We start from the raw sequence: 72,089 nt of genomic DNA, 5'->3' as shown, positions 1-72,089 counted from the left end.
GAGATCTGGAATGTTACTATATATTCTGTATTATTGGGGTTTTTTCTGGCTTCACATGTATGTTAGCTTTTAAAATACATATTTCTTTATGAATCTAGTTGGAAGAGAAAAACCAGAACAAAAGGAAAAAACTATGAGAGAGAAAGAAAAAAAAAAAAAAGAAAAAAGAAGTGAACGTGGCATGTATTGATTTATATTCAGTCTTGCAAGTTCTCAATACAGATGGTTCTGCTTGTTTCACTCACCATCAGTTTGGGTAAATCTTTTCAGGCCTTTCTAAAATCAGCTTATTCATCACTTCTTATAGAACAGTAATATTCCATTGTCTTCATATACTACAACTTACTCAGCCATTCTCCAATTGTTGGGCATTTCCTCATTTTTCAATTTTTTGCTGCCACAAAAAGAACTGCTACACACATTTTTGCACATGTGGGGTCTTTTCCCCCTCCTTTAGGATTTATTTCCTTGAGATTCAAACTCAGTAATGGCACTGCTGGGTCAAAGGATATGCACAGTTTGATACCCTCTGGCATAATTCTAAATGGCTCTCCAGATGGTTGGGTCATTTCTACCATAATATTTTGAGAATTATCATTTTGGAATCTGTTTAAGGAGGTGATTGCTGGTTTCTGTCCATTTTTATTTTATCCCCAGTTCTAGAGTATCAGGAATGTTTTCCCTGATAATTTTTTGTAAGATGGTATTTATTAATTTTATTCTCTCAACAGCCATACAAATGCAGGCTCTATTATCCTCTCCATTATTTAATTATGAGTCAGAAATTATGTAACTTCCTGTGGTTATACAAAAAATATCTGGGGCTGGATTTGAACTCAGGTCTTCATGAATCCAAGCCTGATGTTCCTACTACTGCAACCACCTAGCTGTGTTATTTCATCTGACTTCTCACACTTCCTTATTCCAATCAAATTGGCCACCTCATTGCCGTGGACATTGATGCCATTCCCAAATCTCTGCATTTTTTGCATTATCAGAGGTCTTTTTTAATAGTCCCCATAACTCTTATGTTATTCCTAAATTCCTTCAATATATAACTCAGATACCACCTTCTCCATAAGGTCTTTTTCTGATTCTCTCTCCTCTTCGAAACATTATTTGTCTTTAACATTATTTTTAAAATTCTGAGTTCCAAATTCTTTTTCTCTCAGCCCTGCCAACTTCCCATGACCTGGTAGGCAACATGGACTTATTTATACATGTGAAGTCATGTAAAACATTTCCATGTTACTCATGTTTGAAAAAACAATAAAGTGAAAAAAACTATTATTTATTTTGCACTCAGAATTCATCTGATTTTTTCTCTTTCCCTGAGAGGAAATGTGTCTCTCTCCTTCCTCCTCCTCGTCTCTTTCTCTCTCTGTCTCTGTCTTTGTGTGTGTGTACATGTCTGTGTTTCTCTGTCTCTGTCTTTGTCTTTCTGTCTCTGTCTCTTTCTCTCTGTCTTTGAGATCCCTTCCACTTTTGACAGTCTGGGTTTAAATTGAGGGATGGATGTGCACCCCTCCTAATTTTCATAATAAACCATACTAAGTTTCACAGGCAGCCTTTGGAGCTTTTCTAGGGTGTTCATATGATGTTACCAAGGGGAATTGAGACTGCAGTGGTTTCTGCAAGGAGGTGTCCTGTGCCTTGTTCTTGATGCTGACTCTTTGTTATCTTTAGGTTACAAACTAATTGGGCCATGTAACATAATGAAAGGCACCAGGTGTGTTCCTTGTGATCCTGGGACCTACACCACACATAATCATGTCCTGAAGAAGTGTCTCCTATGTAAAGTCTGTGACTCTGGTAAGAAATTCTTCAGGGGCCTTGGGTCAATTAGGACTTGGATCTAACCCAGAGTTTGTCCTACCATGGCCTGTAGCTTCCCTGGGAAAGGAAGAGTGGGTTCAGAAGATGTCAAAAGTCAGACAAGATGGGATAGGAGGGATGTTCTACATGTCTACAGCCCAGTGAGCAGGAGCTAGACCAGAAAAAGAGGCAGTGAGAATGCTTTGTCAGCAGTTGGGAGAGCTGGGTTCCTTTCCAGGCTTTTCCTTCTAAGGCCTTGGAAAGGTCATGTCCTCTATTTGGACATCAGTTTGCCCATTTCTTCCATGAGGAGCTTGGACTACTTCCTAAGGTCCTAGAGCATGGTATTTCTTTTCTTCTTCTTTTTTATTTTAATAAAGCTTTTTATTTTCAAAACATATGCACTGATGATTTTTCAACATTGCCCTGGGCATAGTCTTGTGTTCCAACTTTTCCCCTCCTTCCACCCACCTCTTCCCCTAGATGGCAAACAATTCAATATATGTTATACATGTTAAACTATACATTAAATCCAATATATGTAAACATATTTATACAGTTCTCTTGCTGCATAAGAAAAATCAGATCAAAAAGGAAAGAAAATGAGTAAGAAAACAAAATGTAAGTGAACAACAATAAAAAGAGTGAGAATGCTGTGTTGGGACCACCCTCAGTTCCCACAGTCCTAACTTGGGGGCGGATGGCTCTCCTCATCACAAGATCATTGGAACTGGCATCAGTCATCTCATTGTTGGAAAGAGTCCTATTCATCAAAATTGATTGTCATATATTATTGAAGTTGTCATGAGCAATGATCTCCTGGTTCTTAGAGCACAGTACTTCACACTTAGGAAACATGAGGTACTTTATTCACACTCTCGCACACAATTCTATAACATCCATATTGGAAGGAACCTCAGAACAGAATGCTTAAAATGTCTAGGATTCTGAAGAGGCTTCTCAGCAGAGCTGATTCTCAGGAACTTGTGAAAGAGGCTGAGCTAGGCCCTAGAGCCAGAGTGTACCCTCCCCACACTCCCCTGCTCGGCCCCTTAAATATACATGTCTACACTTTCCTTACTCCTAGTCATAGGAGTAGGAGGGTTATTTCTAGACCTGTGTTTCCTCCTGATGGCCCCAAACCTCTCCCTGTAACTCCCAGCTGGGCTCATCTTCCTTATCAGTGTTCTATCATTTCAAATTACTTTTTTCCATCTCTTCTGATCATTCTGTTGTTTTCTTCCAGGGAGATATTATGTTAAAGAATTAATTCATATTTGACTGTGAATCACTGCTAATATTGCCCTGTCTCAGGGTTTTGAATGAATTTTTAAAGATGGGTTTTCACCCGTAGTAATAGGAGGATGCTTTTCAAGAACAAAGAACATCTCCTCCCCTTGGTCCTACCCCATTGTGCCCCTGGATCCCAGGTGGGTCAGTGCTACATCAGGTTGGAGTAGGGCATATGTATCCTTCTGGGTCGGGGGTTGGGCAGAAAGAGGGCAGGGGATGCTAAGTGGTGGAGCAGGACTTTCTGCTCTCTCACCCACTTTAGCCCTGAGTATTCTGAAATTTGGGCTTCTCTATTTGAACACACAGTTCTGCATAATTGGGAAATCATCCTAAACAAGTCAAAACTCTTGACTATATAAAGCACTGGAGACTCTCCTGGTTCTTTTTACTCCCCCATTTCTCCTTTTTGGCTTCTTCCCTGCCCCAGGATTGTTCACCTGCTTCCCTCAGAGTATCTCCTCTCCTTGGTCCATATGGAAGGGATTAATAGGTAACAGACCCAAAGCTGAAAAAGACCAGAGAGGTCATGTCATCTAGGCCCCTCATTTTACTGAAATAACTAATCCCAGGGAAGTTGGGACCTGACCAAAGTCACAAAGCAGTAAAGAGCAGAGCCAGGATTTGACCTCAGGTCCCATGATGGCAACTTAAGTCCTTGCTCAGAGCTTTTCACCTTTCCCTCCTCCTTTCTCAGGCACATCCCTTTTTAGAGTTTGAAAAGGTTTTCACCTCCAATATTGCCACCAGGTGATGCATAGGGAAGAGTCCTAGATTAGAAGTTGGAGATGCTGGGTCCAGAACTAAGCTTTTCCATTTGTTATCTGCATGATGTTGGGCAAGCCAGTCAATAATCATTCAGTGAACACATACCATGTGTCAGGCCTTGTGCTAAGTGCTGGGGATACCAAGAAAGACCCTGAGCATCTAATGGGGTACACGCCATGACAGCACTCTGTACAAACATGGTTTAGGCAGGAGGATGAATTAGAAAATATGTTAGAAGGAAGGCACTGGCATTGAAGGAAATCAGGAAAAAGTAATTCAATCTCTGCGCTTTCATTTGCTCATATTTAAAATGGGAGGGTTCATTGTAATGACAAGTCAGGTTTCGTCAGTCTCTAAGTGTCTTCTCTCTGCATTTGGCTGGGAGGTTTGGGCTCTAGTAGCTGCTGGTACAGTGCATAGAATGCTGGATCTGGAGTCAGCAAGACTTGAGTTCAAATGTGACCTCAGACACTTCTAATTTTGTAACATTGGGCACCACTTGCCCTTAGTCTGTCTCATCTGTTAAATGGGAGGAAAGGAGCAGCATCTGCCTCTCAGGGTTGTTATATAGCACATTGCCTGGCGCATGGAGGGATAAGCACTAAATGATTGCTTCTTCCCCTTACTTCTTGATACCTCTCAATGATTCTATGTGACCTTGAGAAAGTCCTTTTCCCAACTGGGAAAAGTGGCTGCATTTGAACAGTGGATATTTTCCTGGAGGGCCTGTTAGACTTGCCTGAGATTATGATGATGAACCCAGGTATTTTGGTATAGCTGAGCATCCAACCCAGAGACATGTGAATCTATAAAAATGGAGGCAGCCTCCTGCTCACGGAAGAGTAAATGACTGGTCCCAAATTTCTTCAGCTTGTGTCCCTCTGTAGCTAACACAGCAGTTCCTTCTTTCTTCAGTTCTCTCATGGACTTAAAAGGACCTATAAGGCTTCTGGATTTCACCTTTTGTGGTATTTCCTGAATATACCCCTTTCTCTCCTCTGACACAGCAGACCCTCTTCACCTCACACCTAGAGTGTGGCAATAAATGCTGTGAGAGTGTTTGCCTGTCTCTAGTCTCCCCCCACTCCAATCTATCCTCCATTCAGCTGCCAAAATTATTTTCCTAAAGCACAGGTCCAAACATGTCATCTAACTCAACAAACTTCAATGGCTTCCTCTCATCTCTAGGAGCAAAAGGGGATTTTTAAGTCCTTCATAATCTAGCCTCTTACTACCCTCACAATCCTATTGCACCTTATTCCCTTCCCTATTTCACATACACTCTGTGATCCAGGGACAATGGACTCTCTGGTTTTCCAAGCTGGGAATTTTTCCTCATGGCTCTAAGCTCACCTCCACCTTCTGTCTTTCTTATCTTTGTTAAAATTCTAGCTAAAAGCCAAGCTTTGGAAGAGATCAATCTCCTTCCTTTTTAAGTCTAGGGCCTTTTCCTTCTTGATCATCTCCAATTTATCCTATGTGGATCTTGTTTCTACAGACTGATTTGTGTGCATTAGACTGTGATCTCTTTGAAAGCTGGGATTATGTTTTACCTTTCTTTTTAGTGTGTGCCTGGAACATAGTAGGTCCTGAATAAATGGCTATTGACCAACCTAATGTCTCCTTCTTCTTTTTGTTCTTTCTTTCAGAGCTTGGTTTGGTGATCAGAAGGGAATGTTCCTCTACCTCCAACACGTTATGTGGCTGTTCTCCGGGTTAGTTTTGCACTGATATAAAAGATGACTGTGAGCTGTGTGTGCCTCATCGAGTCTGCAGCCCTGACCAATATGTGAAGTCTAAAGGTGAGGCTGCTCTGTCACCATCCACCCAGGGACCCAGGATTATTGTTGTGGCAGCCTTAGGAATTTCCAGCCTTCCTCAGTTCTGGCTGCCTTCCTGGAACCAGTAGTACAATGGGATGATACTTGGATATGGTGTGAGAGGGTTAGGAATCAAAACTAAGCTTTGCACCTACTGTTCATGTGATGCTGAGTTTTCTTGACCTCTCTGGTCCTCATTTTTCTTATCTAAAGAAAAAGGGACAAAACAGGGGATAGAAGATCTTTGAGGTCTCTGAGGTTTGACCAGGTAGTCAAACAAAGCACATTCATTCATTGACCATGTCCAAAGAGCACATATGTCTCTTTCAGCACCCTGTGTCCATCACTTCTTTGTTAGGAGATGAGTAGCATGTGTCAGTATGAGTTCTTTGGAGTTGTAGCTGGTTATTCCATTAATTTGAATTCTTAAATCTCTCTAAGTTGGTTGTCTTTACAAGGTTGTTGCTACTGTGTAAGTTGTTCCTCTGATTCTGCTCACTTCTCTCTGTATCATACAAGTTTTCCCATGTTTTCCAGAATTCATCCACTTTATCATTTCTTATGTTGCAATAGTATTCCTTTAAATCCATGTATCACAATTTATTCAGCCATTCCCTGACTGGTGGACATATCTTCAGTTTCCAATACTTTACTAAAAAAATGTAGGCTATAAAAATTTGTGTATATATTGGCCCTTTTACTCTTTCTTTGAACTCTCTGGGAATATAGGATCAGAAGTAGTATCAGCAAAAGGGTTGCACAGCATAGCAACTTTGGGGATGTAGTTCCAAATTATTTTTAAAAATATCCAGACCAAGTCACAGCTCCACCAACACTACATCAATATATCTGTTTCTTTCACAGTTCCTCCATCATTTGCATTTTTTCCTTTTTTTGTCAACCATGTCAATCTGATGGATATAAGATGAAACCTCAGAGTTACCTTAATTTGAAATTCTCTAATTATTAAAGATTTAGAGCATTTCAAAAACATGGCTATTGATGACTTAGATTTATTCCTTTGAAAACTTTTTTTTGGAAAATTTGTCTTATTCTTATACATTTGAATGTGTACTATACAATATTGATAATATATATATATATGCATATATATACACACATTATGTATATAATATATTCATATATACATATATATATAATGTGTTATGTAGATCTATATATAAAATGAAAATGAGATTTTTATAAGAAAAATTTGCTGTAAAAATTTTCCCTAGTTACCTGTTTCCCCTCTAATTTTATTTGTTTAATCAAAATTTTATTGAAAGACTATTTTCATGGTCCTTTTAAAAAATTCATATGATGTGCCATTCTCCAATTGATAAATGGTAAAAGGTTATGGACAATTTTCAGATAAAGAAATTAAAACCATTTCTAATCACAGAAAAATGGTGCTCTAAATCAGTATTAATGAGAGAAATTCAAATCAAAACAACTCTGAGATGCCACTTACATACCTCTCAGATTGGCTAAGATGACAGGAAAAGATAATGCTAAATGTTGGAAGGGATGTGGGAAAATTGGGGCACTAATACATGTTTGGTGGAACTGTGAACTGATTCAACCATTCTGGAGAGCATTTTGGAACTATGTTCAAAAAGTTATCAAATTCTGCATACCTTTTGATCCAGCAGTGTTTTATATCCCAAAGAGATCTGAAAGAAGGGAAAGGCACCCACATGTACAAAAATGTTTGTGGCAGCCCTTTTCATAGTAGCAAGAAAGTAGAAACTAAGTGGATGCCCATCAATTGGAGAATGGCTGGAATGTTACAGTATATGAATGTTATGGAATATTATTGTTTTATAAGAAACGATTGGCAAGATGATTTCAGAGAGGCCTGGAGAGATTTACATGAACTGATGCTAAGTGAAGTGGGCAGAACCAGGAGATTATTGTACATGGTAACAGCAGGATGACCAATTCTGACTGATGTGGCTCTTTCCAACAATGAGATGATTGAGATCAGTTCCAATATCTTGTGATGAGGAGAACCATCTACACCCAGAGAGAGGATTGTGGAAACTGAGTGGGGACCACAACATAACATTCTCACAATTTTTTGTTGTTGTTTACTTGCATTTTGTTTCTTACTCATTTTCTTTCTTTTTTGATCTGATTTTTCTTGTTCAGCAAGAGAATTGTATAAATATGTTTACATATATTGCATTTAACATATATATTTTAACATGTATGACATATATTGGAATGCTTGCCATCTAAGAGAGGGGACGGGGGGAAGGAGGGGAAATTTTGAAACACAAGGCTACGCAAGGGTCACTGTTGTCAAATTATCCTGCATATGTTTTGAAAATAAAAGGCTTTAAAAGCAATAAATAAAAAAAGAGAAAATGTTATGCTTTACATATTACTGCCTTCAAGTAGAAAAGGTAAAATATACCTTTATAAATTTATTATTGCACTTGAACCTAATATAATTTCCTACTTCAGCACTTAAAAAACAAATTACAACATTGTCTTTAAAACTTGACATTTCCATATGCAATATGGATTAGTACTTAAAGACTTGGTTGAATGCTTCAGACTTCACCAAAAACTCAAACCCTAATAAGAGGAAGCAGGAAGGTTATGTATTCTGCAACTCCTTTTAATGCCTACTGCTAGGAATAGTTTTGGCAACTTTTTATATGCAAAATATCCTATTCTATAGATGTCCATAAAATCCACACTTAAACACACACACACACACACACACACACACACACACACACACACACACACACACATACACCATGTAGAAACTAAGTTACTGTTTACTGCAGTTGAAGTAAATACAGATATAATTTATGAAAATTTAAAACCAACTACCTGTAATCTAACATATGTAGGACAGTCTCCAACTTGTCTGAAAAACATGCTACATATAATTAAATTTCCGTAAGAACTAAAATCCATAGGCAAGTTTTCCTTTCACCTTCCCTCCTAATTTTACCTGCTTTGGTTCTGTTTCTGCAAAATCTTTTAAATTTTATGCAATGAACACTAACCATTTTATCTTCTTTGATCATCCCTCTTTGTTGTTTAGCCATAAACTCTTCGCCTATCCATAAATCTGATTGGCAATTTCCTCACTCAGGGTCCTGTTAAGTAGACAAAGTTATTTGTATGCTTACATTTCTTTTTCTGAGATGGGACTATTTAGACTACTTACTTCTTCCTCTGTTAATCTGGGCAAGCTATATTTTTTAAGGTATTCTTCCATTTCATTTAAGTTATCGAATTTATAGGCAAAGTTGAGCAAAGTAGCTCCTAACTATTGTTCTAATTTCCTCTTCATTAATGATGAGTTCTCCCTTTTCATTTTCAAGACTAACAATTTATTTTTTCTCTTTCCTTTTTTAAATCAGATTTACTAAGGGTTTGTCTATTTTGTTGGTTTTTTCATAGAACCAACTCTTAGTTTTATTAATTTATTCAATAGTTTTTTTTTTTACTTTCAATTTTATTAATCTCACCTTTTATTTTTAGAATTTCAAGTTTAGTGTTTGTCTGGGGATTTTTAATTTGTTCCTTTTCTAGCAATTTTAGTTGTAAGCCCAATTCGTTGACCCTCTCTTTCTCTATTTTATGCAAGTAGGCCTCTAGAGATATAAAATTTCCCCTTATTACTGCTTTGGGTGTATCCCACACATTTTGGTATGATGTCTCATTATTGTCATTTTCTTGGGTGAAGTTATTAATTATGTCTATGATTTGCTGTTTTACCCAATCATTCTTTAGTATAAGATTATTTAGTTTCCAATTATTTTTGGTCTATTTTCCCTTGGCTTTTTATTAAATGTAATTTTAATTGCATTGTGGTCTGAAAAGGATGCACTTACTATTTCTGCCTTACTGCATTTGATTTTGAGGTTTTTATATCCTAATATATGATCAATTTTTGTATAGGTTCCATGAACTGCTGAGAAGAAAGTATACTCCTTTCTGTCTCCATTTAGCTTTCGCCAAAGATCTATCATATCAAATTTTTCTAGTATTCTTTGACTTCTTTCTTATTTATTTTGTGGTTTGATTTATCTAATTCTGAGAGTGCAAGGTTGTGATCTCCCACTATTATAGTTTTGCTGTCTATTTCTTCTTGCAGCTCTCTTAATTTCTCTTTTAAGAATTTAGATGCTGCACCACTTGGTGTGTATATGTTTAATATTGATACTGCTTTATTATTGATGCTACCCTTTAGCAGGATATAATGCCCTTCCTTATCTCTTTTAATTAGATCAATTTTTGCTTTTGCTTGATCTGAGATGAGGATGGCTACTCCTGCTTTTTTGGTTTTACCTGAAGCATAGTAGATTCTGCTCCACCCTTTTACTTTTAGTTTGAATGTATCACCCTGTTTCAAGTGTGTTTCCTGTAAACAACATATAGTAGGATTCTGACTTTTAATCCAGTTTGCTAACTGCTTCCCATTCACATTTATGGTTAGAATGACTAATTCTATATTGCTTGCCATCCTGTTAACCCCTGCTTATGTTTTTCTCCTTTCCTTCCCTCTTACCCCCTTACCCAGTATTAAACTTGTGAACACCACTTGCTTTTCACAGCCTTCCCTTTTTAGTATCCCTCCCCCACCTTAAAGTTCCTCTTCCTATTTTACCCCTTTTTCTCACAATTTCTGTATTCCCTTCCCCCTAGCTTACTCCTTCCCTCTCACTTTTCAATGAAGTGGAAGAAGTTTCACCATAAATCGAATATGTCTATTGATACATACTATGTTCATCTCCCTCCTTTCATTCTCTCAGATATAATAGGTTATTTTTGCCTCTTCATGAGATGTAGTACCATCACTTTACCCTTTTTTATAATATAATTTCCTTTCCACCTCTAGTTTCTAGGACAAATTATACATGTGTTCTTTACATATCTTTATGGCAGAAATATAGTTCTCAAGATTTCTTTTTACCTTTTTAGAAATCTCTTGAGTTCTGTATTTGAAGATCAAACATTTTGTGTAGGTTTGTTTTTTTCATCAAGAATAGATGGAATTCATTTATTTCATTAAATGTCCATCTTCTTCCCTGGAAAACAATGCTCAATTTTGCTGGGAAAGTTATTCTTGGCTGCATACCAAGTTCTTTAGCCTTTCGGAATATCATGTTCCAGCCCCTTCGTTCTTTTAATGTGGACGCTGCTAGATCCTGGGTTATCCTTATTGTGGATCCTCCATATCTGAATTGCTTTTTGCTAGCAGCTTCCAGTATTTTTTCCTTCGTCTCATGGTTCTTGAACTTGGCCAATATATTTCTTGGTGTTTTGATTTTAGGGTCCCTTTCAGTAGGTGATTGATGAACTTTTTCAATGTCTATTTTACCCTATGTTTCCAAAACGTCTGGGCAGTTCTCTTTGATAATTTCCTAGAAAATAATGTTCAGGCTCTTTTTTCCTCACATTTTCCAGGGAGTCTGATTATTCTCTAATTGTCTCTCCTGGATCTGTTTTCCAGGTCTGTTGTCTTTCTAATAAGGTACTTGACATTCTTTTCAATTGTTTTGTTTTTCTGGTTTTGCTTGACTACTTCTTGGTTTCTCCTTGAGTCATTCATTTCTACTTGTTTGAGTCTCATTTTCAATGATGTATTTTCTTCACTCACCTTTTAAATATCTTTTTGTAATTGTCCAATTGAGTTTTTAAGTGAGTTTTTTTCTTCTATGGAATTTTTTTCCATTTCATCCATTTTATTTTTTAGAGAGCTATTTTCTTTTTCCAGCTCACTAATCCTGTTTTCCTTGGAGTTGTTAACCTTTTCTAATTCACTAATTTTATTTCTCAATGATTTGCTCTCTTTATCCACTCTGGATCACTTCTCCAGGCTCTCTTGCCAAGCTTTCCTTTCCTTTTCCATTTCTCTTCTAGCTCTCTTGTGAGAGGCTTTTTGATTTCCTCTATGAGAGTCTTATGTATTGAGGAGCAGCTCATATCCCCCTTAGGGGATTCCTCTGGGGACAATCTGCTTTTAGTCTCCTCAGTATTTGAAGTCTGCTCTCTCTCCATACAGAAGCTGTCAATGGTTAGAGCCCTTTTAAATTTTTTGTTCATTTTGTCAGAGAGGGAATCGAAGAAAACAAATTGACAAGAGAAAGAATTGGTCTGTTTCTGGGGGTATGGGGCTCAATGGTGTTACTGGGCTTCCTCTACAGATTGAGGAAGACAGTGGCGAGGTACTAACAGGACAGTGATGGCTGTGCTGAGTCTGCGCTCTGAGGCTCTGAGAACATGCTGAGTCACTCCAGGTGGGGATGGGGGTGGCCGTGTCCAGAGAGACACTAGCTTTCCAGGGTTTTATTCTTCTCCTCTGGTGTTTATACCCTTTCTGCCCCTGGCTTGCTGCCAAAATGGAATATCCACACTGGGTAAAAGTCTTTTTACAGAAACGGAGGAGATCTTACCCCTCCCCCCTCTGGTCTGAGCTGTGTGAGCTGCCTGTCTTGCTCTGGCTTGCCTGCCCTCAATCTATGCCCAGTCTGTTTGACCCTCCCCCTAGCAAACACAGACCTTCTCTGCAGAATTTCAAGGATGTCTTCTGTTGGTGATTATTTGTGGGTTTCTTTTCCGGTCAAGCATTAACTCCAAGGCTTGTCATGAAGTAAGTCCTGAGAGAAAACGAGAAGCTAAAGCTGCTGTCTGCCTCCATGCTGCCATCTTGGCCAGAAGTCCTATTTGTATGCTTACAAACAGTTAAATAACAATAAGTAAACAAGCATTGACTATGTGCCAGATTTTTTTTTTTAACTTTTATTATTTTTTTTTATTTTTGTATTCATTTTTCCAAATTACCCTCCCTCCCTCTATTCCCTCCCCCTGATGACAGGCAATCCCATACATTTTACATGTGTTACAATATAGTCTAGGTACAATACATGTGTGTGAATATCATTTTCTTGTTGCACAATAAACATTAGAATCCGAAGGTACATGCAACCTGGGCAGACAGATATTAGTGCTAACAATTTACATTCACTTCCCAGTGTTTCTTCTCTGGGTGCAGCTACCTCTGTCCATCATTGATCAACTGGAAGTGAGTTGGATCTTCTTTATGTTGAAGATTTCCACTTCCATCAGAATACATCCTCATACAGTATTGTTGTTGAAGTGTATAGTGATCTTCTGGTTCTGCTCATTTCACTCAGCATCAGTTGATGTAAGTCTCTCCATGCCTCTCTGTATTCCTCCTGCTGGTCATTTCTTACAGAGCAATAATATTCCATAACCTTCATATACCACAATTTACCCAACCATTCTCCAACTGATGGACATCCATTCATCTTCCAGTTTCTAGCTACAACAAAAAGAGCTGCCACAAACATTTTGGCACATATATGACTCTTTCCGCTCTTTAGTATTTCTTTGGGATATAATCCCAGTAGTAGCGCTGCTGGGTCAAAGGGTATGCACAGTTTGATAACTTTTTGGGCATAATTCCAGATTGCTCTCCAGAATGGCTGGATTCTTTCGCAACTCCACCAGCAATGTATTAGTGTCCCAATTTCCCCACATCCCCTCCAACATTTATCATTATTTGTTCCTGTCATCTTAGCCAATCTGACAGGTGTGTAGTGGTATCTCAGAGTGGTCTTAATTTGCATTTCTCTGATCAGTAGTGATTTGGAACACTCTTTCATGTGAGTGGATATAGTTTCAATTTCTCCCTCTGAGAATTGTCTGTTCATATCCTTTGACCATTTATCAATTGGAGAATGGTTCGGTTTCTTATAAATTAGGGTCAGTTCTCTATATATTTTGGAAATGAGACCTTTGTCAGAACCTTTGTTTTTAAAAATATTTTCCCAATTTGTTACTTCCCTTCTAATCTTGTTTGCATTAGTATTATTTGTACAGAAACTTTTTAGTTTGATGTAATCAAAATCTTCTATTTTGTGATCAATAATGATCTCTAGTTCTCCTCTGGTCATAAATTCCTTCCTCCTCCACAAGTCTGAGAGGTAGATTATCCTCTGTTCCTCTAATCTATTTATTATCTCCCTCTTTATGCCTAAATCATGGATCCATTTTGATCTTATCTTGGTATATGGTGTTAAGTGTGGATCCATATCTAATTTCTGCCATACTAATTTCCAGTTTTCCCAACAGTTTTTTCCGAATAATGAATTTTTATCCCTAATGTTGGAATCTTTGGGTTTGTCAAAGATTAGATTGCTATAGATGTACCCTTTTTTGTCCTTTGTATCTAATCTGTTCCACTGATCTACCGGTCTATTTCTTAGCCAATACCAAATGGTTTTGGTGACTGCTGCTATATAATATAGCTTTAGATCAGGTACACTTAGACCACCTTCCTATGTGCCAGATTTACACATGTTATCTGGAATGTAGATGTTATCATTATCCCCCTTTTATAATAACAAAAACAGGTAAACAGAGGTTAAGTGACTTGCCCAGGATTAAGCTAAAATCTTCTTGACTCCAAGCCCAGTTCTCTATCTACTGAGACACTTCAATATTCTATTTCCTCCTTAATCACCAGCTTCTGTGAAGAAGGTGGGGGGGTATGGGTATGGAGTACTCCAAATAATGTTACACTTTTTAAATTGCTGCTTTGTTTGTGGCAGTTTTTTTTTCTTTTTAAAGATTATATATTATAAGAGAAGACTTATCTGTTTGTAAGATAAGGTCATCAGAGGCATAGTGGTATCAGTCATAACTCTCCTCCCAAGAACTGAGTGTTAAATTTTGAATATGAGCATTAGCACTTCAAAAATAATAAAACAGAATAAATCAGAGCTTACTTTATTATTTTGTTAGTTGCTTAGTTTTGAGGAAGTGATAGGCAAATTTTTAGTAATGTTGTTTAAACATATTTAGATGATACAAATTCAAAACATATTTTTTAAAATAATAAATTTCTTTCCACAGGTTGGGGTTGGAAGGGGGGGGAGTGTTTCATAGAGTTGTTCTCAATACTCTGTTGTGACACAGAGCTTCCAGGAAGGACTAACTAATTCAGGGATGCTGTTATAACAAAAATGTTTTGTTTCTATTACTATGCTGAGCATCACACATTCCATGCCTCCTTCTCTTTCAGGCACAGAGAGAAACAACACCACCTGTTAAAAGTGCCAGGCAGGGACATTTTCCACCAATGAGACCCTGGACCGATGTTTGCCATGGACCAAGTAGGTTGTGCATGTTCTCTGGGACTTAGTGATCTTGTTCATTTATAATAATTTGAACAAATTTGGGAACTTAATGAACTCCAAATAAAGTAAAAGTTTCCATACACAGAATAGAACAGAAAATTAAAATAAAAAATGTCTATGGGGATGTGCAGGTAAGTAACAACTAGATCTCTGGGAAATAAATATGCACTGGGCACACTTTAAGTTTATTCTGCATCATCAGCATTTTCTTGAGTCTAGTCACGGAACAAAGTAAGAAATCAAGCCCTAATTTGTAGGATTTGCCTATTTCTGAGGCTTGTGTGCTCACCCTGAAAATTAACAAGTGCCTTAGGGTTCATGCTGATTCCTCCAAATGTATGGGACACTGTGAACCTCTCTTCTGTACAGCTTGCATGTACCTGCAGACTTAAAAGAAATTCAACATGTAGTTTTCAATGCTGCTCTGCTTGTCTGTACTTCCTTCTTTCTTCCTTCTCTTGGACATCCTCCATTGTGAAGTTTTTGCCCCTTAAACTGAACTGTAATCCGCTTCTCCTACATTTTTTCCATCACTCCAGGTTCTTCTCTCTGGGACCTAGATGAGTGAGTTTGCTTCTCTCTCATTTCCCATTTCTTTAAGCACTTGACACACCCTTTGGGCCTTTCCAGGACGTCCTTCAGCAGCTCCTCCCATGGGTGGTTTGGTGCCCTGGCTGCCCTAGGACCATGGAGAGGGCTTTGGAGTCTAGAGAGTCTGGGTTCCAATAGCATGGATGCTTCCACCTGTGGTGGGCCAGTGAGATGTTATTTTAAAAGTGCTGGCCCATGGGAGACGCTACATAAACACTGGCTGTTGTTATCAGTAGTTTCAACTTTCTATGGCTGTTTTTCCTTATCTATAAGTGAGAGTAAATGAGGGATCCCTGGCATCATTTCCAGCTCAGATTCTATGAACCTACAATGTCCTCTTGTAGAAGCTCTTCAACTATCCAAGGAACTTGAACTCTTCATTTGTAAGCTGACCAGTGTAGTGTCCATGGGACAGTGTCACCGGATTTCCTTCATTCTAAAGTCGCCATGTAGTCTAAAGCTGGACTGCCATGACTGGTTTTCCAGTTGCAGTGCTGACTCACAAGGGGAGTTCAGGGTTTTCCTGCTCTGAGACCTTTGCAGATTGATTGTTACCTAGTCCCAATTAATCTTTCCCAGGATAGTGGTCTGGTAGAATGGAAAGGGCCCTGACTCTGGAGCCCAAAGAGCTGGATTCAGATCCTGCCTCTGACATTTGTTTCCTGTGTGACCAGGGATAAATCCCTTTGATACTTTGAACATCAGTTTCCTCATCTTTATAATTAGAGGGTTGAAGTAGGTGGCTTCTGGTCCTTTCAATAATAACAAAAATGATGATGATGATGATGATGATGATGATGATGATAATGATGATGAATGGGTAACCTGGTGGCACAGTGGACAGAATGTCATGTATGGAATCCTCAGTTTAAATTTGGCCTCTGACACTTTCTGTGTGATCCTGGCAAATTGCTTCATCCTGCTTGCCTCAGTTTCCTCATCTGTGAAACTAGTCGGAGAAGGAAATGGCAAACCCCTCCAGCTTTTCTGCCAAGAAAACCCTAAACAGGGTCTCAAAAAGTTGGACAAGATGGAAATTACTAAACAACAATAATTATTATTAATGATTAATAATTAAATATAATTACTGCTGAAAGCAACATCAGGGGAAGAGGTAGCAGATTAGAATAATAATTCTACTCCCTTAAATGTTACGCGTTTAGGGGATATGATTGGTTCAAACTACTGAACATTTTGTCATTTTTCAAGGAGAAGGAAAATCTTAATAGTAATGATAGTGTAGTAATTTTAGAGACACCAAGTGGAGAGAGCTACATCAAAAGAAGCAGGAGGGAAGGGGAGAGAGACAGAGATTAAGAAACCTCTCCCTATGGCTAAGGTACACCTACAGTGTGGGCTCTGTGTGATTCAAAGGAAGGAAGATGAGACATCTCCAGTTTTTCTTCCACCTGCCATTTTCCAAGGAAGATTTTAATATCTGTCAAAAGCAGGAAGTCAGGACGTGAGACCACTTTGTTCTTCTCAGAGAAATCTGGTTCCAGACTAGAATTATAACTATCTGTTCTTTTGAATATTTTTAGTCTGAAAGATGTGACCAGGTTCAATCTAATTCATGATTCTTTGTCTTTTTACTTTGGATGAGGAAGAGAAACCCCAGGTTTTCTGTTCAAAGCTTCCCATCTATTACTACTCTATCCCTTTTGTCACAATAAACATACATTATAAAAAGAGAAGAAATTCACTTATCTAAAGTGTGTCAAAAGAGAAATCAGAAAAGAAATACCCTGGAAGATATATGCCAGATAATACAAAGGAAAGAGGTTTTCCACCAGCAGTGAGATAACTCAACCAAGAGAAAGTTCTAGATCTCCTGAAAGAGAAAGTGTAGCAAGCTGGGGAGGAGGATACCATGGAGCCTTCTGGTCCCTTCCATCTCTTTCCAGAGTCTTTTACTTCTAGAATTTGAAATGGGATTGGTCCCTTCCATCCTCCCTTTGGAAGCCAGAAGCAATTTGATGCTTGAAGAGTCCCTGTAAAAGTCTTGAAGGTTGAAGAGTCCTGAAAAGGCTGGAGTTTCCTCCCAACTTTGCCCAGCTGATGTGCACAGGGAATGACATCCATATTGACCAATAAGGACAGTGTTTCATAACAATGGTCATTGGGACAGGAGCTACAATAACAATAAGACTAGCCATTATATAGCACTTTCTAGGTATTATCTCATTTGATGCTCCACTAGGAATTCAGTGCTTTTATTCTCATTCTATGAGAAAACTGAGGCAATTGGGGGTTAAATATTCAAGGTTCTACATTTGGAAATGTCTGAACTAAGATTTGAGCTTCTAGATCCAATGTTCTATCCATTTGTCCTCAGATCTAGAAATCACAGATTCTATGATCTTGAATCAATCTTTTAGCCCAACTGTAAAGCATTGATTCTACAATCCTAGTAATTTCGATCTTTTTTTAGGTTAGACAGGGGGACATACAGGAATTGCTGTGGGGTCAGGAGGACCATTTCGTATCTTAAACACTATAAACATTGTCTCAGAAGCACATCACACACTCTCAATGCCCTAGCCAACAAGGTCTCAATTCTGGAGAATTCCTGCATCAGAGAAAAGTATTTCTACAGCAGGGAATCCCCTATACTGATAAAATTGTAGTTCTTTCCCCAAAAACAACACCCCCCCAAAAGGCAACATGGTCTCATCACTCTAATTTGTCTAAATTTGTCTAAATCATTTTGGATCCTGACTCTGGACATACTGTCTTTCTAGCCATTTCAGGGTGGATGCCCTCCCTCTGAGGTTTTTTGTGTATATAAAATTTGGGGAGGGGGACCTGTGTCTATCTTCAACTACCCCTCTCCCTCTGTTTGGGGTACTCTGGAAGCTGCCTGTGAGTGGGGGAGGAGCTGGATCATTCAGTCATGGTGGGCTGATGGGAATGAATTCATGTTCAGTGACACATGTCCTCATCTGTCTTCCTAGTTGTACTGCCCAGGGTCTGTATGAAGCAAGGCCAGGCACTGCCATCACTGATGCATGGTGCTCACAGGACAGTCACTATCAAAAGAAATACGTTGTCATTCCCATCTTCATTCTCTTCATCATTCTTGTCATCATTCTCATCTTCATTCTCATCATCAATTATCTCTTGCCCAGATGCAAAATAAAACAAAAACAAACAAAAAACAAACAAACAAACAAACAAACAAACAAACAAACAAAAACAACCAACTATTGTCTAAATGAAAAAATTCCCAACACAGAGGTAAGCTGTAATATAAAGAGGATGGAGCCATGGGGACTTTGCCCTAGGGCAGTGAATTTAGAGGCTCTGACCAGAATTGGATTCCTTTATCTTTGTAGCAACTACAGACCTCAGTACCTAATCATAGATTCATTCAGTGCAGTTAGGGAAATAGCAAGGCATGGAAGAAGGCAAAGAAGAACTTCCCCTGGCCCCATCCTTCCACCTTGCTCCCTGCCACTTCCCCACTTAACTGAAGGTGGATTTAACTTAGATTCAGTTTGGGGTTCTTGCGCTCAGACACAGAAGTCCCCAGTTACATTTCTACTACTAACCACTAACCTGTCATATCCACAGAAAGCCGATCTAAATGAGATTTCTTCTCATTACAAGTTTCTGAAGTCAACTAGGAAAGCATTCCTTTCCCCAAAAGGAAGTAATGATTGTCAGAAGAGGTAGCTAGATAAGTAGATAATAGTTGAATGGGGAATAGAAGATAGATAAGAGAGACAAATGGGAGAGACAGGGAGGGATGAAGAGACTCTATAGAAAGATGGATGGATGGATTGAAAGAATGATAGATGCTGGATAGATGGGTACATAGATGGAATAATTTGACCCAGAAATCTCACAATTAGGTCAAGCTATTAGAAGTAATTAAAATTCCAGGGCACAGTCAGGAAAACAGCACTCATGCCCCTGGAAACGATTTGGCTGACCAAGGAGCTAAAACCTCAGCTTCATGTACTGTAAGGGTCCAGAGAAGTAACTTACATAGTATAATAAGTAAGTAAAGAGGCTTTGGTGTCTAAGGCACCTAGATGTGATCTCTGCAGCTAGTAGGAATGCCCCATGAACTGGTTGCATAAAGGCTGCATCATCAAAGGGAGACATCTCTTTCTCTTGTTGGCTGTGCATGTGACCTAATAGACCCAAAATAAGTACCAGGATCAGGAAGTAGGGGGAGTTCAGTGAGAGTACAGTGAGAGTGCTGGAGGAGTGCAGGATGTGATAGTGTACAATAAAGAGCTCAGACACTGCTATGTCTGGGCGCTCTATTGGACATGAGAATCACTGCTTGAAGAGGCAGTGGCCAGGGATCTCTGAAGGCCTGGGATTAGGCAAGACTGACAATCAGTAACCTCTGAGGGGAGGTTACAATTCCCCTACTTTCTGAGGGTGAAGCTTTTTTAGCCTAAGTCCCTGTGAAACTTTCACTTTATCCCATAGGTACTGTCCTAGTTTTTCTTAAAGCCTGTTTAAGCCTAGCCTAAGGGAAGAAGACATAATTATTGACCAGAAAAGAATGCTAATCTCAAAGCAAGAAAAGCTTCAAAAAGAGGGAAGTAAATCTGATGGCGTCTCTGGATTGACCCAAACTGACTGATGGTGCTTTCCAAGAAATTATCCCTCCCTTTGATGGAACACTTTCATTCAGTCATTTGGAAATCAGACAAGCTGGTGGAGCTAGTCCAAAAATTCTGATGGTGGAGTTTTTGCAAAGGTGCTATCACTGCCTATGAGATATGTCCCACCTGCCCCCCACACAACAATTCCTAAACCTCTGAAGCCAGTGCTAGGGCAGTTTCCTCTCCCAGATGCACCTTCTGAAATCTAGAGAGCAACTTCATTCAATTGCCACTTGCCCATGATTCCATAATGCTTTAATTATGAGCTATGTTTTCCCAGTAACTGCAAATGTTTCCCTGTCCCACTGCCATAACCTCTAAGATAGCAAAAATCCTATTAGAAAGAAATCATTCCATTGTTGGGAGGGAGAGGATTCCTAAAGAGATACATGATGAGAGAGGCACCCACTTCATAGGAGTTTCATAGGTTAAAACTGCTTTCATCCTAGACAGTTACTCAGCACCTCCATTGTACTTGTCAGTCCCCAATCATCTCCCTTGCTCTGAAGCAAGGAAGGTATCCTCAGGCCAAAATCCTTCCTTTAACACTGCTCATCCTTACATCCATATCATTTGGTTCTTATAAGCTCAATTCTTATGAGATAATAACAGGATACCTAACATAGCTTTAACCCATAGGTAGGAAGCATAGAAGCTAAAGACTTAAAGCAACAATACTGTTTTTGTCAATTGAGAAAGTTTCAGAAACTTACCATCTTGTCTCATAATTTTGTTCGTTAGAAATCCCAATTGTGATTCAGCCCCCAAACCAAGCCAGTAATAGATGACTGAAAATACCATTTTTAAAAACACTGCCTGGAAACATGTTAAAAAGTTCCCTTTGAAGTCACCGGTCCTACTCCAGCCACACTTCAGGAGTGCAATCCTGGATTCACCTATCATATCTCACAAGGACAGTACCACCTCGTGAATGAAGAAATCTGCAGATAACCTTATCTTGAATATCAAAGGGAGTTTGAAGATCATAACATCAGAAAGACAACTGCTGCCAAGACATCTAGGTTGAGAAGCTGAATACAGCAGATGCTAACCAACCCAAGAAAACACTAGAGCTAAACAAAAATTTTGACCTCCAAATATAGAACTCAAGAAAAGCATAAAAAGATAAAAAGAAAAAAAACTCTTTAGAACTGTATTTGTTTATGGGTATACATAAAGAGTACACATTTAATCAGATTTTACTGTTATAATATAAAGAAGAAACTAGAGGTGGAAAGTGGATTGTAACAGAAAAAAAGGAGAAAGTAGAGGTAAAAAGAGGGAAATTACATCTCAGAAAGAGGCAAAGAACCCTATTATAATTGAGGAAAAGAAGGGAGAGTGACAAATATTGTGTGAATCTTACTCATCAGATTTGGCTCAAAGAAAGAGGAAGAAGGAAAGGGGAAAAGGAAAGAGAAAAGTATTATGTGGGGTTCATAAAATGGCAGGAAATATAGTATTAGTAGTTTTAACTGTAAACATGAATGGGGTGAACTCTCCCATAAAATGTAAGCAGATAGCAGAATAAATTAAAAGCCAGAATCCTACAATATGTTGTTTACAAGAAATATATTTAAAGCAGACTGATACTTACAGATTAAAGGTAAAAGACTGGAGCAGTATCTATTTTGCTTCAGGTGAAATAAAAAAAAAAGCAGGGGTAGCCATCCTAATCTCAGATCAAGCAAAAGCAAAAATTGATCTAATTAAAAGAGATAAGGAAGGAAACTATATCTTGCTGAAGGATGCCATAGATAATGAAGCAATATCAATATAAAACATATATACTCAAAGTGGTGTAGCGTCTAAATTCTTAAAGGGGAAGTTAAGAGAGTTGCAAGAAGAAATAGAGAGCAAAACTATAATAGTGGGAGATTTCAACCTTGCTCTCTCAAAACTAGATAAATCAAACCACAAAATAAATTTAAAAAAAGTTAAAGAGGTAAGTAGAATACTAGAAAAACTAGATATGATAGATTTTTGGAGAAAATTCAATGGAAAGAGAAAGGAGTATACTTTCTTCTCAGCAGTTCATGGAACATATACAAAAATTGACTATATATTAGGACATAAAGACCTCAAAATTGCAGAAAGACAGAAATAATAAATGTTTGTTTTTCCAGATCATGATGCAATAAAAATTACATTCAATAAAAGGCCAAGGGAAAATAGACCAAAAAGAAATTGGAAACTAAATAATCTCATCCTAAACAATGATTGGGTGAAAAAGCAAATCATAGACGCAATCAATAATTTTATCCAAGAGAATAATAATAATGAGACAACATATGAAAATTTGTTGGATGTGGCCAAAGTGGTAATAAGGGGAAATTTTATATATTTCTAGATACTTATTTGCATAAAATAGAGAAAAAGAAGATCAACAAATTGGGCTTGCAACTAAAAACGCTAGAAAAATAACAAATTTAAAACTCCCAACCAAATACCAAACTTGAAATTCTTAAAAAAAAAAAAAGAGAGAGAGCAATAAAATTGAAACTAAAAAACTATTGAATTAATAAATAAAATTAAGAGTTGCTTTTATGAAAAACAAAATGGATAGATCTTTAGTTAATTTGATTAGAAAAAGGAAAGAGGAAAATCAAGTCATTAGTCTCAAAAATGAAAAGGGAGAACTATCCACCAATGAAGAGGAAATTAGCACATTTATTAGGAGTTACTTTGCCTAACTTTATGCCAATAAATTTGACAACCTAAGTGAAATGGAGGAATACCTTCAAAAATATAGATTGCCCAGTGCAACATGCTGTAATTGCATTTGCTATTGCCAGACTCTCCTAATTCCCAGGGTGTCAGAGAAATCTCTGGTAAATATTAATATCAATCTTCCCTCTTCCTGAGGCCTTCAGAAATCCTCTGGCTCCTATCTCATATGGACACAGTTTGAGCACAACAGAGCACCCGAGAGTTTTGTCAGGCAAGCTTAAGGAGTTTATTCCTGTGGTTTACATCTTACTCTAAAACCTCCTGCACTCTCTTAGTCTCTCTCTCCTTGGCCAAGCTCCAGGTGAAAAAGAATTCCTCCCCCATTGAGCTTATATCGGGTCTGTGAGGTCACAGGCACAGCCAATCAGACACTTCCCATTCCTGATGTGATTTCAGAATGTTAAGGGTTCCCATGGTGGTTGGAGATCCCACCCACAAAGGTGGTCCCTATGTACTCATAGCCAATCATGTCCAGGGATCTCCAGGCCATAGGCCTGTGTTACATCCTAACTGTGCTTACCTAGCCTCTATAAAGGACCCTTACAATTCCCCTCTCTTTCACTCATGTCATCCCAAGGTACTTACATCAGCTATAGTTTGCTTGATCAATGAGATCACTGAGTATCATGCTCAAGGAAATAGGATGCAGCAGACCAATAAACAAAGGCATGACAGTGAGAACTATGCTCAACTGTTATCATAACCAAACATGGATAATATGATGTTTAATCCACTCAATAGCATCATGCCAAAAAGATAAGATACCAAAGAGTCAGGATGTCAGTGACATAGGATGTCACCATAGTAGGATGTCACAATTCTGTAGTTACATTTGTATACATCAGGGTGTCAATGAGGTATAATATCAATGAGGTAGGGTGTCACAATTGTAGCACAATTCTCACAATTCTAGTTATAATTGTCACAGTTCTAGTTACATTTGTCACAATTCTAATTATACTTATATACATCTTTTGAAAGGAAACACAGATAAAAGTACAGAACACAGGTGCACACAAGCAAAGTCATGTCCTGTAACATTACCTCAGTAACTTTGGCATGGGGTCATGTTGATTTTTTACCCACTAATTTGGAGGCATAGTTCTTAAATAGAAAACAGGGCAAAGTCTCTCCCCAGGCCACCATATGGTGAGTAGTCTTGGGAGAAGCACACAAGCCCATTGTCCATTTAACAGTCTGTTTATATTGCATATCACCCAGGACAGTCCATTTCACTTCTACACTGGAGCTGTGTCTGCTTTCTCTGGTGTCACAGTCAGGAGGGACATGGCTGCCACAGCGTTTGGAGGGCTGCTGACATCTGGCTGGTCCCTCTGGGCTGTTGTCTGGTGCTTCTCTTCTTGGATCCCCAGGTCACAGATGTTTCTAGTTGTGATCCACTTCTCTGCTGCTGGGTCTGTGTTAGGATTACTAGGTGAGAACTCAGGTTGTCTGGACAGTGACAAGGTGAGAACTCAGGTTGTCTGGACAATTACAAGGTGAGAACTCAGGATGACTTGAAAGAAGGAGCAAGCTCATTGGCTGAAGTGGTTCTTCCCAGAAGCCCTTGCATTATCCCACGCCCATTCTCTGGAAGGATAAAAGAGAGGACATCCAGAGATAGAGGAAGACTCTGAATTGCATCAGGCTTGACGGGGCTCTCTGCAGGAAGGGAAGTCACTTCTCTGGACAAGAGTTAACAGCAACTGCCTGGAGACAACGGTTCGTTACAGGAAGAAGAATCTGTCGGAGAGATTTGAGTAGAAGACACAACAGATCTCTTCCCAGAGAGTGATCCGGCAGCTTCTAGAGACGACAGCTCGCTACAGGTCTGCATCTGGAATAATAAAAGCTTACCTAGGACCACAGACCTTTAACCAACCTGGACCTTTCCAAATGCCATCTAAGCCCCTCCACATTACTTTGGAGAGAGGGTTCTCGTAGGCCTGATGGCCAGTCTGTGCTTTCTGCCTGTGCCAGAAGCTCCCAAGGAATGTGAAAACTGTAAATGTATGTATCTATCACCACATCTAAGCAGGGCCTGTGCGAGTCTGGTAGAGGGTCCTATAAACCCCAATACTCCTTTTTCTTACTTAGAGCATCTTGAGAGTACGATTAGCCCATTCAACAATGGCTTGGCCTGTAGGGTTTTGTGGGATGCCAGTAGAATGGGCAATGCTGAATTCAGTGCAAAAAGACCCAAAAACAGAAGATGTATAAGCTGGTACATTATCTGTCTTAAGTGTTTGTGGAACTCCTGCAATGGAGAAGCAATAATAAAGATGGCTGATTACATGCTTAACTGCTTCTCCTGATTGGAGTGAAGCCATGAGAAATTGAGAGTGTGTGTCCACGGTTACATGGATGTACTGCCTTTTAACATGCGTCATATCCATTTGCCGTAGGGCATTGGGTGACTCACTATGACGATTTGTTGCAGTATTTCGAGGAACAGGATGAAAAGGAGCACAAGCAGTACAACAGTAAACAATAGCAGCAGCATCTGCTTTAGAGATGCCATACAGTCTCTGCAATGAGCGGGCAGATAAATGAAATGAAGCATGTGCCTTATGGGCAGGGGAATCATAGTACAGCCACACAAAGGATAAAGGAGGGCATCAGCTGCCTTATTGCCCTCAAATATGGGACCAGTGCCATCAGTGTGAGACCTAACATGCAGGATAAAAAGGGGTGCGGCTCAGCTGTTTAAAGCTTCTTGAGCCTGATGAAAAAACCAGTGATGGTAGAGTGACTGCCATTTATATATGCATGTGGTAGCTGTTGGATGGCTTGACAGGCATAAAAATTGTGATGATATTAATAGCTTCTTTATACCATTGCATGGCATCTATGACAGCATATAACTCATTTTTCTGTGTAGAATCATAGGGGGTATAAAGGACATATGTCTCTTAAGTGTCTTCCCTATATATAGGGGCCCTGTGATCTTTGGTAGCATCAGTAAAAATATTATTGCCTTGCACCGGCTCTGAGGAAAGAAATCCAATGGAAGTACTTACTTTTAATCTTTTGTATAACTGTCTAAATGACTGAGAAGTATGCAGAGTTGCTAAGGCCAAAGCTGTAACAGAACTGCCCACATTAAGTTATGCTGGGCAATAGCAAGTACTTGCTGTTCTGGTCTACCAAGAGCCAATGGAGGGGCAGACCCGAGATAAGTATGGCTCGTGGCAACATTGTCACAAGAAGGAACCAAGTCCTTCAATCCTATTGGTCAGAATACATTAAGGTCTGGTAGGGTACAGCCACTCTATGGGGGCGCTCACCTTGGTGCAGTGCAGCAAAACAGGGCTTATCAACAAATGCTGCCAGCATCAAGGGCTGTGAACGATCAATCTTAGAGGCAGGACAAGTGCACAGCAAGGAAATTGATTGTAACACTGCATGAGGCCCTGTAGACCATGATTGTGATGATGTCAGAGCAGAAGGGCCTTTCAAAATATCATAAAAAGGGTGCATGACAGAAGGGGGAACCGGATGAGTGGACCTCAACCACTGTAAAGTTCCCTCCAAATGTTGAAAGTCCAAAGAGTTTTATAGTTACTCTCATGCACCTTTGGAGACATTGTGGACACAGGAAGGTCTTGAAGGATGTGCCCAAGATAGAGAAATGGAGGCTGAGTCTGTATTTTATGTGCTGCCACTGCAAGGTTCAGCTGAGCCAATATTGGAGTAATGTGTTGCACAATGCTTTGCAACTGTGACTCTTCCTCAGTGGCCACCAGTATCTCATCCATATAATGAAGCATATAAACATTTGGATATAAACTTCCAACTGGAATAAGAACTTTATACCATTGGCAGAGGGTGGGACTGTTAGCCATCCCTTGTGGTAATACTTTCCACTGCCATCTAGTGACAGGAGTTTGTAAATTAATAGCTGGAACAGAGAAGGCAAACTTCTCCCTGTCTGTAGGATGCAAAGAAATAGAATAAAAGCAACCCTTTATATCAATAACCACTATATGATATTCCCTAGGAACCATATTAGGAGATGGGAGGCCTGGTTGTAAAGCTCCCATGGGTTGCATGGCAGCATTCACAGCTCTCAAATCAATTAACATGCGCCGTGCTTTGTTCTTTTTTCTAATTACAAAAACAGGTGAGTTATAAGCACTACAAGAAGACTCAATATGACCCAATTTCTCTTGTTGCATAATGATGGATCTTAGGGCAGTGAATCGTTCATTTGAGAGGGAGCACTGATCCACCCATATAGGATGGTCATGGTTCCATTTTAAGGGTGGCACTGCCAGGACCTTCTCAGTGGCCCCTGTTAGTCTTCCTCAATGTGTAATATTGTCTGAGGGGCTTTCAGTAAATCTCTTCCCCACAGGGAGATTCTGAGCCCTGCAATGACAATAGGCCTAAAAACGTCTTTGTGATTTTCAAATTCCCAGTGAAGTATTCTACTAGACAGGGAAGCGTGTTGCATTCCACCTACTCCATTAACTGTTACTGTTTGAGTTTGAAGCAGCCATTCAGGAGGCCAATCAATTTTTGTTATAACGGATGTATCAGCCCCTGTACCAATCATTCCTAGGAATGGCCTGTTTTCTATAGAAATTGTACACATGGGTTTTTCTTGCCCAATCATTTGAGTAAAATTCACCTCACCAAAAGAATGTAATGGGAGTGCTTTAGCAGCAATTAAATAATCTCCTTTAAGTTCACAGGATATGGGTGAGGATTGGTAACCAAGATAAATGATTCCATATGTTTTAATATCATAGTATGTACAATCACAGGTGCGTAGTCCAAGAGTCCGATTACTAATCTATCTCCAGCTTTGGGGTGTGCCTCAATACGTGCAGTGGTCCATGGGTTGATGTTAAAACCCTCAACTGCATTCACCAAATACTGTCCATATTTTTCATCAAGGCCTGGTAATTCTCTTCAAACCCTGTAGCTCCTCTCTGGATAGGTTGTTTGGGGTTCTCATGGGACCCCCTCGTCAGTTTCCCTGAACCATAGTATGATTTTTCTTCCTAGACCAACAAAATTCTGCCACGGGGCCTATCTTGCCACAAGCAAAACAAAAGGATTCTCTGCCTCCTATTGGCTGTTTGTGGCATTGGGCTTGGAATTATCCTTTTCTGCCACAGTTTAACATTTCTTTCCTTCTGTCTTCCTGTCCTCCCTCTGTGTGATTCCCTGAACTATAGCTGAGACCATTGCCTCTGCATTAACAGCCTCATAATCTGCTTCATTACATCTCGCTATAATTTCAGCAATAGGAGTTTCTTTAGAAAGTCCAGCCACTACACGTATGTACACCTTATTCATTCCCTCTTTTAACAGTTGCCTGAAAAGAAGGTCAGAAGCACCATTTCCCCCCATGACTCTGTCAACTGCTGTTTTTAATCGGGACACATAATCTTGAATAAATTCTCTGGGGCCCTGTTTTATTGAAGATGTTGCTGTACCAGCCCCTCCTTACCTATTCTCTCCCAAGCCTGAACAGCACACTGTGACATAGCTGCCTAAGGGGCAAAGTGAAAGTTTCACAGGGACTTAGGTTAAAAAAGCTGCTCCTTAGAAAGTAGGGGGATTGTAAGCTCCCCTCAGAGGTTACTGATTGTCAGTCTTACCTAATGCTAGGCCTTCAGAAATCCCTGGTCACTGCCTCTTCCAGTTGTAGTTCTTTACTGTTTACTTAATCCTAGGTCTTCAGAGATCTCTGGCCATTGCTTCTTTGAGCAGTGGTTCTCATGTCCAACAGAGCGCCCAAACACAGTGGCTTGGAGCTCAGGTCTTTATTGTATATGATCACATTTTGCACTCCTCCTGCACTCTGTCTGAATTCCCACTGAACTCCCCTTACTTCCTGGTCCCCACTACTTATATCGAGTCTATGAGGTAACAAGCAAGCCAATAATAGAGATGTCTCCTCTTGATGATGTGTCCTCTATGCGAGCAGAGCTTCTGCTCAAGGGGTGTCCCTACCAGCTGCAGAGATCACATCCAGGTGTCTTAGAAATCAAAGCTTCTTTACTTCCTCATTATACTATGCAAGGTTCCTCTCTGGAACTTTAAAGGACATAAAACTGAGATTTTAGTTGCTTGGTCAGCCAAATTGTTTCCAGGGGCATGAGTGCTGTTTGCCTGACTGTCCAGGAATTTTAATTACTGCTATTAGCTTGACCTAATTGTGGGATTTCTGGGTCAAATTATTCCATCTATGTAGCCATCTCTCCAGCATCTATCATTCTTTCAATCCATTCATTCATCCATCTTTCTATACAGAATCTCTTCATCCCTCTCTCTCCCATCTCTCTCTCCCTCTTATATCTATCTTCTATACTCCATCCATCTATTTATCTACTTATCTATCTACTTCTTCTGATATCATTACTTCCCTTTGGGGAAAGGAATGCTTTTCTAGTTTACTTCACAAACTTGTGATGATAAGAAATCTCATTTAGATTGGCTTTCTGTGAATTTGAAAGGTAAGTGATTATTAGTAGAAATATAACTGGGAACTTCTGTGTCTGGGTGTAAGAACCCCAAACTGAACCTAAATTAAATCCACCTTCAGTTAAGTGGGGAAGTGTCAGGGACAAGATGGAAAGATGGGAACAGGGGAAGATCTCCTCTGTCTCATTCTGCCATTTCCCTAGATTCACTGAATGAATGTATATTTTAGGTGTGAAATCCATAGTTGCTACAATGTTAAAGGATTCTTATTCTGGTCAGAGCCTCTAAATTCACTGCCCTGGGGCAAAGTCCCCACTGCTCCACCCTCTTTGTGTTTCTGCTCACCTCTGTCCTGGGTATTATTTCTTCTACACTTCAAATAGAGGATAATTATGATGAACAATAAGAAGAAGTAGATGCCGATGCCGATGCCGATGCCGATGCCGATGCCAGGACTGATGAAAAAGTTTGTGTTTTGATGGTGACTGTCCTGTGAGCACCATGCATCAGTGATGGCAGTGCCTGGCCTTGCTTCATACAGACCCTGGGCAGTACAACTAGGAAGACAGATAAGGACATGTGTCACTGAACATGAATTCATTCCCATCATCCCACTATGACTGAATGATCCAGCTCCTCCCCCACTCACAGGCAGCTTCCAGAGAGGCAGAGTATCCCAAACAGAGGGAGAGAAGTAGATGAGGACAGATGTGGGCCCCCTTCCCAAATGTGTTATATACACAAAAAACCTTAGAGGGAGGGCATCCATGCTGGAATGACTAGAAAGATAGTGTGTCCAGAATCAGGATCCAAAAAGATTTAGACAAATTAGAACCATGAGACCATGTTGCTTTTTCAAAATTTGTTTTGGGGGAAGAACTGCAATTTTACCAGTATAGGGGATTCCCTGCTATACAAATACTTTCCTCTGATGCAGGAATTGTCAGGAATTGAGACCTTGTTGGCTAGAGCACTGAGAGTGTGATGTGTTTCTGGGACAAAGTTTATAATGTTTAAGATACCAAACTCTGGACCTCCTGACCTCACAGCAATTCCTGTGTGTCCCACTGTCTAACCTAAAGAAAGATTGAAATCACTAGGATTGTAGAAACAATGCTTTCCAGTTGGGCTAAAAAATATATTCAAAATCATAGAACCTGTGATTTCTAGATCTGGGGACATCAATGAAAAGAACACTGGATCTAGAAGCTCAAATGGGAGTTCAAATCTTAGTTCAGACATTCCCAAATGTAGAACTTTGAGCATTTAGCCCCTGATTGCCTCAGTTTTCTCATCTGTTGAATGAGTTTAATAGCACTCACTTCCTAGTGGAGCATCAGATGAGACAATACCTAGAAAGTGCTATATAATGGCTAGTTCTTATTGTTATTGTAGCTCCTGTGCCAGTAACCATTGGTATGAAACACTGTCCTTATTGGTCAATATGGATGTTGTTCCCTGTGGGCATCAGCTGGGCAAAGTTGGGGGAAAATTCCAGCCTTTTCAGAACTTTTCAGCCTTCAAGGTTTTTGAAGGGACTCTTCAAGTATCACTTTGCTTCTGGCTTCTAGAGGGAGGATGGAAGGGGCCAATCTCACTTCAAATTCTAGAATTCATGTCTGGAAAGACATGGAAGGAACCAGAAGCTTCCATGGTATCTCCTCCCCAGCTTGCTACACTTTCTCTTTCAGGAGATCTAGAACTTTCTCTTGGTTGAGTTATCTCAGTGCTGGTGGGAAACCTCTTCCCTTTGTATTATCTGGTATGTATCCTCCAGTGTATTTCTTTTCTGATCTCTCTTTTGCCACACTTTAGATAAGTGAGTTTCTTTGCTTTTTATAATGTAGGTTTATTGTGACAAAAGGGATAGTTGTGATAGGTTTGAATAGAAAACCTGGGGTTCCCCTTCCTCATCCAAAATAAACAGACAAAGTAATCATAAATTAGATTGAACCTGGTCACATCTTTCAGACTAAAAATATGTAAAAGAAAAGATAGCTATAATTCTAGTGTGGAACCCCATTTCTCTGAGAAGAACAAAGTGGTCTCAGGTCCTGACTTCCTGCTTCTACTCTGACAGATATTAAAATTGTCCTTGGAAAATGGCAGGAAATTTCTCATCTTCCTCCCTTTGACTCACATAGTGGTCCATATTGTAAGTGTACCTTAGCCATAGGGAGAGGTTTCTGTCTCTGTCTCTATCTGTCTCTCTCTGTCTCTGTCTCTCTTCTCTTCCTCCACTTCTTTCAATCTAGCTCTCTCCATTTGGGGTCTCTAAAACTATTACACTATCATTACTATTAAGGTTTTCCTTCTCCTTGAAAAATGACAAAGTGTTCAGAACTTAGTTTGAACCAATCATATCCCCTAAACTCATAACATTTAAGGGAGTAGAATTATTATTCTAATCTGCTACCTTTCTCCCCATGTTGCTTTCAGCAATAATTACATTTTATTTAATTATTAATAAATAATAATAATGATTGTTGTTCAGTCATTTCCATCCTGTCTAATTTTTTGAGACTGATTAGAGATTTCTTGGCAGAAAACCTGGAGTTTTTCTGCCATTTCCTTCAACAACTAGTTTTATAGATGAGTAAACTGAGGCAAGCAGGATGAAGAAATTTGCCAGGATCACACAGCTAGCAAGTGTCAGAGGCCTGATTTAAACTGAGCACTCCATACATGACATTCTGTCCACTGTGCCACCAAGTTACCCATTCATCATCATCATCATTATTATTGTTATTAGTGAAAGGAACTAGAAGCCACTGACTTCAACCCTCTAATTATAAAGATGAGGAAACTGATGTCCAAAGAATCAGAGGGATTTATCCCTGGTCACACAGGAAACAAATGTCAGAGGCAGAATCTGAATCCAGCTCTTTGGGCTCCAAAGTCAGGGCCCTTTCCACTTTACCAGACCACTATCCTGGGAAGGACTAAATGGGACTAGATAACAATCCGTCTGAAAAGGTGTCAGAGCAGGAGCACTCTGAGCACCCCTGGTGAGTTGGCAATGCAAATGGAAAATCAGCCATGGCAGTCCAGCTTTAGACTACATTGTGCTTTAGAATAAAGGAAATGCTGTGACACTGCCACATGGACATGGACATGGTTATGAGACATGAACAGTATAGTTACTTGAATTCAAGTTCCTTGGATAGCTGGAGGGCTTCCACAATAGGGTGCTGCAGGCTCATAGATTCTGAGCTGGAAGTGACATCAGGAGCTCCTTTGCTGGGGTCCCTCATTTATAGATAAGAAAAAACCTCCATAGAAAGTTCAAACTACTGATAACAACAGCTGGTGTTTATGTAGCATCTCCCATGGGCCAGTACTTTTAAAATAACATCTCACTGGCCCAAAACAAGTGGGAGCATCCATGCTATTGGAACCCAAAGCCCTCTCCATGGTACTGAGGCAGCCAGGGCAACAAACCATGCATGGGAGGAGCTGCTGAAGGACATCTTGGAGGGGCCAAAAGGGTATGTCAAGTACTGAAAGAAATGGGAAGTGGGGGAGAAGCAAACTCCCTCATCTCGGCCCCAGAGGGGAGAACCTGGATTGATGGAGAGAATGTAGGAGAAGCAGTTTATAGTTCAGTTTAAGGGGGAAAAACTAACGATGGAGACTGTCCAAGAGAGGGAAGAAAGAAGGAAGTACAGACAAGCAGAGCAGCATTGAAGACTACCTGTGGAATTTCTTTTAAGCCTGCAAGTACATGCAAGCTGTACAGAAGAGAGGTTCACAGTGTCCCATACATTGCAACATGAACCCCAAAGTAATTGTTAATTTTCAGGGTGAGCACACAGGCCTCAGAAATGGGCAAATCCTACAAATTAGGACTTGATTTCTTATTTTGTTGCATGACTAGACAAGAAAATGCTGATAATGCAGAATAAACTTAAAGTATGTCCAGTGTATATTTATTTCCCAGAGAGCCAGTTGTTACTTACCTGCACAACCCTGTGGACATTTTTGATTTTTATTTTCTGTTCTATTCTGTTTATGGAAACTTTTACTTCAAATTTTGGAGTTCATTAAGTTCACAATTTGTGTACAGGTTATTATAAATGAGTAAGACTACCAAGTCCCAGAGAACATGCACAACCTACTTGGTCCATGGCAAACATCGGTCCAGGATCCCATTCATGGAAAATGTCCCTGCCTGGCATTCTTCACAGATGGTGTTGTTTCTCTCTGTGCCTGAAAGAGAAGGAGGCATGAGACATTGTAATGTTCTTCCCTAAAGTGTAATGTTCTCTGGGAGCAGCCTTCGTTTCAGTTCACTGCAATCACCCGAAATACAGCCAGGAGTTAATGTCCAGATCCTTTATCATCTCCTTCAAAGTCTTGTCTCTTTTCCTGGGCCCATTAGCTTTCTTAGAGCCTGTCTCTCTCCTTGATTCCAAGAGCTCCCTCTGAATCTCTCCAGCCAACTTCAGCCTCTTGTCCTCCAAATGTCTCTAGCCGGCGCAAAGGTGGAAGATGGAATGAATCTTGACTCCTCCTCCCAGAGAGTGGGCTTGTGGGTTTCTGTCTTGTCAATCCTAGTTCTCTCTGACTCTGAATCTCCAGGAGCTTCCTAGTGGGCTTGTCCTTTTATATGCTCTTTTAGAGGTGTGAACTCTTAAACGTGTGAAAGGTGTGAACTCGTGCAGAACTCTAACAAGTACTAAGCACATTAGTGAACCAGAAAACTGCTAAGCTCTAGGATAACATTAGACAACCGACTTAGCACCTTGTAAGGATCCTAACACTTAGAAGCCTCTAAAAGACTGAGTTCCTCTGCACTTAACTAGGCTTGAAAGTGGATGGTGACAGAACAGACTCACCTCTAGCCTTCACATATTGGCCAGGGCTGCAAACTCGATGAGGCACACACAGCTCACAGTCATCGTCTTTCATATCAGTGCAAAAATAACCAAGGAGAGAACAGCCGCACACTGTGTTGGAGGTAGATGAACATTCCCTTCTTATCATCAAACCCAGCTCTGAGAGAAAGAACAAAAGGAGGAGACATTAGATCAGTCAGTCAATTACCATTTATTCAGGACCTACTATGTTCCAAGCACACATTAAAAAGAAAGGTAAAAGATAATCCCTGCTTTCAAGGAGCCCTGGATTTAAAAAGGAAGGAGACTGATTTCTTGCAAAGATGGGCTTTTCACTAGGATTTTAATGAAGATAAGGAACACAGAAGGTAGAGGTGAGCATAGAACCATGAGGGAAAATTCCCATCTGGGAAGACCAGAGAGTCCATAGTCCCTGGATCACGGAGTGTGTGTGAAACAGGGGAGGGTATAAGGTGCAATAGGATTGTAAGGGCAGTAAAGGACTAGGTAATGAATGGCTTTAAAATTTTTGGTTTCCCTCCTAGAGGTGAGAGGGAGCCATTGAAGTTTATTGAGTTAGATGGTGCCATATTTGGACCAGAGCTTTAGAAAAAATAACTTTAGCAGCTGAATGGAGGATGGATTGGAGTGGGGAGAGACTGGAGACAGGAAGACACCCTCACAGCACTTATTGCAACACTCTAGGTGTGACGTGAAGAGGGTCTGCTGTGTCAGAGGAGAGAAAGGGATATATTCAGGAAATACCACAAAAGGTGAAATCCACCTTGTAGGTCCTTGTAAGTCCATGAGAGAACTGAAGAAGGAAGGAACTGCTGTGGTTAGCTACAGGGTCACCAGGGCTAAAAAAATTTGGGACTCGTATCCCCAGCACTTAGTACAAGGTTTGACATATAGTATGTGTTCATTGAATGATTATTGGCTGGTTTGTCCAACATCATTCAGATAACAAATGGAAAAGCTTAGTTCTGAACCCAGCATCTCCAACTTCTAATCTAGCACTCTTCCCTATGCATCACCTGGTGGCAATATTAGGGGTGAAAACCTTTTCAAACTCCAAAATGGGAGGAGGGAAAGATGAAAAACTCTGAGCAAGGAGTTAATTTGCCATCAAGGGACCTGAGGTCAAATCCTGGCTCTGCTCTTTACTGCTTTGTGACTTTGGTCAGGTCTCAACTTCCCTGGGATCAGTTTCTTCAGTAAAATGAGGATCCTGGATGAGATGACCTTTCTGACCTTTTTCAGCTCTGGGTCTGTTATCTTTTAATCCCTTCCAAATGAACTAAGGAGAGGAGATACTCTGAGGGAAGTAGGTGAACAATCTTGAATCACAAGAGAAGCAAAAAAGGAGAAATGGGGGAGCAAAAAGAACCAGCAGAGTCCCCAGTACTTTATATTGTCAAGAGTTTTAGCATATTCAAGATGATTTCCCAGTTATGCAGAACAGTCTGTTCAAATAGAGAAACCCAAATTTCAGAATACTCAGAGCTAACGTGGGTGAGAGAGCAGAAAGACCAGCTCCACCACTTAGCATTCTCCTGCCCTCTTTCTCTCCAACCCCACCCACCCACACACCCATCCACACCCACACCCACACACACACAAGGATACATTTGCCCTTCTCCATCCAGCACCGATCCTCCTAGGATTCAGGCATAAAATGGAGTAGGACCAAGGGGAGGAGATATTCTTTGTTTTTGAAAAGCATCCTCCTATTACTACAACAAAAATCCATTTTTAAAAATTTATTCAAAACCCTGAGACAGGGCAATATTAGCAGTGATTCACAGTCTAACATGAATTAATTCCTTAACATAATGTCTCCCTGGAAGACAACAAGGGAATGATCAGAAGAGAGTAGAAAGATGGAGTTATAATTTGAAATGCTAGAACATTGCTAGAGAAGATGCAGCTGGGAGTTACTGGGAGAGGTTTGGGGCCCTCAGGAAGAAACACAGGTCTTGAGATAACCCTCCTACACTTATGACTAGGGGTCAGAAATTGTAGACATGCATATTTAAGGAGCTGGGTGGGCTCTAGGGTCTAGCTCAGCCTCTTTCACAAGTTCCTGAGGACCAGTTCTGCTGGTAAGCCTCTTCCGGATCCTAGACATTTTAAACATCCTGTTCTGAGGTTCCTTCCAATTTGGATGTTCTAGGATTGTGTGAGAGAGTGTGAATAAACTACTTTCTGTTTCCTAAGTGTGAAATGCCATGCTCTAAGAACCAGGAGATTATTATACAGGGCGAAATCAATATTATATGATGATCAGTTTTGATGAATGTGAGTCTTTCCAACAATGAGATGACTGATGCCAGTTCTAATGTTCTTCTGATGAAGAGAACCATCTGCCCCCAAAGAGAGGACCGTGGGAACTGAAGGTGGTTCTCAACATAGCATTCTCACTCTTTCCGTTGTTGTTCCTTACATTTTATTTTCTTTTTCATTTTCTTTCCTTTTTGATCTGATTGTTCTTATGTAGCAAGATAATTGCATCCTATGTTTACATATATTAAATTTAACATATATTTTAATATGTATATCATCTATTGAATTGTTTGTCATCTAGGGGAAGGGGTGGGGGGAAGGAGGAGAAAAGTTGGAACACAAGACTATGCAAAAGCCAATGTTGAAAAATTATCAGCGTATGTGTTTTGAAAATAAAAACCTTTATAAAAAAAGAAAAGAAATACCATGCTCTAGGACCTTAGGAAGTAGCCCCAAACCCTCATGGTAGAGACGGGCAAAGTGTTGACCAAAGAATGGATATGACCTGTCCAAAGTCACAGAAGGAAAAGCATGGGATGGAACCCAGATCTCTCAATTGCTAGCAAAGCACTCTCACTGCCTCTTTTTCTGGTCTAGTTCCTGCTCACTGGGCTATAGATATCCATCCTATTCCATCTTGTCTAGTAAATCTAAGATTTTTGACTTCCTCTGAACCGAGCTCTCCCTTTCCCGAGGAAGCTACAGTATTCACTGTTGGACAAACTCTTGGTTAGATCCAGGGTCTTAGTTGGCCCTAAGGCCCCTGAAGAATTTCTTACCAGAGTCACAGATTTTACATAGGAGACACTTCTTCAGGACATGCTTGTGTGTGGTGTAGGTCCCAAGATCACAAGGAACACATCTGGTGCCTTTTGTTAGGTTGCATGGCCCATCACGCCTGTAACCTAGAGATAACAAAGAATAAGCATTAAAAACAAGGCACAGGATACATCCTTAAAGAAGCCACTGTTCTCCAGTCTCATTTCCCTTTGATAATACCATAAGAGCACCCTAGACCAGGTTCAGGAAGTTCTCAAAGCTACTCATGAAACTTAGGATGGTTTATTATGAAAATTAGGAGGGGTGCATATCCATCCCACAATTTAAACCCAGACTGTTAAAACTTGAAGGGATCTCAAAGTCAGAGAGAGAGACAGAGACAGAGAAAGACAGACAGACAGACAGACAGACAGACACACACACACACACACACACACACACACACACACACACACACACAAAGAGAGAAACAGAGAGAGAAAGGGAGAAAGAGGAGGAAGGAGAGAGACATATGCCCAGAAAAAGGGAGGAAACCAGATGAATTCTAAGTGCAAAATAAAAAAATTCACTTTCTTCTTTTCTTCAACATGACTACTATGGGAAATATGTAAATAAGTACATATTGTCTACCATCTCATGAGATGGGGGCAGGGCTGAGAGGGAAAAAGAATTTGGAACTCAGAATTTAATAAATAATGTTAAATATAAATAATTTTTTGAAGGAGAGAGAGAATCAGAATAAGACGTTATGGAGAAGGTGTTGTCAGGGTTATACATTGAAGGGATTTAGGAATAATGTAAGAGTTATGGAGAGTATTGCAAACAAAAAGGACCTCTGATAATGCAAAAGATGAAGAGATTTGAAATCAATGTCCAAGGCAGCCAGGTGGCCAATTTGGTTGGAATAGGAAAGTATGAGAAGTAAAGTCAGATGAAATAACACAGCTGGGTGGTTGCAGTAGATACAACACCAGGGTAGGATTCATGAAGACCTGAGTTCAAATCCAGACCCAGATATTTGTTGTGTAACCACAGGGAAGTTACATAATTTCTGTCTCACTCATAATTAAATAATGGAGAGGACAATAGGGCCTACATTTTATGGCTGCTGAGAGAAAAAAAATGAGTAAATATCATCTTTCAAGAAATTATCAGGGGAAACATTCCTGATATTCTAGAACTGGGGATAAAATAAAAATGGACAGAAACCACCAAACACTTCCTGAAACAGATCCCAATATGATAATTCCCAGAATATTATGGTAGAAATGACCCATTAGGAACAATGTCCAAAGGCTATGAAACTGTGCATATCCTTTGACCCAGCAGTGCCATTACTGGGTCTGTATCTTAAGGAAATAAATCATAAAGGAGGGGGAAAAATTCCATATATTCCAAAATGTATGTAGCAGTTCTTTTTATGGTAGCAAGGAATTAGAAAATGAGGAGATGCCTAGCAGTTGGGGAATGGCTGAATAAATTGTAGTACATGAAGATAATGGAATATTACTGTTCTATAAAAAATGATGAACAAGCTGATTTTAGAAAGGCCTGAAAAGATTTACATGAACTGATGCTGAGTGAAACAAGTAGAACTTTAATGTTCTCTTTTTTGGTTTCCTGGAGATCTTTGGGAACAGCCTTTGTTTCATTTCAGTAATCATCACATGAGTAGCCAGGGATTAAAGTACAAATCCTTTATTATCTCTTTCAAAGTCTTGTCTCCTTTCCTGGGGCCTGGTTAGCCTTCTTAGAGATCTATCTCTCTCCTTGATTCCGAGAGCTTGAGCTCCTGCTGCCAGTCCTTTGTGTTCTCTGCCTCTGCCAGCTTCTTGAGGTCCTCCTGAATGTGTCTTGGTTTCTGTGGGGGAGCCAGGAGGACCACCACCATGGTCTCTGTTGTCCAGTTCTGATTCTAGCTGAGTTTGTATGGGCTTATATGCTCTCTTATCATACGTGTGAATCTTGTGGAACTATATTCAGTACTAAGTACATGTTACTGAACTAGAGAACTGTTAAGCACCATGCTAAACAATCATTGTCTCTACCAATTCCACTGACTTAGCACCTTGTAAGAATCCTTTGTTTCAAGTTCAGATTTCTGGTCCATAACACACAACCATTTGTATCCAGAACTATGGAGACTGAATGAAATCAACACATGTTTTCTTCACTTCTTTTTTTCTTTTTTTCTCTCTCATAGTTTTTCCCTTTTGTTCTGATTTTTCTCTCCCAACAAGATTTATAAAGAAATATATATTTAAAAAGCTAACATACATGTGAAGCCAGAAAAAATAAAACAATAATACAGAATACATAGTAACATTCCAGATCTCCAAGGTCAAAGAGAAAATATTGTAAGCAGCCAGAGCTACAATTAGGATAACATAAAATTTAGCAGCTCCTATATAACATAAAATATTCTGGAGGACAAAAGCTCTAGGATTACCACCAAGAATCATTTACCCAAAAAAACTGAGTATAATTATTCAGAGAGAAAAAATGGATATTGAAGGAAATAGGGGCCTTTTTATTATTCCTGGTGAAAGATCAGAGCTGAAAAGAAATAAATTGATTTTCATGTAAGACTGAATAAAGACATAAAAGAGTAAATAAGAAAGGGTCATCTTAAAGAACCAAATAAGGTTAAACTGCTTACATTCCTTCAGGGCATGATGATATGTGTAACTCAGAAGTTTCTCAGTATTTGTGCTGTGATAAGGAGTATAGACAGATAGAAGGCACAGACCTGATTAGAATAAAATGGGTCTGATATCTAAAAACAATAAAGAGGGTGCTTGTTTTGGCAGCACATATACTAAAAAAAAAAATAATTCTTTATAATTTGTTTTGTTATTTCTTGTATTCTATAAATTCTCTCTGAGTAGTGAGCCATTTTTAAGTTACTCTTTGGGGCAGAAGTTCTTTTTTCCTTCAGTGTCCTGAAGATGAATGTCAGTCTTCCCTGTTCCCACAGTAAATTTCTATGATGGGATTCTTTTTACTTTGGCAGTTCATTTTTTAAAAAATAAGATGCATTAATGAAAGCACCTCTAATCCTAGAGTGGGGTGAATGGTGCCTGGCCTTGCTTCTCTACCCTCTTACCTGCAAACCCAAATTAAGAGCTCCACCTTCCAGCAAGTCCCTGTATCCACTCACTTAGTGCTAGTTGCTTCTTGCCCAAAGTCGAAATCTCTGCTGCCCATCTGGGCCTGGTGTTCCTGATCAGCTGAGCTTCATCCAGTCTTTCCAGACTCAGACTCCACAAGCAGTTCAGGAGGTGAAAGTCTGTGGTTCCTGAGGAGGTCCCCCACACACCTAGGTAGCCCTCTTAGTAGTTTCCACTTGGTATTTCAATGGGGATAGCTGGAGATTTTTGGACTTCACTGGAGTTAATCCCTAGTCCTGTTTCTTTCTTTGTACCATTTTTAGGCTGTATTGATCAAATCCCTGCTCTGTCCCAGCTCTTCTTGATTTTTCACCAGTCTGTGTTCTCCCTGAGGTGCAAATTTGTTTTATTTGTGGGGGAAATCTGGAGAGCTTGAAATTTACTAACTTACGGGGGGCGAAGCCAAGATGGCAGAGAAGATACACGTGATTTTATGAGCTCCCTTCTTCTCTCATTACCAATTAGTTAAATCAGCCTCAAAAATAACACTGGACTGATAGAAACCACAAGGACTGGAAGCACAACTTACCAGCTGAAGAGAATCTGGAGTTTCAACAGAAAAGGTCAGTTCCCAGGGGAGGAAGAAGAAAGGCCAGCACAGACGGTTGGGTGCTGGCACACTGCGCCGATCGGGCTGGGGAGAACTCTGGGATCAGAGAAGACACTGAGATAGAACAATCTGGCACAGGTTGTTAGCTCTTCTCTGCTTATAAAACAGCAGTTCAGAAGAGAAATCAAGCCACTTTAAAATATAAAGCCAGATCCTAGAACGACCCCAATCTAAAAGTGACTCAACAGATCTCAGCACTGTGGGTGTGGCCGACTTAGGCTGTCCTGGACTTCACCTGGGAGTAATTAAGAGGTTGAAAAGTGGGCGGACACGGCCCAAGGCAACACATAGTGCCTTGCTCAGCTGGAGGCTGTGGAACTAAGCCGCAGAAGTCCCAGGGAAGCTGAACCTTTGAAATAGGGACCGCGGTTTCAGGGCAGACACTTCCAGTTTGAGCGCAGGGGCTTTTCACATCAGCTGCTGACATCCACGCCCCACGGGATGCATTGGCTGGGCTTTGTGTCACCTTTACTGTTCAGTCTTAAACCTCAGGGAAGTCGCTAGGACACACAGCGCCCTCAAAGCACAGCCCTGCTAATCACCTCTGAGGCATTTCCAGGGAAGGGGAGGGAAACTCTCTCCCCAAGCTGTCCTTAGCTCAGGCCCAGGAGCCGCTGCATCCATCCGGTCTGGGAGGAAGCTGATAAAGAAATAAATAAATAATTTCCTACCCCAAGGACAGACCCCAAAAGATTTTTTAAATATGAGTAAAAAGCCAAGAAGAACCATTGATTCCTTCTACACAGAGAAAGAGCGGGTTTCCAACCCTGAGGAAGTTAATAGCAGAGAGTCAGCAGATAACAGCCTAAAGGGGAACGATACCTGCCCCCCATCACATAACTCTCTCCTAGAAGAGACTATTAAAAAATTAAGAGAGTTTGAAGAAAAATGGGGAAAGGAAAGAGAAGCTATGATAGAGAATAACAATGTTCTGAAATTGGAGTTGGAAAAAATAAAGAATTCACAGGAGATGCAAGGAAACAAAATTAGTGAATTAGAAAAGGTTAAAAAACCACAGGAAAGTAGGATTTCTGAACTGGAAAGGAAAATAATTGTCTAAAAAAAATTAGGGAATTGGAAAAAAATTCAATAGAGCAAAATAATTAATTTAAAAACTCAATGGGGCATATACAAAAAGAACTAAAAACTGTGAATGAAGAAAATAACTCCTTAAAAATCAGGACAGAACAAATAGAAATGAATGATTCATTGAGAACCCAAGAATCAGTCAAACAATATAAAAAAAAAAAAAAAAAAAGCTGGAGAATAACGTCAAATACTTACTGGGAAAATCTATAGACCTGGAAAATAGATCTAGGAGAGATAATCTGAGGATCATTGGACTTCCCAAAAATTATGACCAAAAAAAGAGCCTAGATTCTATTTTACAAGAAATCATCAAAGAGAACTGTCCAGAGATAATAGAAACAGAAGGGAAAATAGGTGTGGAAAGAATTCATCGAACACCTTCTGAAAAAGACTCTAAAAAATTCCACGGAATATTGTGGCTAAGCTGAAGAATTACCACACAAAGGAAAGAATATTGCAAGCAGCTAGAAAAAATCAATTCAAATATTAAGGTGCCACAATAAGGGTCACTCAAGATCTGGCTGCCTCCACATTAAAAGATAGAAGGGCCTGGAACCTGATATTCAAAAAGGAAAAGGATCAAGGATTGCAACCAAGAATAAACTATCCAGCTAAGTTTAGCATTTTTTTCCATGGAAGAAGATGGTCATTCAATGAAATAGAGGAATTCCATATGTTTCTAAGAAAAAGACTTAAACAAAAAATTTGATCTACATCCACAAGACTGAAAGGTACACAGAACCCTTGAGAACTGTATCTCTGTTGTGGATATATAGAAAGTCTGCATGGATAATTTGATTATACTTATATATTAAAAAGGGGGGGTGTAGTAAAGGGAAGGGGGTAGTATCAGAAAAAGGGGAAGGAGTGATAAAAAGAGGGAAACTACATCCCAGGAAGAGGCATAGAAAATACACAATATCTGAGGGAATTTAGAGAGGGGGAGAAACATTGTGTGAATCTTACTCTCATCAGAAGAGGCTCAAAGATTAAATATTTGACATATTTGTTTTTCATATTTGTTTTCACCTCATTAAAAGGGGGTAGAGAAAAAGGGAAAAGGAAAAGGGGAATAAGGGAAGGGACTTGGAAGGAGGGGGGAGGGATACTAAAAAAAGGGAGGGCTGCAGGTCACAAGTGGGGTCTATAAATTAAATATCGGCGAAGGGGTTCAGGGGGGTCAAGGGAAAAAGCATAATCTGGGGATAATATGATGGCAGGAAATACAGAATTAGTAATCTTAACTGTAAATGTGAATGGGATGAATGCTCCCATCAAATGGAGATGGATAGCAGACTGGATCAAAATTCAGAAACCTACAATATGTTGTTTACAGGAAACACACTTAAAGCAGGGAGATACATACAGAGTAAAAGTACAAGGTTGGAGCAGAATCTATTATGCTTCAGGTAAAGCCAAAAAAGCAGGGGTAGCCATCCTTATCTCAGATCAAGCAAAAGTAGAATTTAATCTAATTAAAAGAGATAAGGAAGGAAACTATATCCTGCTAAAAGGTAGCATAAATAATGAAGCCATATCAATACTAAACATATATGCACCAAGTGGTATAGTATATAACTTTGTAAAGGAAAAGTTAAGAGAATTGCAAGAAGAAATAGTAAAACTATAATAGTGGGAGATCTCAACCTTGCACTCTCAGATTTAGACAAATCAAACCACAAAACAAACAAGAAAGAAATTAAAAAAGTAAATAGAACATTAGAAAAACTAGGTATGATAGACCTTTGGAGAAAACTGAATGGGGATAGAAAGGAATATACTTTCTTCCCAGCAGTTCATGGATCCTATACAAAAATTGACCATATATTAGGACATAAAGATCTCAAAATTAAATGTAGGAAGGCAGAAATAATAAATGCCTTCTTCTCAGACCACAATGCAATAAAAGCTACATTCAGTAAGAAGTTAGGGGTAAATAGACCAAAAAGTAATTGGAAAATGAATAATCTCATCTTAAAGAATGACTGGGTGAAACAGCAAATTATAGAAACAATTAATAATTTCACCCAAGATAATGACAATGATGAGACATCATACCAAAATCTGTGGGATGCAGCTAAAGCAGTAATAAGGGGAAATTTTATATCTTTAGAGGCTTATTTGAACAAAATAGAGAAAGAGAAGATTAACGAATTGGGACTGCAACTTAAAAAAGCTAGAAAAAGACTAAATTAATAACTCCCAACCAAAAATTAAACTTGAAATACAAAAATTAAAAGGAGAAATCAATAATATTGAAAGTAAAAACACTATTGAATTAATAAATAAAACCAAGAGTTGGTTTTATGAAAAAGCCAATAAAATAGATAAATCTTTGGTAAATCTGATCAGAAAAAAAGAAAGAGGAAAATCAAATTGTTAGTCTTCCAAATGAAAAGAGTGATCTTTCCACCAATGAAGAGGAAATTAGAGAAATACTAAGGAGTTACTTTGCCCAACTTTATGCCAATAAATTTGATTACTTAAGTGAAATGGATGAATTCCTCCAAAAATATAGGCTTCGTAGATTAACAGAGGAGGAGATAAATTGCTTAAATAGTCCCATTTCAGAAAAAGAAATAGAACAAGCTATTAATCAACTCCCCAGGAAAAAATCCCCAGGACCAGATGGATTTACATGTGAATTCTACCAAACATTTAAAGAACAATTAGCCCCAATGCTATAAAAAATAGGGAATGAAGGAGTCCTACCAAACTCCTTTTATGATACAGACATGGTACTGATACCTAAACCAGGTGGATCGAAAACTGAGAAAGAAAATTATAGACCAATTTCCTTAATGAATATTGATGCTAAAATCTTAAATAAGATATTAGCAAAAAGACTTCAGAAAATCATCCCCAGGATAATACACCATGATCAAGTAGGATTTATACCAGAAATGCAAGGCTGGTTTAATATTAGGAAAACTATTAGTATAATTGACCATATTAATAATCAAATTAATAAAAACCATATGATCATCTCAATAGATGCAGAAAAAGCATTTGACAAAATCCAACATCCATTGCTACTAAAAACGCTTGAGAGTATAGGAATAAATGGACTATTCCTTAGAATAATCAGGAGCATATATTTACGACCGTCAGTAAGCATAAAATGAAATAGAAATAAACTGCAACCTTTCCTAGTAAGATCAGGAGTGAAACAAGGTTGCCCACTATCACCATTACTATTCAATATAGTACTAGAAACGCTAGCCTAGGCAATAGGAGCCGAGAAAGAGATTCAAGGAATTAGAGTAGGAAATGAGGAAATCAAACTATCACTCTTTGCAGATGACATGATGGTATATTTAGAGAATCCCAAAGACTCTGCTAAAAAGCTATTAGAAATAATTCAGAATTTTAGCAAAGTTGCAGGATACAAAATAAATCCACATAAATCCTCAGCATTTTTATATATCACCAACAAAATGCAACAGCAAGAGATACAAAGAGAAATTCCATTCCAAATAAATGTTGAGAGTATAAAGTATTTGGAAATTCATCTACCAAAGAATAGTCAGGAATTATATGAGAAAAATTACGAAACACTTGCCACAAAAATAAAGTCAGACTTAAATAATTGGAAAGACATTCAGTGCTCTGGGATAGGCCGAGCGAATATAATAAAGATGACAATACTCCCCAAACTAATCTATTTATTTAGTGCTATACCAATCAGACTCCCAAGAAACTATTTTAACGACCTAGAAAAAATAACAACAAAAGTCATATGGAGGAATAAAAGGTCGAGAATTGCAAGAGAACTAATGAAAAAAAAAGTCAGATGAAGATGGTCTAAGTGTACCTGATCTAAAGCTATATTGTATAGCAGCAGTCACCAAAACCATTTGGTATTGGCTAAGAAATAGACCGGTCAATCAGTGAAACAGATTAGATACAAAGGACAAAAAAGGGTACATCTATAGCAATCTAATCTTTGACAAACCCAAAGATACCAACATTAGAGATAAAAATTCATTATTTGGAAAAAACTGTTGGGAAAACTGGAAATTAGTATGGCAGAAATTAGATATGGATCCACACTTAACACCATATACCAAGATAAGATCAAAATGGGTCCATGACTTAGGTATAAAGAATGAGATCATAAATAGATTAGAGGAACAGAGAATAGTTTGCCTCTCAGACCTGTGGAGGAGGAAGGAATTTATGACCAGAGGAGAACTAGAGATCATTATTGATCACAAAATAGAAGATTTTGATTACATCAAACTAAAAAAATTCTGTATAAACAATACTAATGCAAACAAGATTAGAAGGGAAGTAACAAATTGGGAAAATATTTTTAAAGTTAAAGATTCTGACAAAGTCTCATTTCCAAAATATATAGAGAACTGACCCTAATTTATAAGAAATCAAACCATTCTCCAATTGATAAATGGTCAAAGGATATGAACAGACAATTCTCAGATGATGAAATTGAAACTATATCCACTCATATGAAAGAGTGTTCCAAATCACTAGTGATCAGAGAAATGCAAATTAAGACAACTCTGAGATACCACTACACACCTGTCAGATTGGCTAAGATGACAGGAACAAATAATGATGAATGTTGGAGGGGATGTGGGAAAACTGGGACACTAATACATTGCTGGTGGAGTTGTGAAACAATCCATCGATTCTGGAGAGCAATTTGGAACTATGCCCAACAAGTTATCAAACTGTGCATACCCTTTGATCCAGCATTGCTGTTATTGGGCTTATATCCCAAAGAAATACTAAAGAGTGGAAAGGGACCTGTATGTGCCAAAATGTTTGTGGCAGCTCTTTTTGTAGTACCTAGAAACTGGAAGATGAATGGATGTCCATCAATTGGAAAATGGTTGGGTAAATTATGGTATATGAAGGTTATGGAATATTATTGCTCTGTAAGAAATGACCAGCAGAAGGAATACCGAGAGTCTTGGAGAGACTTACATCAACTGATGCTGAGTGAAATGAGCAGAATCAGATCACTATACACTTCAACATCAATACTGTATGAAGACATATTCTGATGGAAGTGGACATCTTTAACAAAGAGAAGATCCAACTCACTTCCAGTTGATCAATGATGGACAGAAACAACTACACCCAGAGAAGGAACACTGGGAAGTGAATGTAAATTGTTAGCACTACTGTCTATCTACCCAGGTTACTTATACCTTCGGAATCTAATACTTAATGTGCAACAAGAAAATGGTATTTACACACATATATTATATCTAGGTTATATTGTAACACATGTAAAATGTATGGGATTTCCTGTCATCAAGGGGAGGGAGTAGAGGGAGGGAGGGGATAATTTGGAAAAATGAATACAAGGGATAATATTATAAAAAAATTACTCATGCATATATACTGTGAAAAAATTATAAATAAAAAAAATTTACTAACTTACTCTGCCATCTTTCCAAAATCCTCCTCCCAAAATTTATTCTTTTATATTGAGTCCTCTCATATGGTCTGCTGTGTATATGGTAATTTTTTCTTATAATTTTGTATTTAACTTTAAAATAAAAAAAAATTAAAACCCTCAAAAGACATCTTATAAACATCTTATAAAAATAATGAGAGATCTGGAGAATGGATAAAGGAGAGAAATTATAAGACTACTTGGACTGCCAGAAACTTGTGACCAAAAAAAAATCTTTGACAGCACAATGCAAAAAGTACTCTAAGAAAATTTTCCTGGAGTGGGAGAACATGAGAGGAAAATAGAAATTTTTTAAAAATCCACTGATCACCACCTCAATGAGATTCTTTTTGGAAAACACATAGGAACATTATTGCCAATTTTGAAACCTCCAGATCAAAGAGAAAATTTTATAAGAAACAAGAAGAAAACAATTCAGATACTCTGGAGCCAAAATTAGAATGGTAGAAGACTTAGCAGCAGCCACAATGAAAGACCACAGATCCTGAAATCATATCTACTGACAATCAAAAGATCTAGAACTGCAGCCAAAAGTATCATAGCCAGAAAATTTATCTATAATATTGGACAAGAAAAAATGAACATTCCATGAACTTGAAAATTTTCAGGACTTTCTATCAACCAAGCCTGAACTCAATAGAAAATTTAATATAAAAGAGGCAAAATTAAAGATCAGTTTCAAGGAACTCAACATGCACAATTGTTCATAGCTTTTTTTTAAATATTTGAACTGTATACCATATGATTAAGTCTGACATCAACATTTGAGCAACTCAAAGTTAAGGTAAAAATAGTAATTATGTCATACAAATGAGGTTTAGAGGAAGAAGAGACACAGAGGCAGTAGAGGGGGGAGGTGTGCTTGTACCTACTCACATCAGGAATGAGTTAAATAGGCAACACTACATATATTCCATGAAGGCTATGGTACCCTCAAAAATCTATGAAAAAAAATGGAGGAAGGATGGGTGGACCAGAAAGAATGGGTATGGAAAGAAGACAAGAGAGGAATCCATGAGTAGGGGAGGAGGTTAAGTGAGAGCAAGGAGCAGAATTGAAGCAATGAATCATCAAGGATGTGTATGGTGTGGGAGGGAGGAGGAGATGAGATATGTGTGTGTGTGTGTGTGTGTGTGTGTGTGTGTGTGTGTGTATAAACATAAAGATATAATTTCTTAACTATAGACTGCTTGGGAATGGTGGGGAGGATAAAAAGGGTAAAAAAGAATAAAGTAAAAAAGAAAAGAAAAGAACAATTCACAAGGAAGTAAAAAAAAAGAGACACTCATGAATATAATTTCTTCTACTAATATATAGATATATACAATACATATATATGATATATATATATATGTTTATATATATATATTTAATTTAGTAATTTGTTATATATTTTGAATTCTCCCTTATGTTCTTCTGGGCACATGACAATGTTTTCTTTTGTTTTATATTCTTTCTCTATTTTTCTTGTTATCTTATTCTGTTTTTTTTTTTAATGAAATTTAAAAAAAGAAAGAAAGAAATGAAGAGCTGTATTATCCTCAAGAAAAATCTGGAAACACTTATGTGAACTGATACAAAATAAAAACATTGTACTCAGTAAGAAAGATGATCAACTGAGAATGACTTAGTTATTTTTAGCAATACAATACTCCACTACAATTCTGAAGGACTTATGGTAAAAAATGTTATTTATTCCCAGAGAAAGAACTGATGCAATCTGAATGAACACTGAAGCACTTTTTTTTTTTAAACTTTATTTTTCTGGTTTGATTCGTTGTTGGTTTTCTTTTACAGCATGACCAATGTGGAAATGTTTAACATAATTACACACACACACACACACACACACACACACACACACACACACAAACAAACACATATTTACCTAAATCAAAACATTTGCCTTCTCATTGCACCCTCCATCATTCCTCTAAACTCGGAAGACACCTCCCTCCTTACCCTCATGGTCCCTTTAAGCTCTGAGATTCTATGGTTCTAGAATTTGAATGGACATATGAAGAAAAGAAAAGAGCTTGGAAGAGGCAGCCATGTACCAGAGTAAGAGAATGATTTGTTCCAGAGGAAGACATTCTCTCACCTACCTGGATCGCAAGGGTAACAGCAATTCCCGTCCGCTTCATAAAGTCCTGCAAGGCATGAGCCATAAACAGGCCGAGTACCTTGGGCAAGGAAGAAAAAATAGTACAGGATAACTCGAAAAGTGAGCTGTGATCTTGATTTTGTCATTCACTGGCCAGATGACTGGAGGTATCTTGAAAATCCCAGGATTTCTTCCTGTTCCAGACCTGGGATCCTAGGATTTAATCTCTAAACTTTCTCTGGTACACTCCTAACAGCAGGAAACTTATATAGACTAGAAGGGGAGGGAAGAAAGGAAAGCCTCCTCCCACGGTTTCCAGTGACTCCACCCTACCCACAGACCAGATTGCTTTCACAATCCCATGCATCCTATCCTTTTGTTAAGTTTCTCAGGCAGTTTATCTCATGTTACAGTCTCCCCCAGATCCTACTCAGGTCACAGAGAGTGGGAACTTTACCCTCCTGACTGCTACAAGTTTAGAATGTGGGGTATTTCTATTCCGAGATACCTGAGTTTTCCGTTCTGTGCCCCTCCCCCTCCCACCTTTGCATGACTCCCTGAGCTGCCAAACTCTTACCCTTTCTGTGACTCTGATGAGAAGTTTGGAGTCATTCAGCTTGGGAGACAACTGAACTTGGGGAAAAGTTGATCACACACACACACACACACACACACACACACACACACACACACAAACAAACATACACACAGCAGTGTCCCATCATGCAGCTCCCAAGCCTTCTTTCTAACTATGAGCCTGGTTCTCTACCTGCTTCTTTGGAGGACACTGGGTGCCAAGTAGATAAGACATCCTGGCAAAGTCACTCTGGGCAAATTTCCTAACCTTTCTGTGTTCCTGGAAGCTCTCTAAGATTGGAGATTGTAAAGAAGAGGCCAATGTAGGTGGGTACATATATAAATATATTTCTATTATAGCTTTTTATTTACAAACATATGCATGAGTAATTTTTCAACACTGAGCCTTGTAAAACCTTCTGTTCCAAATTCTCCCCTCCTTCCCCCCACTCCCTCCTTTAGATGGCAGGTATTCCATTTCTTGTTAAAATATATGTTAAATCCAATATATGCACACATCTCCATACCATTATTTTGCTGCACAAGGAAAAAAACAGATCTAGAAAAAAAAAAAACTGAGGAGGAAAATAAAACTGCAAGCAAACAATAACAGAAAGAGTGAAAATAATATGTTGTGGTCCACACACAGTTCCCACAGTCCTCTCTCTGGGTGTATATGGTTCTTTTCATTACTAAACAACTGGAATTGGTCTGAATCAATTCATCGTTGAAGAGAGCCACATCCATCAGAATTGATCATCACTAATCTTGCTGTTGCTGTGTACAATGATCTCCTAATTCTACTCAGTTTACTCAATTCATATCAGTCTCCTCAGGCTGTTATACACATACAAACATGTGTACTATATATGTATACATTATGATCATGTATGTATGCACACACACAAACACACGCACATACCTCTAAGTTTTGCGTTGTACTGGCTTGGGGTCTTACTCTGAATCCTCCCTGTCTGGGGCTGAGCTGAGTTCTGGAGTTGAAGCTACCACAGCCCTTCCCCTTTTTTTGTTTGGGGATGCTTAGAGTAGGGGTATGGAGGGCCGACAGTACCTGGCCAGATTCCCCAAGATTCTTACAATCAAGCAGAGTCTCTTTATATCTCCTTGGATCTCAGTCTGCTCTCAAGCTCCCAAGAACTGAATCCTCTTCTTTGACCAAAATCTTCTAAGTACTTAGTGAAGATTAAAATAATTAATTAATTACTCAAATATATAGGCAGGCAAAATGAATACCTTTCAAGCATAAATAACACTTCTCCTCCTAGGATATAGCGGCAATTTGCAAATGGGAATGAATTAGAAACACTGGGCCTGGAGTAAGGTAGACCTGAGTTTAAATTCAGCTTCGATACTCACTAGCTGTGTGACTCTGAGCAAGCCACTTACCCCACTTGCCTCAGTTTCTTTATCCAGAAAAACTCAAATGGGGTCATGAAGAGATGGACATGACTGAACACCAACATCAACAATGAAGATGTGTACAAAGACATGAGATCTTGCAAGATCCAGTATGGAGCCTGAGGCTGAGGAAAAGATGGAAAGGTAGGAGAAAGGGTTGGGGAGGTGGAGAGTCTAACTTGATGGAGACGCTGAAGCTGGTAACTCTGACTTCTCTTGGTTTCCACTCTGAGAATACATTGCTCCTTGAAAGTAGAGTTTTCCTTTTTTCCATATGTGTACACACACACACACATGCACATATGTACACTACATACAAATGTATGTACACATAGCACAATACATGTATATAGTATGTTACACACATGCACATGCATATGTAGGCTGATGGATATATGTCATTGTTTATATATGCATTTGTGTAGTATATGCACATGTATACACAGATGTATATATGTGTATATGTATATATGTAGATGTTTGTATGTATACATGCATATAGATATATAGTTCATATAGATGTATAGTTCAAGCAATAAATTAAGAGATAACTAATTAGCCAAGAAAAACTAGCCAGTGACAATCAAATGAATAGGTCCATGTATATATGAAACTCAACTGAACTATAAGTAGCAGCATCTACCACAATTAACAAGCTTTGCCTGAGTGTGAATGTAACATAAAACAGAATCAAATAAACATAACAGAAAATAAAAACCATTTTCAACATGTGGTTATTTACATGCACAACAATAGAAATGCAATTTCCTCCAAGGCATTTTTCACAGAACAATGCCTCCCACTGCTACCTAGATAAACGATTAACATTTATAACTATAACAAGTCTGTACAGCATTATGAACTGAAGCTCTTTTCACACCCTATGAGTCTCCTGTCCCATTCAGATTGCCTCTGAGATCAAGTCATAATCTCTTAAAAGATGATTGCAACAGGGCATACCTCATGATGGTGTGGTGATTGATCTAATAGGCATCCTTCTCTTGTCCCTGACTGATCTCTCTGTACTTTACAATGGTACTAGAAGTTGGAATGTGCTGACTCCACAATGATGCTAAACTTGTTTCTACAAGTTGCAGGTTGGCTGCCAGTGCACTCAAGCCCTGTGTGTTGAAGCTATAACCTTTATGTTCCTGGTTGGCTCTTGGTTTAATTCTCCTGGACTGAAGTAATCCCTGTGGTTTCCTTCATTTGAATGTCTACATCTGAATCAGATGTCTGTACACCTGATGGTCTCTTTTTCCCACTTTTCTCACCACAGACACTCCCCCCTCAGCTCTCTCCACCTGCTCATTGGAAACTCCAACTGACTCTCCTATGGGCAATAGGTGGCTGTGATAAATAGTCCTTATAGAGTCCTGTCCCCCACCACCCCAGTTCTGTGGGGATATTTTATAAACTGACAAATTGTCTAGTCTCTCACTAGTCTTGTATGAGTTAGCTTTGCTAACATCTCAGTCCCTGGACTGTGTCGTTGTTTCCTTTAGATAGGGAAATCTGATAGTGCTTGGTACACAGAAGGTGTTTAATAAAAGTTGATTGAGTGAGTGACTGACAGTATTCACTGGACAAGTACAAGACTGAAAGTTACTGGCTGCCTAGAAGACAATACAGAGTGTCTTGTGGCATGGTGTCCTGGTCCACATAAGTCATTTTTTCAAAGTTCAGGAACCAACCTATCTCCATATCTTTCTATTTTTCTTAGGCACTACCGCTATGAGCCATGGGAAAGGGCTGTTGGATTGTGCAATAGTGCCATTCCCATCCTTTCTTGGAGACAGCCTCTGAGAACTTGTCCTCTACAAGTGGGGGCTTTGTCCTTCAGATTAGAATTTCTCATCACTTTTTCAAAGAATTGTGGGTGTTGGGAACTAGTTCTCCAGAGCTGGGACAAGTTGGTTTTTCTATCTTATGCTTCTTCCATGTGTTATTTTCTCAGCACATTGGGTTGAGAGTGGGGCTACTTGACCATACTTTTCACCCCAAATTGCAGGGTTTTACTGAAGGGCCCATAAAAGCACCCCCCTCCATTTCTGTGAGGCTCCAATGTATGAGTTAAATGTGGCAAAAGTCCTTCCTTTTCTCCTCTGTGAGACATTTCTTCTTTCTATATTTCTACATTCTCTTCCATCTCTTATTTTAAACAAGGCTTTTGTTTTTTCTTTTTTATTGTAGAGGGGGCAAGATGAAAGGGAGAGGAAATTTATTTTGTTAATTGGAAAAAAAATTTCAATACATAAAAATTGGATGGAGCAGCTGAGGTGAATGAAGGCAGGCAACAATTGGCATTAGATTAAGGGTAGGATGACATTAGCACTAGTCCTTCAGACTCACCAATCAATAGGCATTCTACATTAAGTGCCCACAGGGGGCAGCAAGTAGTGACTAGGTGCTGGAGCACAGAGACAATGAAATGGCCCCTGCTCTACAGGAGCTATTTGATACTTTTTTTTTTCTTGTCTTCTTACTTTTTGCTGTTTTGTCACTTAAGTCAGAATTCTTTCTGACCCCATTTGAGATTTTCTTGATAAAGTTACTGGAGTGGTTTGCCCATTCTTTCTCTGATTCCTTTCACACATAAGGAAACTGAGGCAAAGAAAGTCACCCAGCTAGGAAGTTCCTGAGGTCAGATTAGAAGTCAGATCTTCCTGACTCCAGATCCAATACTCTTTCCATTGAACCATTTTGTTACCCATATCCCCTCCAACATTTGTCATCATGTTTTCCTGTTATTTTAGCCAATCTGAGAGGTGTGTAGTTGTGTCTCAGAGTTGTATTAATTTGCATTTCTCTGATCAATAGTGATTTGGAGCACGTTTTCATATGGCTACAAATAGTTTTAATTTCTTCATCTCAAAGTTGTTCATATTCTTTGACCATTTATCAGTTGGAGAATCTGTCCCATAATTTGAACATTACATTCAGAAGGTAGATTGCTGAGGTAGCTCTTAGCACAGATCAGGATCTTGCACCCCAGCCTTTCCTGGCATCCCCAGGAGCAGTGTGAATAAGACTGGGCTGATGAGCCAACTCCCACACCTTTCCAGATACCCTCAGGGTTAGAGTTAGGTCTCTCCACTCAAGTGATCTTATGTATAATTTTCTAATTAGAAGGGGTATCCCCCTTTATGATGTAAGTTCTGTGAGATCAGGAATTACTTTTTCATTTTCTCATTATATTTTAGCCCCTAGTACAATATTATATAGACACTCAATAAATGCTTCTTGGATTTAATTAGATCTAATAAATAAACAAATAGAGTAATGAGTGAATTTTAAAATGTTACAGAGACAAGAGTAAGTGAATGAAGGGTGGGAAAAGTAATGATGAGGATCACCATGAGGGACAGTCCCAGTCTTCAAGGATCCTGTCATCTCTAATTATAAGCAAGGACTTAGTTCTGAAAATGTCATAGCTGAGAGAATGGGAAAAGGTGAATCTCAAAAACACAGTTATCACTACTACCTGGTATCCACCTTCAAGTAACTTATGTTCCACAGGAGAGATGCAACCTGATTCTAAATTAAGACAATGGAATATAATACAAGGTCATTTAACATATGTATACTTTAACATATTTTAACATGTATTGGTCTACATGTCATCTAGGGGAGGAGGTGAAGGAAGGGGGGAAAGTTGGAACAGAAGGTTTTGCAAGGGTCAGTGCTGAAAAATTACCCATGCATATATCTTGTGATAAAAAGCTATCATTAAAAAAAAAAGGTTAAAAAAAAGAAAATAATACAAGATCATTTCAAGAGGAAGAGAAGACGAATGACTGGGAGTATCAGAGAAGGACACTGCAGCCATAAAGGGAGGGCTTTTTATGCCCTTGAGCCACAACAGGGAGTAAGAGAACGGAATGCCATGAACATGGAACATAAAGTTGGCCAGTTGGCTGAAATGGAGGAGTAATGGTAGGCAGTAATGTCTTTCAAGTGCTAGGGTAAAGAATTTTCAATGTTATTTTATTTTATTTTATTTTGGCTGAGGCAATTGGGATTAAATGACTTTCCCAGGGTCACCAGCTAGGAAGTGTTAAATGTCTGAGGCCAGATTTGAACTCAGGTCCTCCTGATTTCAGGGCTGGTGCTCTATTCACTGCCCCACCTAGCTGCCCCTCAATATTATTTTAGAGGCAATAGGAGCCTGAGTATTTTTTTTTTTTTTTGAGTAGGGGTGTGATGCAATCAGCGCAATTTTTTAGGAATGCCAGTCTGTCAGCTGGATAGGTAAGGGAACTTAGGCAGACGGGATCAAATGATTTGGCCAGGTTCACCCTTCTTGTGGCTCATTTTGTGACCCCTAGTAACTAGCACAGTCCTGTTCACATAGTATAGGCACTTCATAATGTTTGAATTGATGGAACAATTGAATCAATCCAAAAACAAAGCAAACAAAGAAACAGTAAGTTGTGCTTGGTAAGAGATCTGAAGGAGCTGCTGGCCAGGAGAATACCAAGAAAGACCAATTGGAAAACCCTAGTCTGAGAGTCAGGAGACTAAGACCTCAGAAGGATGTGTGTGTGTGTGTGTGTGTGTGTGTGTGTGTGTGTGTGTGTGTGTATTTTAAACAAGGCTTTTGTTTTTTCTTTTTTATTGTAGAGGGGGCAAGATGAAAGGGAGAGGAAACTTATTTTGTTAATTGAAAAAAAATATTTCAATACATAAAAATTGGATGAAGCAGCTGAGGTGAATGAGGGCAGGCAAGAATTGGCATTAGATTAAGGGTAGGATGACAGGCTAAACTAGTAATCTTTTATAGCTGAAATGGGGCAGATGTTAGGAAAAGATTCTCCTCTGTCCCCATCCCTACCCCCATCCCAAAGGGGTGCTATAGAAAGCATGCTTAAGTTAATTGAGGGGCAATGTTTAATTATAACCTGGGAACAGATTCCTAGACTTTTGGATACATTGGGATGCAAGTCCCCTTGGTTCTTAGAGGAAGAAGAAATAAGTATAGATAATTGGAAACTTGTGGGACAACATCTCTGCGAATACTACAATAATACAGGTCCTCGTTCAATTTCCACAGAAGCATTTTATATATACAACATAATTCAAATGGCCTTAAACAATCTTGCAAGTTATAGAAAAAGGAAAAGTTTTTAAAACGGCCAGATGAGGAAGTATGAGGAAAAAAAGGAAGACAAGGAACAGTCTCAAGACCATATTGCCAGAGGGCATGGGAACTTAAATGAGTTTCAAGGGCATGGTGATTCTGGCACTCTTGAGGGAGCTTCAACCCTGCCTAGGGAGCAGATTATTGACATCTCCCTCCCTCCCCCCCAATCAACTCCACCTTCTGGGATGGAAGGAGGAGAGTAGTGGGAGGGGAGGTGATATCACCAGCACCTTGCCCCCAGCAATCACCCCCTCTTATGACTAGATTGCAAAAGGCAGTACTAAAATCTACAGAAGAAGGGAAAAAATAGTTGATCTGAGGCTCCAAATATATCCTGTGATTCAACAGTTTAACTCTTCAGGTCAAGAGAGTAGAAGATACACTCCTTTTGATGTAGACATCCTCAAAGACCTGAAAAAGGTTTGCCCTCTTTATGGGACTACATCACCTTCTGTTAAGATGTTATTACAGAATTTGGCTTATGAAGTCTTGACTCCTAGTGACTGGAAAGCCATAGCAAGGGTATGCTTAGAACCTGGACATAACTTGTTGTGGCTTTCTGAACATAGTGAATTCTGTAGGATACAAGCCCAACAAAATAGTCAAAGTGGATTTAATATTCCAAACACTTATGACCACCTAACAGATGTAGGTTCTTATGTAGAAATATCAGTAGAGATTAATTGCTTCATAGCAGCATATGAGCAAATTGCTGCTGCTGCTATCAAAGCATGGGCTTTTCTTTCCAATAAAATCAACAAGGGCGAGACCTTCACAAAAATTGTACAAAGAGCAAATGAACTCTTTGCTGATTTTGTGGGATGTTTGAAGACAGCTATCATATGGACTAATGATGAAAGTACAGTTAACAGACATTTTGATAAGGCAATTTGCTAAAGAAAATGCTAATGAGATTTGCAGAAGAATTATACTAGGACTATGCATCATAAGATCATAAGACGCTGTGCCACAGTGGGCACAAATGCTTTTTATAGCCAGGCTATGATGCAGACTTGCCAAGATCCCAACATGGGAAGACAGGGTCTCTTTTGGCAAGGGACTTCCAGAGAGACTCATCAATGCTTTCAATGTGGTAAAGTAGGGCATCTGAAAGCTCAATGTTGGCATAGAGACAGAGTGAGAAAACAGGGTGGGAGAACAAGACCCAATACCCCATGTCCAAAATGCAACAGAGGGTTCCATTGGGCATCAGAGTGTAGACTGATTCAGGGAAACGGGATGAGGAGCCCAACTCCAGGGCCCCAGGCAAAAAACACTTGGGGCATGATGGCAGCTGATGCCACACCCAGAGAATGCCTAGAAGTCTGTTAGGATTACTAGGTGAGAACTCAGGTTGTCTGGACAGTGACAAGGTGAGAATTCAGGTTGTCTGGACAATTACAAGGTGAGAACTCAGGTTGACTTGATAAGAGGAGCAAGCTCATTGGTTGGAGTACTTCTTCCCAGTAGCCTTTGCATTATCCCACGCCCATTCTCTGGGAGGATAAAAGAGGACAGAGAGAAGAGAAGTCTCTGCATTACATCAGGCTTGACGGGGCTCTCTGCAGGAAGGGAAGTCACTTCTCTGGACGAGAGTTAACGGCAATTGCCTGGAGATAATGGTTCCCTACAGGAAGAAGAATCTTTCTGAGAGATTTGAGTAGACACAGCAGATCTCTTCCCAGAGAGCGATCTGGCAGCTTCTGGAGACAACAGCTCGCTACAATTGGCGTCCAGAAATGGGGCCAGGACCTTCCCTTATTCTGACAAGGACTTATTCTGAGCCCTTCAGAGGAGCTAGACTGGACCTTTGCAATTTGGCGCCTGAACAGGGACCGACACAATCCTGATTCCAGTGGAAAAGCCTCCCATCCAGATCTCAGTCTCTCTGACCCAGAACTGTGAGTAACGCAGAAACTTTATTAAAGATTAAGTGAGTGTGCTAATAGATAAATAAGGAACTTAACTTGTTAAGGGCTAAACCAGCAATCTCTTATAGTGAAATGGGGCAAACACCTTCTGTTCAAGGAAAATGTTTAGAGAGCATCATCAAGGTTATGAAAAGCCAAGGACTGATTATAATTTTGGAGGAGATTACTGAACTTTTAAGAATTGTGCAGGTCATATGTCCTTGTTTTTCTCTGGAAGAAGAATTGGATCCAGATGAATGGGAATTAGTAGGCAAGCAATTAGGTGAACACTACAATTCCAGGCCAAACTCAATTTCCAAAGATACAATTCATATATACAATATGTATATATATACAATTCATATATTGTACATACATATATACAATATGTAATCCAATTGGCTTTAAACAATGTTATTCTAAAGGAAGAGATGAAGGAGCAAAATGGGGAAGTGTCAACTAAACTAGGTGAAAAGGATGAATCAGATAACAATGAAGTAAAGTACAATTCTGAGCAACAGGAGCACCTCCCATCTCCTCCCTCAATTAACCTTTAGGGGTGGAGCAAGAAGGAGGAGGGGAAGAGGCAGAAACACAAACAGAATTGCCTGTGAAGCATCCTAAGCCTATGACAAGATTAGAAAAAGCATTGGTTAAAGCTAAGACAGAAGGACAGGATATAAGTGATTTTATACATGCATATCCTGTGATTGAAGAGATTGATTCTGTAGGCCATAAAAGGAGAAAATATGCACCTTTAGATTTGAATAAAATTAAGGATTTGAAAAAAAGGTTGTACCCTTTATGGGGCTACATCAGCTTAAGTTAAAATGTTACTAGATGGTTTGTCTTATGAAGTCCTAACCCCAAATGATTGGAAATCCATAGCAAGGACATGCCTGGAACCTGGAGAAAATTTATTATGGCTTGCAGAATTTCATGAATTATGTAAAATTCAAGTCAGATGCAATTTGGAAATAGGAGTTAACACACAATTCACTTTTGAGCACTTAGCTGGTGAAGGTCAGTATGGAGAGAATTCAGAACAGATTAATTATACCATGACAATATATGAGCAAATTGCTAAGGCTGCAATAAAAGCTTGGGGTGTCCTCCCTGGACAGAAAGATCGGGGAGAGACTTTAACTAAAATACAGCAAGGTCCCAATGAACCTTTTGCGGATTTTGTGGGACGTTTGCAAACTGCTGTCAAAAGAACTATTGGAGAAAATTCAGCTACAGAAATAATGACCAGACATCTGGCTAAGGAAAATGCCAATGAGATTTGCAAAAGAATTATATGGGGATTAGACAAAGATGCTCCTTTAGAGGAGATCATAAGATGCTGTGCTACAGTGGGAACAAATGCTTTTTACACCCGGACAATGATGAACGTGGAAAGACAGGTCCCTCCTGACAAGGGCCTTCTAGAGAAACTCAGCGATGTTTTCAATGTGGAAAAATTGGGCATCTAAGAGTTCAGTGTAGATATGGAGATACAGTGAGAAGACAGGGTGAGAGAAGACCTAAAACTCCATGTCCAAAATGTCACAAGGGCCTCCACTGGGCCTCCGAATGTAGATTGACCCAGGGAAATGACAGGTGGGGCCCAGCTTCAGCCCCCCAAGTGGGGCATGATGGCAGCCGTGGTTACATCCAGAGAATTTTAAGACGTGATCAATCAGCCAAAAGGCAATCAGATGGAAGAAAGGGATTGAAATTAGGAAAAATAGAATTGTGTGCAGTAGAGACTACTGGAGAAGTGAAATCTGTTCCTGTTGAGCCTATGGATCCTTTGCCTCCAGGCACAGTAGGCTTGACCATTTCACCTTCTGAGAGTGCCTATAAAACAGTGTCCATCCATACACTGATGTGGGAAACTGGAGAACATGTAGCTAATATCTCAGAAGTAGTAGCATCAGGCTTATTGTTACGTACCCCTAATAAGCAACCTGGTGATAGTCGCCTAGATTCTGACTCCAGTGAACAAAATCCAGGAATATATTGGACAGCAGCTGTGACATCTGACTGATCTATGCTTACTATTTATATAAACAGAATACCATTTGAAGGATTGGTAGACCCGGGTGCAGATCATACAGTTATTAGAGGTGCCAATTGGCCCAGTCACTGGCCAAAGGCAGACACCTACATGTCTGGGGTAGGAGGATCAATAGCAGTAGAAGTTAGTGCTATGCCTTTGAGATGGATATTTGAAGGAGAAACAGGAGTTTTTACTCCTTTTGTGGTTGAAAAAATCCCTATCAATCTTTGGGGAAGAGACATTTTACAGCAGATAGGATTACAAATAAGCACTTCGGCTTTTTAGGCAGGGCTGCTGTTGAAAGCCTACCTGCACTTTCACCAGTTCCTATTCAGTGGAAGACTGATTCACCAGTGTGGGTAGAACAGTGGCCCTTAAGAAGTGATAAAATTCAGGCCTTATTAGACATAGTGCAAGAACAACTTGACCAAGGACACTTGCAGCCTTCTCTAAGTCCTTGGAATTCTCCAGTATTTGTGGTGAAAAAGAAATCTGGGAAATGGAAGATGTTAACTGATCTAAGAAGAGTAAATGAACAGATGGAAACTATGGGAACTCTTCAGCCTGGACTTCCATCTCTTACTCAGTTGCCAAGAGAATGGCCTCTGTGGGTTATAGACATTAAGGATTGTTTCTATTCTATCCCTCTAGATAAGGAGGATATGAAAAGATTTGCTTTTTCAGTGCCTAGTGTTAATTTGGCTGAGCTTTATAAAAGATATAAATGGATAGTTTTGCCATAGGGAATGAAAAACAGCCCTACTATGTGCCAAATGTATGTTGCTGCTGCTCTTGCTCCAGTAAGAAAAGCATTTCCAAAAGTAATATTGTTACATTATATGGATGATATTTTGGGATGTACACCTGAGGAACAAATGTTAGAAGCATGTCTACAAAAGACCATGGAAACACTAAAGTACTACAAACTGCATATAGCTACAGAAAAAATTCAAAGACATGCTCCTTTTCAATATTTAGGATATGAAGTATATCCTAAGACACTCACAGTACAAAAGCTTTCTTTAAGAACAGAGAAGTTGAACACCTTAAATGACTTTCAAAAATTAATAGGAGATATCCAATGGGTGCGTCCAGTGTTAGGCTTAACTACCAATCAACTACAACCTCTATATGACATTTTAAAGGGAGACAGTGCTTTAAATTCACCACACTAGCTTACAAAAGAAGCACTAGAGACTTTGAGAGAAGTTGAACTGGCTTTATCCAATGTGGTTGAAAGAGTCACTCAAAAACCCTTGGAAATATCAGTTTTTGCTACAAAAGAGGCACCCACAGCAGTCCTTCACCAAGAAGACAGTGTGATTGAGTGGGTGAACCTCCCAGCACAACCAGAACAAAGCCTTACACCTTACCCAGTGCTTGTGACTAGGATTTTATTAAAGGCTATTAAGAGAGTAACACAATTATCTGGAATAAGTCCTGAAAAAATATACACATTCTATACTAACGCACAAATTAATGTATGCTGTGAGACCATCCCATAATGGCAAATTTTATTGGCCACCGCTCCAAATTTTGCACATGGATCTCCATTAAAGATAACCCGGCTACAACATAATTGGCGATGGATCTTTGAAGAAAAGGTTTCTAAGGTTCCTCTTAAAGGACCAACAATCTTTACAGACACCTTCAAAGAAAATATTTGTGCTGTATACTCTCATGATTTAACCATAAAGAGAGTAGTCAGCACTCCTTTTCAGTCCACTCAACAGAATGAATTATTTGCTATTATGCTAGCTCTTACTTATTACTCAGGAGACGTAAATATAATTACTGATTCAGCCTATTCACTAGGTGTAGTACAAAGAATTGCCACAGCCCAAATAAAATTTGCAGCCTCCAATATTTATCAGCTCTTTAAGGAACTTCAAGAGCAAGTGAGAAGACATCCAGGCAAGATTTATATCTTGCATGTCCACTCACATAGTGGACTTCCAGGTCCTATTTTTGATGGAAATTCAAAGGCAGATAGCCTTCTAACCATGTTAGCCAGTAGTCCTTTATTTCAGGAAGCACAAGAATCTCATTCTAAATATCATCAGGCTGCTCGAGCTTTACGTTTACAATTTGGAATCACAAGAGAGGAAGCTAGGAGCATAGTAAAAAGCTGTACAGCTTGTCTTCCTTTCCACGCTCCTACACTCCCTCCAGGGAAGAATCCTCATGGTTTGAGACCCAATGAAATCTGGCAAATGGATGTGACCCATTATAAATCTTTTGGTCATCTATCTTTTATCCATGTTGTGGTAGACACCTTTTCAGGATTCATATTTGCAGTGCCAGCAGCAAAAGAGACAGCCCGAGTGGTCACTGAATTCCTTATATGAGCATTTGCAATTATGGGTGTGCCACAAGCAATAAAAACAGACAACGGACCTGCATATACATCCAAACATTTTACACACTTTTGTGCACAGTATAAGATTTTACATACCACGGGCATACCCCTTAATCCTCAAGGGCAGGCAATAGGAGAGAGAAGAAACAGAGATATTAAGACACTCCTCCAAAAACAAAAGAAAGGGGGAGCCACAGGTAGCCCTAGGGAACTTCTAAATTTAGTTCTCTATACCATTAATTTTCTAATTTTTGACAAAGATGCACTGGCTCCGGCAGACAGGTTTTATAACCCACCAGAAGGGCAGTGTCCAGTGCGAGCAGCTCCACTGTCCTTAGATAATCTCCAGGTGATGTGGAGAGATCCAGAAAGTGGTGAATGGAAGGGACCAGATAGGTTAACTTCCTGGGGGAGAGGGTTTGCTTGTATTTCTTCAGCAGGAGAAGGAATCAGATGGGTGCCAACAAGTCATATTTGCCTTGTCCATCAGATAGAGACAGAAAAAGAGAAATACCTCAAAATAAAGGAGATCTAAGAAACATCTTACACCAAAAGAGCATGGCTAATAAAAAGACTGTTAAAGAACTTTAAAACCAGCAGGAATCATTGGACTTCCTAACCCAAGATGAGACTAATGGACAATGGACTTGTGGACATTTATAAATTCTCAATTTATGATTATTTGATCATGTTATTTGTTATATACTTCTAGCATGTATTATGTTACTATGTTACTATGTGCTTATGTAATTTATGTAATTATGTGTAATACCTCCCATATTAATGGATTTATGTTTCAAGGTCATGACTATCCTATGTTCTAAATCAAAAGAAAAGGGGAGATGTTAGGATTACTAGGTGAGAACTCAGGTTGTCTGGACAATGACAAGGTGAGAATTCAGGTTGTCTGGACAATTACAAGGTGAGAACTCAGGTTGACTTGATAAGAGGAGCAAGCTCATTGGTTGGAGTACTTCTTCCCAGAAGCCTTTGCATTATCCCACGCCCATTCTCTGGGAGGATAAAAGAGGAACACCACTCCAGAGAGAAAAGAAGTCTCTGCAATTCATCAGGCTTGATAGGGCTCTCTGCAGGAAGGGAAGTCACTTCTCTGGACGAGAGTTAATGGCAACTGCCTGGAGACAATGGTTCCCTACAGGAAGAAGAATCTGTCTGAGAGATTTGAGTAGACACAGCAGATCTCTTCCCAGAGAGTGATCCGGCAGCTTCTGGAGACAACAGCTCGCTACAATTGGTGTCCAGATGTGGGGCCAGGACCTTTCCTTATTCTGACAAGGACTTATTCTGAGCCCTTCAGAGGAGCTAGACTGGACCTTCGCAGAAGTCCAATACCCAGACATGATCAATCAGCCAGGAAGCAACTGGATGGGAGAAAGGGATTACAATTGGGGAGGATAGAGTTGTATGCAGCTGGGACAACTGAGATACTCCCTGGAGAGGTGAAATCTGTTCCTCTCCAACCTATGGATCCCTTGCCTCCAGGCACAGTGGGCTTGACCATTTCACCTCCTGAGAGTACTTACAAAACAGTGTCCCATTGATGTGGGAAGCAGGAAATGTGTAGATAATATCCCAGTCACTAATAGAGATAGACAATGTGTGACTTTTCAACCAGGGGAAGTAGTAGCATCAGGTTTACTGATACAGACCCCTAATAAGCAATCTGGTGATAGTCACCCAGATTCTGACTCCAAGCAGGAAAACCCAGGAATATACTAGACCCAGGAATATACAGCTGATCGACCTATGCTCACCATCTATATAAATGGCACACCATTAGAAGGATTGGTAGACACTGGTGCAGATCACACAGTCATTAGAGATGCTAACTCCCAGTCACTGGCCAAAGATTAAGGCAGACACCTACGTGTCTGGTGTAGGAGGATCAATAGCAGCTGAAGTTAGTGTTATCCCTTTGAGATGGATAGTTGAAGGTGAAACAGGAGTTTTTACTCCTTTTATAGTTGAAAAAATCCCCATCAATCTGTGGGGAAGAGACCTTTTACAACAATTAGGGTTAAAAAGGAGTACTTTGGTTTTTTAGGCAGGGCTGCTGTTGAAGGCCTGCCAACATTTTCACCTGTTCCTATCCAATGGAAAACTGATACACCAGTGTGGATAGAATAGTGGCCCTTAGATAGCAATAAAATTCAGGCCTTATTAGATATAGTAAAGGAGCAACTTGACCAAGGACATTTACAACCTTCTCTTAGTCCTTGGAATTCCCCAGTATTTGTTGTAAAAAGAAATCTGGAAAATGGAGGATGTTGACTGATTTAAGAAAAATAAATGAACATATGAAAACTATGGGAACTCTTCAACCTGGACTTCCATTTCTTACTCAATTGCCTAGAGAATGGCCTCTGTGGGTTATAGACATTAAGGATTGTTTCTATCCCTCTAGGTAAGGAGGATATGGAATTATTTGCCTTTTTGGTGCCCAGCATTAACTTAGCTGAGCATTATAAAAATATGAATGAACAGTTTTGCTATAGGGAATGAAAAACAGCCCTACTATGTGTCAAACGTATGTTGCTTTTGCTCTTATTCCAGTAAGAAAAGCATTTCCAAAAGTAATGTTATTACATTACCTGGATGATATATTGGGATGTGCACCTGAGGAACAAATGTTAGAAGCATGTCTACAAAAAACCATAGAAACACTAAGGAATTATAAATTATACATAGCTACAGAAAAGATTCAATGGCATGCTCCTTTTCAATATTTAAGATATGAAGTATACCCTAAGGTGCTTACAGTACAAAAACTCTCCTTAAGAACAGAGAAGCTAAACACCTTAAATGATTTCCACAAATTGATAAGAGATCTCCAATGGATGCATCCTCCATTAGACTTGACTACCTGTCAACTGCAACCATTATATGACATATAGGGGAGACAGTGCTTTAAATTCACCACACCAGCTTACAAAAGAAGCTCAAGAGGCTTTGAGACAAGTTGAACTAGCTTTATCCAATGTTGTTGAAAGAGTCACTCAAATCCCTTGGAAATATCAGTTTTTGCTACACAAGAGGCACTCACAGCAGTCCTTCATCAAAGAGGCAGTGTGACAGAGTGGGTGAACCTCCCAGCACAACCAGAACAAAGTCTTATTCCTTACCCAGTGCTTGTGGCTAGAATTGTATTAAAGGCCATTAAGCAAGCAGTACAATGATCTGGGATAAGACCTGACAAGATGTACACCTTTTATACTAATGCACAAGTTAATGTGTGCTGTGAAACCATCCCAGAGTGGCAAATTTTATTAGCCATGGTTCCAAATTTTACACACGGGTCTTCATTAAAAATAACCAGACTGTTACATAATTGGCGATGGATTCTGGAAGAAAGGTTTCTAAAGTTCCTCTTAAAGGACCAACTATCTTTACAGATGCATCCAAACATAATATTTGTGCTATATACTCTTGTGACTTAACTATAAAGAGAGTAGTCAGAACTGCTTTTCAGTCCATTCAGCAGAATGAATTGTATACAATCATTCTATCTGTTACTTATTATCCGGGAGACGTAAATATAATATCTGATTTGGCCTATTCAGTAGGTGTGGTACAAAGAATTGCCACAGCCCAAATAAAATTTGTAGCCTCCAATATATATCAGCTCTTTAAGGAAATTCAAGAGCAAGTGAGAAAGCATCCAGGTAAGATTTATATCTTGCATGCCTACTCTCATAGTGGACTTCCAGATCCTATTTTTGATGGTAATTCAAAGGCAGATAGCCTTCTAACCATGTTAGCCAGTAGTCCTTTATTTCAAGAAGCGCAAGAATCTCATTCTAAATATCACCAGGCTGCCCAAGCTTTACGTTTACAATTTGAAATAACAAGAGAAGAAGCTAGGAGCCTAATAAAAGCCTTCCTTTCCATGCTCCTACACTCCCTCCAGGGATGAACCCTCATGGTTTGAGACCTAATGAAATTTGGCAAATGGATGTGACCCATTATAAATATTTTGGTTGTCTATCTTTTATCCATGTTGTGGTAGACACCTTTTCAAGATTCACTGTTGCAATATCAGCAGCAAAAGAGAAAGCCCGAGTGGTCACTGAATTCCTTATAGAAGCATTTGCAATTATGGGTGTGCCGCAAGCAATAAAAACAGACAGTGGACCCGCATATACTTCTAAACATTTTGCACACATTTGTGCACAGTATAAGATTTTACATACTACTGGCATACCTTTTACTCCTCAAGGGCAGGCAATAGTAGAGAGAAGAATATTAAAACACCCCTCCAAAAACAAAAGAAAGGGGGAGCCATGGGTAACCCTAGAGAATTTCTAAATTTAGTTCTCTATGCCATTAATTTTTAAATTTTTGACAAAGATGCACTGGCTCCAGCAGACAGGTTTTATAACCCACTAGAAGGACAGTACCCAGTGCAAGCAGCTCCACTGTCCTTAGATAATCTCCAGGTGATGTGGAGAGACTCAGAAAGTGGTGAATGGAAGGGACCAGATAGGTTAACTGCTTGGGGGAGAGGGTTTGCTTGTATCTCTACAGATGGAGAAGGAATCAGATGGGTGCCAATGAGCCGTATTTGCCTTGTCCATCTGAGAGAGACGGAGAAGACCCTTGAAACGAAGGAGAAAATCCAAGAAACATCGGGTGGTTCCATTGCTGACTCTGTCCACCACTGAAAGAGCATGGCAATTATGGTGTTTGACTCATGGACATCAAAAATTGTTGGACTTGAAAACCCTCAGGAATCACTGGATTCTCTTAGACATGATAAGATTATTGTATGACTTGAAATCCCTCAGGAATCATTGAATTCTCTGAGACATAAGATTGTTGCAGGTCTTCAAAAACTGTAGGAATCATTGGATTCCCTAATATATAAAAAGACTGTTGCAATACTTCAAAAACTGGTGGGGATCATTGGATTCCCTGATATGTGAAGCAATGGACACTAGATTGGTTTTGAACTATCTTTTGGTTGCTGAAGAAGGAGTATGTGTGACTGTTGTTTACATACCCTCCTTCTAGGACTTCTGGAAATCTTTTACAATACCATGCTCATTTATATTGTTTGTTATATCACTACTTGCATGTACAATTCATGATTGTTATACCACATTGAGCCTGCACCAGCTGTGAGGAGAGTCATCACTAATAGCCTATGTGTTATTGCTGTGTGCTTGTGTAATAACTCCCATGCTGATGGGTTTGTACATACCTGTCTCTAATAAGATCCTTCAGCCCAGAAACCCGCTAGCAATCCCCACTTCCATTTGGTGTTTTCAATCTCCCTTCCTGAGATGTCAAGGAGGGCATTATTATCTCCTTTTTCGGTGTTTTCACCTCCATTCCTGAAAAGTAGGGGGTGGGGGTGGGGGTGGGGGTGGTGCATGATCACCTTTTTAGGGTTCTCACCTCCCTGAGAAGTTAGGTATGGTGTGACCACTTGTGTTATAAAACAAAAGAAATCAGGAGAAGTAAAGGGCTAGAACTGAGCAGATGTATTTAACCTAGATGCAAAGTAATCTAGCACTTGATGACTAATTACCAATTGGACAATTCTCTATTAACATGTTTGGAGGATGACCCTACTTAACTATTCTGTGCTGGCTTGATTGGTGGGTGTGGACAAAGAAGGGGAAGTGAGATCAGTGGGTGGAGTAGGAGGAGGAGATTCATTCTTTGGTGGTAGAGAGAGAGGAAGGAGGTGGAGAGATTCCTATATCTAATCCCCTGAGAGTGACCCTAAAAGAAGAAGAATAAAGACTTGTACTTATCCTGACTCTGGCTGATTCTAAGATATCCAGGGTCACAATAGTTTCAGATATAACTCTAAAAGGCCATCTGCTTAAATTAAAGAAAATGACAATCTGCATTTGTGCAGAGAGGAAACAAGCTGCCCAAACTGTGTGGCCAAGTAAGTCACTTATTTGACCTTTTGGGTCTCAGTTTTCTCTCCTGTCAATGAGACAGTTGAACCCAATAATCTCTAAGGTCCCTTCTTCCTCTAAAGTCAGGGTCCTGTAAGTAGGCAAAATAATTTGTATGCTTACAGATAGTTAAATAACAATAAGTAAACAAGCATTGACTATGTGCCAGATTTACACATGTTTTCTGGAATGGAGATGCTATCATTCTCCCCCTTTTATAGTAGCAGAAACAGGTAAGCAGAGGTTAAGTAACTTGCCCAGAATTGAGCTAAAATCTTGACTCCAAACCCAGTTCTCTATCCACTGAGACACTTCAATACTCTACTTTCTTCTCAATCTCCAGCTCCTGTGAAGAAATGGGGGGTTATGGATATGGAGAACTACAAATAATATTACACTTTTTGATTTGTCGCTTAGTTTGCTGAACTATGCTTCTTTATTTTTTTTAAGATTGTACGTTATAAGAGAGGAATCACTGGATAACATAAGGTCATAAGGGGCATACTGGAATCAGCTAGAACTCTCCCAAGAGCTGATTGTTAATTTTTCTTTTTCTTTTTTTTTTTTAATAATTTTTATTATATATATATTTTATAATATTATCCCTTGTATTCATTTTTCCAAATTATCCCTCCCTCCCTCTATTCCCTCCCCCCGATGACAGGCAATCCCATACATTTTACATGTGTTACAATATAACCTAGATACAATACATGTGTGTAAATACCATTTTCTTGTTGCACAATAAGCATTAGATTCCGAAGGTACATGTAACCTGGGCAGACAGATATTAGTGCTAACAATTTACATTCACTTCCAAGTGTTTCTTCTCTGGGTGTAGCTACCTCTGTCCATCATTGATCAACTGGAAGTGAGTTGGCTCTTCTTTATGTTGAAGATTTCCACTACCATCAGAATATATCCTCATACAGTATTGTTGTTGAAGTGTACAGTGATCTTCTGGTTCTGCTCATTTCACTCAGCATCAGTTGATGTAAGTCTCTCCAGGCCTCTCTGTATTCCTCCTGCTGGTCATTTCTTACAGAGCAATAATATTCCATAACCTTCATATACCATAATTTACCCAACCATTCTCCAATTGATGGACATCCATTCATCTTCCAGCTTCTAGCCACTATGAAAAGGGCTGCCACAAACATTTTGGCACATACAGGTCCCTTTCCACTCTTTAGTATTTCTTTGGGATATAAGCCCAATAACAGCAATGCTGGGTCAAAGGCTATGCACAGTTTGATAACTTTTTGGGCATAGTTCCAAATTGTTCTTCAGAATGGCTGGATTCTTTCACAACTCCACCAACAATGTATCAATGTCCCAGTTTTCCCACATCCCCTCCAACATTCATCATTATTTGTTCCTGTCATCTTAGCCAATCTGACAGGTGTGTAGTGGTATCTCAGAGTTGTCTTAATTTGCATTTCTCTGATCACTAGTGATTTGGAACACTCTTTCATGTGAGTGGATATAGTTTCAATTTCATCATCTGAGAATTGTCTGTTCATATCCTTTGACCATTTATCAATTGGAGAATGGTTTGATTTCTTATAAATTAGGGTCAGTTCTCTATATATTTTGGAAATGAGACCTTTGTCAGAACCTTTAACTTTAAAAATATTTTCCCAATTTGTTACTTCCCTTCTAATCTTGTTTGAATTGGTATTGTTTGTGCAGAAACTTTTTAGTTTGCTGTAATCAAAATCTTCTATTTTGTGATCAATAATGATCTCTAGTTCTCCTCTGGTCATAAATTCCTTCCTCCTCCACAGGTCTGAGAGGTAGACGATTTTCTGTTTCTCTAATCTATTTATTATCTCCCTCTTTATGCCTAAATCATGGACCCATTTTGATCTTATCTTGGTATATGGTGTTAAGTGTGGATCCATATCTAATTTCTGCCATATTAATTTCCAGTTTTCCCAACAGTTTTTTCCAAATAATGAATTTTTATCCCTAATGTTGGTATCTTTGGGTTTGTCAAAGATTAGATTGCTATATATGTACCCTTTTTTGTCCTTTGTATCTAATCTGTTCCACTGATCTACCAGTCTATTTCTTAGCCAATACCAAATGGTTTTGGTGACTGCTGCTATACAATATAGCTTTAGATCAGGTACACTTAGACCACCTTCCTCTGAGTTTTTTTTCATTAGTTCCCTTGCAATTCTCGACCTTTTATTCTTCCATATGAATTTTGTTGTTATTTTTTCTAGGTCATTGAAATATTTTCTTGGGAGTCTGATTGGTATAGCACTAAATAAATAGATTACTTTGGGGAGTATTGCCATCTTTATTATATTCGCTCGGCATATCCAAGAGCACTGATTGTCTTTCCAATTATTTAAATCTGACTTTATTTTTGTGGCAAGTGTTTTATCATTTTGCTTATATAATTCCTGACTTTTCTTTGGTAGATGGATTCCCAAATACTTTATACTCTCAACATTTGTTTGGAATGGAATTTCTCTTTGTATCTCTTGCTGTTCCATTTTGTTAGTGATATATAAAAATGCTGAGAATTTATGTGGATTTATTTTGTATCCTGCCACTTTGCTGAAATTTTGAATTATTTTTAGTAGCTTTTTAGCAGAGTCTTTGGGGTTCTCTAAGTATACCATCATGTCATCTGCAAAAAGTGATAGTTTGATTTCCTCATTTCCTACTCTAATTCCTTGAATCTCTTTCTTGGCTCTTATTGCCGAGGCTAGTGTTTCTAGTACTATATTCAATAGTAATGGTGATAGTGGGCAACCTTGTTTCACTCCTGATCTTACTGGGAAAGGTTGTAGTTTATGTCTATTGCATATTATGCTTACTGACGGTCTTAAATATATGCTCCTGATTATTCTAAGGAATAGTCCATTTATTCCTATACTCTCAAGAGTTTTTAGTAGGAATGGATGTTGGATTTTGTCAAATGCTTTTTCTGCATCTATTGAGATGATCATATGGTTCTTATTAATTTGATTATTAATATGGTCAATTATATTAATAGTTTTCCTAATATTAAACCAGCCCTGCATTTCTGGAATAAATCCTACTTGATCATAGTGTATTATCCTGGGGATGATTTTCTGAAGTCTTTTTGCT

The 72,089-nt window shown here is 39.2% G+C and overlaps 1 protein-coding gene across 1 annotated transcript; it reads right to left on the bottom strand.

The window, feature by feature from the left end:
* Positions 1-23,530: 23,530 nt before the first annotated feature.
* Positions 23,531-49,844, bottom strand: LOC141564240 (tumor necrosis factor receptor superfamily member 14-like). The gene is made up of 6 exons (XM_074306501.1): positions 49,599-49,844; positions 37,175-37,300; positions 34,110-34,268; positions 33,390-33,480; positions 29,617-29,828; positions 23,531-24,670 (listed from the first exon to the last, which is right to left on the bottom strand). Exons 1-6 carry the CDS (start codon positions 49,741-49,743, stop codon positions 24,657-24,659), a joined length of 747 nt encoding a protein of 248 aa, XP_074162602.1. The 5' UTR covers positions 49,744-49,844; the 3' UTR covers positions 23,531-24,656.
* Between the last annotated feature and the right edge of the window lie 22,245 nt (positions 49,845-72,089).

This window comes from Sminthopsis crassicaudata, chromosome 3, assembly GCF_048593235.1.
Source record: "Sminthopsis crassicaudata isolate SCR6 chromosome 3, ASM4859323v1, whole genome shotgun sequence".
In the NCBI taxonomy this organism is placed as follows: domain Eukaryota; kingdom Metazoa; phylum Chordata; class Mammalia; order Dasyuromorphia; family Dasyuridae; genus Sminthopsis; species Sminthopsis crassicaudata.
The sequence above is the reverse complement of the archived record's forward strand: the minus strand, read 5'-3'. Positions and strand labels throughout refer to the sequence as shown.

Coding starts and splice junctions, on each gene's coding strand:
- LOC141564240 (XM_074306501.1), bottom strand. CDS start 49,743: ATGACAAAATCAAGATCACAGCTCACTTTTCGAGTTATCCTGTACTAT. Junction 33,481..34,109: donor CCAATATGTGAAGGCTAGAG/GTGAGTCTGTTC, acceptor CTTCTCTTTCAG/GCACAGAGAGAAACAACACC. Junction 29,829..33,389: donor CGATGTTTGCCATGGACCAA/GTAGGTTGTGCA, acceptor CTGTCTTCCTAG/TTGTACTGCCCAGGGTCTGT.